We start from the raw sequence: 72089 nt of genomic DNA, 5'->3' as shown, positions 1-72089 counted from the left end.
GCTAAGAGAAGAAACCAAATTGAAGTGCTCTGTGTGTTCTCTAAAAATCAGCGAAAAGCAAAAACATGAAGTGCTTACACTTGAGCTTCCACCAAATATATAGACATCTGGAATACTGTTGAATATTGTGCAGGAAGAAGCCGTGATGTCCACTTAGATAATGACACAATACGCTACCTGCAATAAGCATGGGCGGAAAATCCGTTCCGCTCGTGGATTTTGCGGATTTTCGGTAAATTCGCAATCCGCAAACTCTCGCGAATTTACTGAAAATCCGCAAATTCGTACGCCATGGATTTTTTTCTTGGTGATACAATATTGCGGCGTGCGTCGATCACTTACCCTCTTTCAGCGCTTGCCAAGTTGTTTTTCTCGATATTTTGCGAGTGCTGCGCCATTTTGGACCTTGCTGCGGGATCCCGCGGGAGTTTGGCGACGCATCGCGAGAGTTCGCAATTGCGAACATGTAGGCAGCAACAATCTCGCACTCGCAAAATTACAAAATTTGTAATTCTGCACAAGAAATCCACTAGCAAGCAGCATAGACCTTCTGAAAATGCTGATTTTTATCAGAATAACTCCTCAGGTTGACATTTGCCTGCACTTTTTTGGATTTGAGGCCTTTTGACTTTCTTTGGATCACTTTTGGATTAGAAATCAACTTTCACAAGTAAGTTTGTTTGGGGTATTACAGTTGCTGTTCTGCAGAAAAACGAGTTTTGCAAAACTGAAAGCACTCAGCAGGTGCAAAAGTTCACTCATCATTAGTAACCATTCCCTGTAGTACTTCCTGAGGGGCCCCTCCAGAATTCAGTTGCCTATGTTTGTTTGGGGCATTACAGTTGCTGTTCTGCAGAAAAACGAGTTTTGCAAAACTGAAAGCACTCAGCAGATGCAAAAGTTCAAACTCATCATTAGTAACCATTCCCTGTAGTGCTTCCTGACTGGGGCCCCTCCAGAGTTCAGTTGCTGGTTGCAACAATGCTATGACCCTGCTCTGACCCTCACAGCAGGCTCATAGAATAGCTACAAGTAGGCCACAAAGGTCCTGGAAAAATAAATTGCACTGCAACAGAAAGCATATTACAGATAAGGAAGCAGGTGCCAGACTGTAATATTGAAACAGTGACACTTTAATAAATCAACCCCAAATTAATTCATGTCAGTTGAAGCAGGGCAGGTGTGCTTGCTTCCCCCCCCATAATCTACAGTGATGAACCAGAGGGTGTCATTGATGTACCAGAGGGTGGCATGGGTGAAACAGAGGGTGGCAGTGGTGAAACAGATGGTGCTTGGAACCTGTGATGATGAACCAGACGTAGAAACAACATAGTTGCGACCGTTGCGAGCCGACAAGTACGTTCGCAATTGCGAACTGGTACAAAACCCTCGCGAACTGGCAGAAACCCTTGCGAACACAAAATAAATCCGCAAATTCGCGGATTTTGCAGATTGCGAGTTCTCAAATACGCAAATTTGTGAACGCCAGATTCGCAAAATTCGCCCATACTTAACCTGCAACCATAACTAATTGTGAGCAAACTTACTGCGTAACGGTTGTGTTGAAACAAATTTCCTAGGAAACCTTGGAGAGAGTAACACTCAGTTTCTCTATGTATACAAAATAGTAAGAATATTACGTTCTATTAGACACTAAAATCTCCAAAACCAAAGACAACTGTGAATGACTGCACTTAAGACGCCAAGGAATAACCACTTACTGTATCTAAAGTAGTTGTAGAAACCTTGAAACGCAAAACCGCTAAGCAAACTGCTGTATTGCCAGAACTGTCTTCTTTCCTACTCTGCATGACACCTGAAACAACAGTGTGACTCCCCTTAGTAACACTGTCGAATAGTCTAGTGGCACCAAATCTATAGTAAACAGTTCTTCTGTTTTTAGAAATGAGCAACTCCCCATGTAGAATTGCATTGGATAAGCCCTTCAGTGAGGTTACTATGCAGTCAGGAAGAATTTCAGATTCTCAGTGATTAGACTGTTTTTTTCACTATTATCTAGTTCTCAAATAACAGCTCATCAGCACCAGTGGCACGTCATTTTCTCGTGTGTTTTGCTTTTATGTAGCGTTCTTGATTACACTAGGATACATTGTTCTCATTGGTTTACCGTGACGTGGCGGAACACATGGGAAAGAAGCAGGCGCGGAGGGTGCACTCGTCTGTACCCGGGTGTCTAAGTGAGCAAAGCCGGCTGCAGGCAGTAACTGTGCCTGAATTAAAGGAGCCGGCCGGCCTGAAGAGAAAAAGTCGTGGGGACGAAAAGCGACCATCAAGGGAAAGCGATCTGTAGGGGTTTTGAAGACCCTGGCTCACTGATATTACTCCGCCAACCTGAGTTTAGCTTAGGCAGACACAGCAGTAGGCTAACAAGGGTCACTGCTGCATAAAGGAGGAGTAAAACTGTTGGAGCCTACTTGGTGCTTGGACAGTGAAAGAAAAATAATTAAACCTTGAAGGCATTTTAGCGTCCTGGTACTGGTCACGGTCAGTTAGCTACTGCACAGCAGAGGTAAGCGTTTTCTGTAATTAATATTACGGTACTCATGGATTCTAAAAGTACCAGACTTTATTAATTATTGCTGCAGAAATAGTTACGCTGGGTACTAGCCTGAAAGCCTGAAAAGGGTGTTGGAGCCAATAGCTAAGCAACACTTTGGTGTGAAAAAAGTTAGAGATTCATACCCCAAACCTAAATCCAACCCAACTTACAAACAATCACATAAATAACAAGGGATATGGAAGGGGCACTGAAGGATGGCGCTAAGGAAGTCAAAAGTATGTAAAGCGCAAAAAGACCCTTTGCCGATGGTCAATGAGTCCTCAAGTGTAACTGGGACTTTGGCAGAGGGTATAGAGAGCCTCAAGGAAAATGAAAAGAGGCCATTAAGAAGGAATATCTTAAATATAGAGAGGCAACATTACAATTATAAAGAGCATAAATACACAAAGTAGTAAACAAATCCAAATTCTTTCTTCATTTTCAACACTGAATCTTTTAATCTTGTTTTCTCGTCACTTTGAACGCCATACAGTCTTTCAAAACCAGCAACACAGCCAACACTTTTCGCCTCACACGTGGCTTCCTCAGGGCGAGCTTCACAAGGATCACGTTCTAAATTTAGATTGCGTCTTTTCCCAATATATATTTAGATCTGTGCATAAGAGTTTTTAAACTAGGCCAGCAGGGCTGCAGTGCTAAACGTCATGTGCAGATGTACGAAATAGAATTATTGGAATGGCAAATCTCACTAGTTGTGTTCTGCAATTGTGACAAACGAATCAGACAGGGTGTCAGTATTTCACGCATCCAATGTAGAAGAAATTGTCAATACGATAGTTGACTCCATCTGACGAATGTAATAGTCTCTGCCGTGTAAACGTTCTCCCTCTGTAGTCAGATTCCAAAGACTGTATGGCGTTCAAAGTGACGAGAAGACAAGATTAAAAGATTCAGTGTTGAAAATGAAGAAAGAATCTGGATTTGTTTACTACTTTGTGCATTTATGCTCTTCATAATTGTTATGTTGCCTCTCTATAGTTAAGATAATGTTGATAAAAAAAATTTGAGTCCTGTGGTAGTGGACCAATGAGGTAGGCAACTTTGACCTGTGCACTTTCAAAAAACAATTTTGTATAGATTGGTGGTGCGGCTTGTTAGCATCCGTTACTGCCATTCTCTTCTGTTGATTTCATTAAGAAGAAATAGAAGGAAGAATGTCATAACTGGAAACACCCAACCAGGAGTGAAAGGGGGTGCGCCAGTGTCAAAGTCAATAAAGGACTGTGTGAGCAAGAATATCCCAGGATATATACCCCAGTGAGAATCCCAACATTAATAAAGAAAAGCTAAATGAATACGAGGTACTCATCATTATGCCCTAAGTTTAGAAGTATCATTTTTAAATGATTAAACTAACTTAAGCCAAATTGAACCCAATTTGGAACCTAGATTGTCTTCTTTCCCACAGATTTTCCCTATGCCAGGTGACGAAGAACCGGAACATGAGGGGAATATCACAGATGGAATAAGGAGCGACCAGGGAGATGATTCTGACCTGGTTATAAATTCTAGACCTGTACAGGCCAATCTTTAAATCAAGAAATTGAGTCCACAGAAGGATTGGCATGTAACAGTACATTGGGCATAGATATTTCAGCAACACCCTCAGCCTCAATGCTGGACATAATGTTGATGCTTCAAAAAACTTTGCAAGGGTTGTTAGAAGTTATTATGTTAAATAATAGAACCTAAGCAATTAAATTTCAGAAAATTGTGGGTGAATTAGAAGGGATTGGGGGCCTGATGCCAACAATTGTAAGATTGGTTTCCGACACCCCGAATAAGGATAGTGCTGGGGAAACTGAGCAAGATAATAAATTGCAGGATGTGTATATCTCTAGATGTCTGATGTTGATAAAGAGACGGGGAGAACACACTTGGTATAGGCACAATAACCCACAGAGAGAAATAGGAAGGTTGGTGTGGCAACAAGAGAAGTAAAGGACCTTAACAAAATGAAGGGGTAAAGAAGGTGTATGAGTAACTCCTCAAAAGAGGGGAGCACCAAGAATTAGAAGGGCAACTGGGGATATGAAGAGTTTAACAAGAGTGGTGAATGTTGAAGTGGAAAGAAAGGGCCAAATAAAAACCACTTTGAAGAGTAGCAGGGAGGATAAAATGGATAAAACCAGTGAAAAGACCAGGAAGAAAAGGATAACATCAGGATATAGTGGAAGGAGGAAGAAAACCAAAAGCAATAACCAGTAAGAGGAATGAGGAGGAAGAAGGAATGCCGGTACCATAGAAGTGAAAACAGATGGCAATATATGGTTATTCTTCGAACAATCTGAAATAGAGAAGGTGAGTAAGATCATACTCCTAAATCGGTTGCAGCTCCTATTCTCTTTCTCAAAATGTCCAGGTCTGAGAGAAATTAGGAAAAAGGATCTGAGGCAGGTGGGTTTCAGTAACAATAATAAAGGGAAGGAAATTACCAAGGTTTAGTGTATTCAGGGCTGGTAAAGGCAGCCTTTGTAAAAGCAGAATAGGAAGTACTTTAAAGAAGGGATAAGGTTGATCTCAGAAGTGGAATTGGAGGGAGGTAACAAACAAGGAAGTGCCTTTCTGAAATGTCACCCAGGGTTAGGGAAAAAGAAGGTAAGGCTAATAGCTGGAGAGTGTGGGGAAAAAGAAAACCTCAAAATAGATGTTGATAACTCAGAGTCTAGTAAACCATTAGCGAAATTGACTAGGAAAATGGCATAGCTTGAAAATTGTTTCATGGACCATAAATGGGCTAGGAGGACAGGTAAAAGTCAAAAGTATAAAACAACTAGCACAGTGTGTAGAGATTATGGGGCAGATGTATCAAGGCAATTTTTAGTCGCAAATGCTGCGATTCGCAAAAAAGCAGCATTTGCGACAAAAAAATTCGCTAAACAGTATTTATGAAGGAAATTGCATAGCAAAATTAAGGAATCGCAAAATTTGCGATTCCTTAATTTTGTGTAACCATTTAAGGAATCGCAAATTGCGATTCCTTGAATGCTATGCATCAAGCATTCAATTATGGCGATTTCTCCTTAAGAAATCGCAAACTTCCACCAACTTCAAGTTGGTGGTAATTTGCGATTTCTTTCAAAAATTCACTTTTTGGCATTTGTAAAGGTGCCATATGGTGCACATACATGCCCTTAGGGCATGTATGTGTGCCATATGCACACACATGTAAATATCAGAGGTGCATCAGAGTGTCCTTATGACACCCTTGCACTCTTGAAATTATTCTCAATTTGCGATTCTCATATTGCGAATTGCAAATTGAGAATAACTTCACATTCATTCCTATGGGCCTCCTGGCCAATCAAAATAAATGGGAAATTATTCCTTAATTGCGATTAGCAATTTACTAATCACAATTAAGGAATTTTAAGAAATCGCAAAAAAATTCAGATTTTTTATAACATACCATTTTGCAATTCTCAAAAAGCGATTCTCAATAAATCGCTATTTGAGAATCGCAAATAGGTATTTTGATACATCTGCCCCAATATGCTTACAGGAAACTTGGCTATTGTCAAAACCCCAGTAATTGAAGGTTTCATCCAACTTCATAGGCCAGCTTGAAAAAAATGTTTGATCGACCCTCAAGGGGGGGGGTTGGCTCTCATATAAACCAGGATTGTGAAAAAGGTGACGTCAATAAACGTAACATGTAAATGGTTGCTCGCCTGCAGGGTATCCCTGTTGGTCACAGATGCCCTGTGTGAAAAGCATGGGAAGGATTTAATCATTGTAATGGGAGACTTCAATCACATACTTAACTCAAAATAACTAGATCCCTTCTTTAAAGAAATATTGAGCTCATATAATATAATGTGAGCTGACTTCCCTAACTGTAGTTCCTCTAGATAAGATTTAACATTGTTGAAGTATTTGGGGACAAAGGGTTTATTCAGCCTGAATCATAGGTTAGACACTGACTGATCAGCAAAACAAACCTTTAGGGTAGGCAACCAGCACTTTCCCATTGATTATGTTTTCATTCGCGCATGGAATTTTGCTACCGTAAAAGTGTTTTGAGTATTTCAAAGAGAAGGCAGTGACCATAATCCCCTGCATCTTGAATTATTGAGGTGGTCTATGAGCCACCATCAAATAGTACCTCCCCAACTATTAGAGTACTGTAAACGTTTCACAACGAGACTAACAGATAAATATGTCGCAAAACTGGCTAACTTTCAGCAGAAATTGAACATGGAAATAGCTAGGGGTCAGAAAGTGGTATGGTTTGAAGAAACAATTGCACATGTCGTACAATGCCTCAGAGTAAAGTTAAAAAATAAGAAAGTATGCCTTGGTGACAAGCAATTAACGAAAGGAAGACGATCAAGGCGGTTCAATTTGGAAAGTATGAATAAGAAAATGTTAATAAGGCGAGAAGAGAGAAGCCTAAGAACAAGATATGAACAGGGTAGACTTCGAAATCTGAATAAGCTGAGAAAGGAATACAAAATGTTAATGAGGAAGAAGAAAAGGATTTCCAAAGAGAAATACTCGGAAAACCTGTTGAAAACAATTGAAGCAAAACACCTACGAAGGTTTTGGAAGCTGATACAGGAAGCTTCAGGACAGCTCCTGGGGCTATGAGCTGTGTAGTGCAAGGAAGCAGCATGGGAAGAGTACCTAGGTGAGCTGTATGGGCCAAGTGAAGCGTCTGAAGTAAACGAAAAATACATTGGGGAGGGATGTCGAAGATATAAAAACGTTCTTCACTATAGAAAATGTAAAGGATACTATAAGAAAGCTAACATTAACCAGTGCAGTAGGACCCGATAACCTTCCCGCTATCATATTAAAGACTGGTGGGCTGAATTTTTATCCCATAAGTTACTAGCCATATTAGATTCCGGTCATATCCCCAAAAATTAGAAGGGGCAGTAATTAAACCAACACTCAAAAAGGGAGATATGAAAGCCCCAAAGAATTAAAGATTGATTACCTTGCTGGATGATGGTGAGAAAGTCTTTGCCAAAATAACCCTGGGTAGATTGAAGAATTGGGTGGAGCAGTGATCGATAGTGCCTGTGCATCAGCTTTAAGGAAGGACACTACGATTGACCACTGTTTCGCCCTATGGGCAGTTTCATGGTAATCTATGGAGCAAAGAGGGAAGTTGTATTGTTGCTTTGTAGACTTCCGCTGAGCATTCGACCTGATTAATTGGAAATGTCTTTGGGAGACCCTGAAAAAATATGATATTTTTGAAGGACTGCTGGTTGTAATTCAGGAGTTACACAGACAGAATTGGGCCCAAATCATTAAGCCTGCAGAACGGTCTTTGGCACCGAAGATAGGGATTAATAATGGCCTAAGACAGGGCTGCGTACTAGCCCCTATACTCTTTGCCATATTTCTAGCAGATCTGCCAACTAACCTGGAGGTAGATAGAAGTGCAAGTCTGAAATGAACAGGAAACAATTATCCAGTGTACTCTATGCTGATGATTTAGTAATCCTTGACCAGACAGAGGTGGGCCTACAAAGGAAGATAAATGCATTCAGTGAATATTGTGTGGCAAAGCATTTAAATGTAAACATGGATAAAATTAAAATTCTGTGCTTTGGGAAAAGTGACCAGAGTTTTACTTGGTATTTCGGTCCAACCAAACTGGAAATAATGACCGAATATTAATATCTCAGTGTCTAGTTCGATAAGTCTCTAAAGTGGCATATGCATCTGGAGGCCCAGAAAGTATGGCCCACATATCAGTGTGTGGACTGACAAAATGTAATTGAATCTATGCGGAAATGTCCCATAGACCACTGATAAAAGCCTACAGCGCTATTATTCCTCCCCAATTACAATATGGTGCAGACGTTTTCTGCATAAGTGGTAAAAACAGATGGGATATTGAGGAAGGGAAATGCATAACCAGGCTCATCCATGATCCAGGGAATTAGATTAAAGCTAGGCTTGATATCATGCAATGTACAGGCTCAACTGGCCCTATTAAGATTTTGGAAAAGATTGGGCCGGGGAGAGGCCCACAAAATGTTGCAATGGTGTGAAAATGAGATCCAGCATAGGGAACTAAAATGGGTCAAAGAGGCGAGAAAGATATTGTATTCTGTTTGTGACAACCTAAAGGTGAGAATTGGCCAGCAGACCCTACAAATAGAAGCAACAAAGAGCGAAATCAGAACTCTAGGGAAGGAATTGTCTAGGATGGAAGACGTGGAGTATCTCAAAAGTGACATTTATGATAAATAGTAGGGTGAAAGAAATCTGGTACCCCTATTTGGATACTTTAACTAATCAATTGCTTAGATCAGAAGTATTGGTATTATCCCTGGTATGACAAATGGGAGAATAAAAAGAGAAATCATGCAACCTGATGGCAAATGTACATTTAAGTTGGGCACAAAATGCAATACTTTACATATATTAGTGGATTGCTTAAAAGTGTTAACTCTGCGGAAACAGTTTTTACGCCCAATATGTTACTAAATTGCGTGCACAAGCATTGAACGTCTTACAGATATGCAAACCTTGAAATTGTAATAGCTATTGGGAGATATATGAATGCAGAAAAAAAGGTTTTTATGGGAAATGAAGTGGAAGGCTGGAAGCTATGATGGTAATCGATTTTAGATAGCTTTATCTGATATACATTTTCTAGAAAGATATTTTATAATAGTATCTTTTGTTACCTTTGAAGTATCTATGTTTATATACAGGTGTGGCTATGATTTATATATTGAGTATTGTGCAATTCCGTAATGAAGTATATGGAAATCCGCTTATTGTAATAGCAACTGTTGATGAATTTGTGATGATTTTAAGAATATTTATATAAAGTGTTATGTTTTTATGTGGTGTAAAGACCAGCAGTCTAAATAAACGTTACTTTTGATAAAAAATGATAGTCAGTCATACTGCTTTGGTTACAAGAAAAATGTATGTGCTCTACTCGATAAGATCCATAACGATTTGGCAAAAACTCAATCTTGCCATATATAAAATCATGAATCTATAGTTTTGCCTTCAAATATTATTTTCACCCGGCTACTCTTACTTATAGATGCTATTCAGGAACAGGCTTAATGTAGAGGCAAAAGAAAGAAACTGTGAAATGGATTTTGCCCCTCAGTGGACTTGAAGTCTAAATCTGCTAACAAAAGGGGTCTTAGTAGGTACTGTTAATATAATTGTGCACATTTGGATGCCACACAAATTGTTTATTTGGATTAGGACAACTTCAACCTCTATTACGTGAAAAAAGAATAAATAAACAATACAAACATGCATACATACGTCTGTCAAGGTAAATACTGTTGCACAGGATAGTCAGAAATGAGGCCCTACCAGTGAAATCCTTTCTGGTTCATATGTCACTTCCATAGATTTTGCATGGGGTAAGTGCTGCCAGCTGTTTCAAAAACAAATGATAATTTTTTAGCCCCTGAAGCACAAGCGTCGGAGTTGCTGTTGCAACCTACAGGTGACGGAAAATGTCACCTCTGAACGTTTAGGTGACTGGCCATATGGGCAGTGCTTTCTGAATAGGACCCACCACTCACACACATTCGTCTACGCCTTAACCTTTCAACGGAGTATACACTTTTTATCAGCACTTGGGGGCATATTATCAAGGGTGTTTATCTCCGCTTTTTTGGCTTTAAAAGCCAAGAAAGCGGAGATAAAATTATCTCCCTATTACCTAGCTGTCGCTAACACCAGTTAGCGACAGCTAGTAGGAGATAGCGACCATCTTGGGCCCCACTTTGCATGTCAGTGATATTTATCACTAATGACATGCAAAGTGGGCGTGCCAAGATGTTAGCGACTGGAAACAGTCGCTAACATCGCTATCTCCTATTACCAACTTTTTTAGATATTCGCGCTAAGCGCGAATATCTCCAAAAGCTAACACCTGCCCTGAACAGTTCTTAGCCATGTTATCCAATGGGAGGTGGATAACATGGCTAAGAGCATTAGCTCAGTAATGCATGAATATCGCTGACTTTTCAGCGATATTCATGCATTGCAGCCGATTTTTATTGCATTTGCGATAAACCTTGGTAATACCAAGGTTTATCTGCGATAAAAATCGCCGCAGCTCAGCGGTAAATTTTTGTCTCTAACCAAGTAATAGCGATAATTATCGCTATTGCTTGGTAATATGCTCCTAATTATTTTCGTTTTATTTGCACAATATATAACCATTTAAATCATGATTCCAGACCACACATTTCATGATCTAATAAGAAAAAAATGAGCTCCAGAGTCATATCTTTTCCTACAACTAATACACACCAAGAAAGCCATTGAGGTGTGGAGAAGTTTAGCTCAATGACAGTGAGGCGCATATTTCAGGGAACACAGGGAGATATAAAATAATGTAAACTTGAATCACAAGTGTTCTACCTGTCACATGCTCCTTTTGATTGAATATAAATGTAAACCATATACTCTTTCCTCACTATAACAATACATGTGGAAAAACCAACAAAGGTGCTTCTGGAAATCTAAGATGACTCAGGGGATATAAGTCAACCACAGTAGTTTATTTTCCAGGACAGGATTATATTAGGCAAGTTGTTTGCATAGAGGTCAATGGTGAAAGTAACTCTTTATGAGATGTAGGACTCAGTAGAAGTCACCTAAAAAATGCATAGTGTCTGATAGACCCAGGGACTAGGGCCAGGCAGTGTTTTTACTTTTGGAATCAGTTTGAAGCAAAAATCAACATAGATGGGGTGTGGCTTAGGTGCATTTGAAGTGTGCTGCTATTACTTGGGCCACTAAAGTATACAAAAAAGTGGTGAAAGAAATGCTTGAATTAATCCCAGCCACTAGTAATTACTCGGGCCGCATCCCAATCCATCATTGCTTTGCACACCATGCAACCTCAGTTTAAACCCACCCATACGCAAATCAGTCATGACTCCGCTCCAGCCCGAAAAGACAGCATGCACTGGAAGACAAGCAACCCATGACCAGTTTTGCGCAAAATTAGTTTTAACTGGAATGACAAGCTGCTACTGTTTTGTAAGTTCATAATGGTTGTACAAAAGAATATTTTAGCAACATCAGCTGCCTTTGCCATCTGATATGTACAGGATCCTTTTACTTAACCAGCAACAGGGAATTAGACAGGCAACTTGAGCTGTATTTTTCTCTACTAACCTTGATTTATCATATAAAGAACACTGTTTAATAGCCCGGATTCATAAAAGTAACTTACACTTTTGAGCAAGTTTACAATTTTGATTAAGATTACTACATTTCTACATTTACAAACCTGAGTGAAAATTTGACTAAAAAACTAAAAAAACAGAAGGAAGACAGCACTACACATGGCCAGCCAATGGTACTGCAACACTCTCTCATAGAAATAAATGGAGGTATGGACTTAAAATAAAGCCCAATAGGAAAAAATGTTAAACTAAATTATTTAAAATAGTTAAAAACGTCAATAAATATAGCTTAATGTTATATGTGCATTGTGATAAAAAATATTTATATAACCTATTTTTATTGTATAAAAAATTAGCAATAATATGTTATTAAAATAATCAAACAATAAATACACACAACTGATTATGTGCATAAGTGAGCATGCCACCACCAATGTCAGCACACATGCACCATTGTAGAAGGGTGTCTGAGTTTATTTGAAGATTGTACATGTGCATGAACGGGGACCTTAGTGCACATACACATTCTTGCACACAACTAAGACACACATGCGCAATGGTGCTTGTGTGCTGACATTGGTGGTGACATGTTCACTTATGCACATAATCCGTCACGTTCACAGTGCATCCTCATATTGTCGTCAAGCAGGAGGGACATACCCTCAACAGTACAGTGCATGGACTACGCATATCAGGAATGTGTCACCAAAATGTTTTACTACATGTCTTGTCTGTGTACCATTCTCACAGAAGTAAAACGTCCCTGTAAAGAAGTATGACAAGTCAAGTATTACACCAAGCAAGGATAGCAATTTAGCCCCAAAGAATGTCAAATTTCTAAATGGCATCATCACCCCTTAGGTAAAAATGCACTACTCTACTCTCAAGTGTACACATGAACCATACCCAAAACAGTATTCCACCTTAGTCCTGGTGCGAGTTGCCCACTACACCTTGATGTGCATGTAAACAAGTATTTTGGGAAAGTCAACAGTGTCAGTGAACAAATATGCAGTCATCTCTGTTATCATCCTCACACAAACCCTGGCATCTAATAATCTGAAACAAGACAGCATGCATCATCCATGGGGACATCTGTTTGGCATGTTTCCAATGATACATCACCCTGCCAATCGCACCTGATCTGATGTTGGGGGGTGATAGGGCATGAGCACCACTAATAAGCCTTTGGCATTCCACAGCCCTGAAATCTAGGCCCACTTACACACTACATGTGGTGTCAACGTTGAGGGTAATGGGTGTTGTTACTGTCTGTTCAGCCTGTAAAAACAATAAGTAGTCATGCTGCACCATACTCACAACGGGTAAGCCAACAGGAGGGCAGTAAGCAATGCATGCAAGGAAAAACATGAACGATAACATGTACACAAGAGAAATCATTATAGCCATATCTATTTGGATGTACATGTGTACTGCATTTTTCAGAACACATAGAAACAGCAATTAGTCCATCATTGCCAATGTGCCTGAAAGGGTCCCACCTCACACATAAACATTCTCGCACCAAACCCATGCACATGTGCACTAGCCAGCAAGCTTTAGTTCTACCATGTCTAGTGTGACAGCAGAAGCATTTATCCTGCTACACAGTCCTTTCAAATCACTCTTTTGACAGGTAGGAAATTCTAATTTTAAATATTAATTAAGTCACCCCTTAGCCCATTTTGCTGCCTAATAGGTAGGGTGCATAATATTTAAAAGTGGAACAGGTGTGACATTAGAAATGGCATGCTCCACCAGTGACTATGCCCAACACGACATTTTCACTGGTCAGGCTGTAACTGGTACATAGGAAAAGTCAAAGTAAAGAATATGCACTTGTTTAACTTGTACCAGCCACAGACTCCATTCAAAAACGTGTTTCAATAGTTGACAAAGTTTGAGTCTAATGGTAAAGTCAGATTCTATTAAATCTATTGGAAATGTAAGTTTAAAAAGGTACATTTACCCTTCCTGAAGCTGCTGGACAGCTTTAACAGGGGTGCACCTGGTGCAGCTACACCTGGCTCTAACTTTGGTGGGGCAATGCTGGGTTTAAAAATAACATATGGGTTTTAATAGTACATACTGCAGAGTTTCATGTGTGGCTGACAGTTTTCAGGCAACAATAAAATGTCAAGATAACAGTTGGGTTTTGTTTAATGGCAGTTCTGATTCAACATAAAGTTGTGCAGATGGTTAAGGTGCTGGCTTCAAGAATGTGTACCATGTAGCTCACAGAACTGCATTTTATGTAAGTAAGTCAGTGGATTACTGCTTTTGTCACATAGATCCTTTTATTACTTGCAGTGCATAAATTATAACCATAAAACACATTCAAACTGCAAGGCAGAAGGTTTGAACCTTATGTTTTTCTCCAGTCTTTCATTATCCTCATGTTGTTAAAAGGGTTGGAATAAGTAGTAATACATTCTTATTAGTAAAGCCACTCTTAAAATTATACTGTCTACTAGTATGGATGACATGATTCCTACACCTTGTAATCCTCTTATTTAACATTTCCTATAGATTCATTTACAGATGTATGATTCATCATTATGAGTAGCACTATAAAACAAATGAAATGCATATGAGAGAGGTGCTACGGAGAGATGAGGTGCACTGTTGAAGAATAGTAATGAGGGAATCAGTGGAGAAGGTCATTAGGAGGCACCAAAACAGATTTTCTGCTCTGGGCACCACCAGTGCTAAGGCTGGCCCTGTTCCTGGAGGCTAATTGGCATTAGTTCTTCAGCCTTCTGCTCAGCATAACTGAGGTGTGAAAGAGGTGTGAAAACTGATCCCAGGGCAGGGACAATGGCCTGTGAGTGGGGAGGTGTTTTCTTCCTCTGGCAGTAAGACCAATTAGGGTGGGCCCAGGAACCTAATTAATTTCAAAAGGGCAGCCTGTCACAAGTAAATAGCAGGTGACACTTGGAAAGGCACAACCATTGTTCCATAGTAAGGCTGGCACCAAACCCGGTGGAAGAAAAGCTACCTCAAAACCAGAAGGGGGCTGCTCCTTACCCTGCCTACACCTCTAGGCTGTCAAACAAGCCCTGCACATGGGAGAAAGGGTTTCCATCTTGTATTTTGAGAGTTATAGGCACTGTGGGATTGTTTGCAGTAGTCAAATAAGAACTGCTGAAAACGTAGGAAGAGATGCCCATTGGTTAGGGAGTGCTCAGGAATCACCCTACCCACTATTTAGAGCCAAGCATAAATGTGGCATACGAGGCACCACTCTCAGAACACTTACAGGACCTGTGGAAGATCAGAAAAGGACTGGAACTGCTGTCTGTGACCTGGTGAATTCCTGAAAGACTGCACCTGCTCTCTCCTGTACCCAGGAAAAAAAGTGAATTCCAAGTGTCAGTTGACCGACCTCTTGTGTAGCTACACAACAATCTGCAATAGACCTTTTTCCTAAAGTGCCCAGCAGACAAGTGGCAACTTGTACTGGACTTCGCTGTTGGCCTCTGCCAAATACCATGGTCTCTAGGTGCCTTCCCCTGAGGTTTTCTGGTTCTTAGAAGTATACTCCTGTGGTTGTTTGGGCACCAAAATAAAGTTTGGAAACTTTTGAAAACTTTTCCCCAAAAGCTCCAGCAGGACCTGCAAGAAAAAGTACCTGACCAAAAGTTCCAAAGCATCGGATTTAATTTCAGCTTTGTTCCGCTCAAAGCTCCACGCACCTCCAGAAAAATGACTAAGCCTCATTCTCCATTTTCATTGAGAAATGTCTAAACCCCCAGAGTTCCAGTGGGACCAACATGCTTGAAGTATGCATCCTTTGGTTTCACATAAAATTTCACCAGCTCCCTATTCAGGAAAGATTTTTCCTCTCTAAAATTGACAAAGTCTCTTTTCGCCTTCGAAGAAATTTCAAAGCTTTTCTTCAGAACTTGGCACCTAGATACTGGTCTACTAGTCTACTGCTTCCATAGACTTTCAATGGCTTTCTGGTGCTATTGCTACTTAAAATCTCTAAATATTCATATCACAGGTTGCCCTTATTTTTTGTTTATCACATATTATTTCATTTTTCTAATTCAGTTTGGGTTTTTTATCTCTTGATGTTATTATGTTATTATTGTTTTGGTACTGCATAAATACTTTACACATTTAAGGCCCGATTATGATGGCTGTCGGACCGCAACCAACAACCAACCATCTGCTGCTTCGGTCCGACCTACACATTACAATGCATGTGGTCAGAGGCAGCAGGCAGAGGGACCGTCCAATACTCTCCGACTGGCTTTGCCGTCGGGGTTATGATGCCGGTTTCCGACAGCCATTCCATGCCGGCCTTTCCGACATGGAAAGGCGGTCAGAAAGCAACATTGAGGGTCCTTAGCAGGTCTTCTTCCCCCCTGGCCTTTCGCATTATGGCCTGGTGCCCCCCTAACCAACCCTGCACCATGAGGTGCCTGCCACACAGTTCAAGGATGTTCACAAACCTCCATTTGTCAATGGAAGCTTATGCTCCGGGCCTTTTCTGCGCGCCGCACAAGCTTTCATTGACAAATAGATGTTTCTGACTGCACATATCCAAATACTGCAGTCGAAACTGCCGACCTAAGATTTGGCGGTTCCCAATCCGCAACGTCCATCCAACAGAGTAATCAGGCCCTTAGTGACTTTCAGGGTTCACCCTGACAAGAATTATTGTTTTTCCTTGAGGTGGGCAGTCGTCCACCCCAAACGTTTATTAACCTTCTTATAATAATTTTCTAGATTGTTTGAGGAGGGTGAAGTGCAGTGCTAAGGCCAGAGCGGCTGACTCCAGAGCGAGGGGCTCACTGTTCGATCGCCAGAGACCGATCTGCTCTGCACTATGTGACTCTGGGCAATAGCTCACTTAATCTCTTCGAGGGTCCCCAGTGCCTTGAAACCTTAAGGGGTGAGATGTTCCCGTCCATTATTTTTTCCTAGTTAGAAATTTCCAAATTAGGGTGCAAACAACTTGGGTTTGCATCATCATGTAAGTATTCAGTTGGGAAGTGTTTTGGTATATAGAGCAGATTTCAGCAAGTGGGCATATATATTTATTTAAATTCAGTAATTTCAAAGATTTTCACCATGACCCTGCAGTGTAGTCTGTTGAATACAACTAACCTCACTAAAAGGTATCAAATTCACCAGAGGGTTTGAACTTCATATTTTGTTTCAGTTTTCTATGAGCCGGTGTGCGGTTTAAAGGTTTTACGTATCTCGGACAGGACCTGTATTTGGTACTCTAGAATATAGGACTGCCTGTCAGGTGACAAGATGAGAAAGCTTATATTGCATAGTCATTTTTATAAAGTAAAGTTAAACATTGATAAGAAAGGAAGTTGTGCCATATTCATGACATATTCATGGTTTATTGCCAGTAAGAAAAAACCATTGTGATAATAGAATACAATATTTAGATCCAAAAGGCCCATGACCAGGAGAGGAACTGCAGGTAGCAAAAGTAGCTTAAAAGGCATCAGATATATATGTGTATTGATGGCCTGTGGTTCAGCTCTGTTCTTCCATTTGTCTGTGTGAGTGGAAGTCTCTGCTTTCATCCATGATAATGTACTGCATGAGCTATTGGTTCTGTCTACATCAGTCATTGGCTCTCTTGCCCAGTGAATGACAGCATTTTATTATCAAATGTACATCCACCTGAAAACCAGTATGCTTCATTGTCAGAGCTGATTGGCCACTCCTTTAGTTTATAAGTTTCTCCTTTCTTATTTACCCTTTCATTTAATTGCTTCTCCTCTTCTTATTTTAATGTTTCTTACGACCAGCTGCAGCTCCTCCACCATGGCGGAGGAGCGTTGCTCTGCCTGCCACCAGCTAAAAAAAGAAAATTAAAGCAATATTTAACCTATGTTTATTATTGTTTTATTTTTCTCCATAGCATCATGTATGGGGTGGGGCCATTGGGATAACAGGCAGAGGGGGAGTGGTAGGTGCACTGGTGGTCAGTACACATGAAGGCTTGACTCGCCGTCTCAGGATGGCCAAACCGTCATGCACACTGAAACTCTCTCCAACACCAGCTGCATTGCTCAGTTGGAGAGAGCATGCACAGCCTCCCAGTCTACCTGGCAGCCCAAATCCACGGCGCTGAGGTCAATCCTGAATCTGCTTTAATGATGCATCAGAATTGGCCCAGGGGATTCTGGCAGCCTGTGACTACAGTGCACGGTGATACAGCAGAAAACAGGTAAGTTCTGTTATTATTTACTTTTTGAGTTGTCCGTTCCTGGTCTCCCCTCTCCCTCTGCCCGCCACTTTGCCCAGACACTGGCCCCTCTGCTTACACTAATTCTACAACTCTCAAGCAGTGCTACCGGGTCACTAACTTGCTGCTAAATTCATCTGCAGTGTGCCACATCCAACATAGCCACTTCCTCTAAACCAGGAGACCAATATGGAATGCTGCTGTGCATAGTGTATCATTATTTTACCATTCGATGATGGCCACCATTTTGTTTCTAAATGTTTCAGTCATGCTGGTACTTTAAAAAAATGATAGAATATTTATAACTAGCTTACCCGTGGCGCGTTGCTGCGATCTCAGAAGAAAGGAAATTTAAGGAAACTTGTTATGATAACATTCAATTTACATTGTGTCATTTTTATTGAAACGTATTCATTTTAATATGGAAAACATTTTAAAGTGTTGTTTTAATTCTGTTTATTTATTCGAGTGCTTGTGGATACACGGTATATTTTGTTTTTCCGTGTGGTGTGTACACAAATAAATCAGAAGGTTTTCCGATGCGTGAGCAGGCCACATACAGTTGTCCATGTGAGAAGCACGGATTCTCCAAATCTAGTCCACACACTTGCAGTGATTGTCCTTGTGCTTTGTTGATGGTCATTGCAAAAGCGAGTTGCACCGGAAAATGTAAACGTTCAGTATTGTAAAGATTATGAGGGCCCTGGGGGACCGGGGGGGCCAATATTTAACAAATGTTTCTTTTTTTTTCTTTTTTTTTGTTGTTGCCAGAAACCTTCGTGGGAGTTTACTCAACAACTTTTCAAATTATTTTTTTTGTTTGTTTTGCCAGAAACCTTCACGGGAGTATACTCAACAACTTCCCAAAGTTTCATGCCGATCGGATGAATGGTGTAGTAATGCATAAAGGACAAACAGACATACTTTCATTTTTATATATATAGATAGATAACCCTGCAAGATGACACCAGCTTCAATGATTAGTTTCATTGGGCAAACAGATGCCCAATATATTTAGTTGGGAACATGTTTTCTTTTTTCTACTTGTATTCTTTAAATTTAGTATGTTGTTGCGTTTTTGTGTGTTTTATTGCGGTTGTGCAGAGGGTGAATGCAAGAATGAGTAAGTGGATGGATGAATAGATGCATGAGTGCAAAGATGAGAGACAGAGTACATGTAAGATGATTTCAATGTCCAACCCCACCAGTGACACAAAAGGCATTTTTATTCAGAAGCCTGGTCTATTGACATTGCCACTACTTGTTTTATTTGCAGAGGATTTGACAAACAACCTGATGACTTGCATCATATGATAATAACCTGACAAATCAGTTTTTGAATACCTCAGTTATCGAATCCAAGGAAACTCTACATTATACCTATAGACAGGAAATAGTTTTCTACATTTTGGAGCTCTGTATAAGGGACTCAGACAAAATCTACCATTTGAACAGTTCTTTTTGGAAGACAAATCTATTGTGAAGTTCACAAATTCTTAAAACATGCAGAGAGCCTACAGTGTAAAACAAACTGAAATGAGCAGTGCTTCAAGCAAAAAACAGGGTAGCTTCTACCATCATAGATTGTTCACTGGTTGTAAGCAAATGACAAAAAATCAATGGATCACATTTTTCCATGTGATAAACGCTAACCTGATTGGAAATGCAGGGATGCATTTTGATCCATTTGCAAACAGTTTTCCTGCTAAAACTTATTAGGGATAAAGGATTACATGTGTTAAGCATTTTTGCAGTCGGAAACGGACGATCGTTTTTCGACAGCAAAAATGTTTTTACATATGTATAAAACACAAATTGCAATTCAGTAACATGTTACCGAACTGCAATTTCTGTTTCCTATTCGGTAGTTTGAAAGGGTGTGTTTAGGATGTCCCTTTCAAATACCGAATCTGAATGGGATGGATGAATGTTTTGCAACTGAATTACGGTCACAAAACATTCATATTTTACTGACTCTTGAAGGAGGTGGTAACCCATTTACAGATTGGGAAGTCACCAGGGGACCCCTTACCCTTTGAGAATGGATTTTTTTTATACAAGAGCAGGCAGTGGTGTCTTGGACCACTGTCTACTGCCTACGCTTAAAAAATGAATCAGCAAAGTTTCATTTTTTCTTTTTAAATGCATCAAGTTTTCCTTTAGGGAAAACAAGCTGCATTTAAAAAGAAATATGACTGTTTTATTTAAAAGCAATCACAGACATGGTAATCTACTGACCTCAGCAGGCCACCATCACTGTGATGGCGAAAATTCATTATGGCTCGCAAACTGTGATCTACCTCATTAATATGCATGAGGTAGGTCTATTTGCCACAGATTAAGAATCGCTAATGAAACTGAAAGGAGTTTCATATATTAGTAATAGAGATTACCTAATTGTGATTCAAGAGAAAATCGCAATTAGGTAATCGCTAATTGAAATAATGATACATGTGGCCCAAAGACCCAGAAAAAAGCATGTTAAAAGCTGATTTTACATTGTTCACCTTATTTCAAGTTGAAAACATGTAAAAGGAGATATTTAAATACCTAAACCGAGTGTGCAGTAAATACCCCACTGGAATTCAGATCTTGGTGAACTGACTCACAATACAATTGTTCACTGACATCACTTTGTTCCCAGTTCTGACTGGTTCCAGGGTACTGCTTTATGGTTTATTTGCAGCCCTAAGCAGGTTTATGGTCTGCTTGCCTGGAGTGACACTCATAAGTTTGATAGGTTCAGTCTGTCATCACTTTGGGGCATTGCACTGATGGAGAGTTCCCCTGCTGCCAGGCACAGCATGGGTATGTTGTGCTCCAGAAATCCATGGTCACTGAGTTCTCGGAGTGCAGCAGGGTTTTGAGGGAAGCATACTGGGTCCTGAGCACAGTACCCTGTATGTGACACCTGTGACAGTGGTGGTGTATGGGAAAGGTTGCCTCAGTCTGTGCCAAGCACTGCTGCTCAAAGGTATGCAGGAATGAGGCTGCCAGCCAGATGGGCGACTTGTGCCTTGGACTTGCTCACTCTGTAGACATTCATATGTAGCTAGACCCCAACCAGAAGAGCTAGGCACCAAGCAAGGGAGTGGGCACGGGGAGCACACATAGAGGTACTGTTCTGGTGCAGTCAGTCTGCACTTGTTTTGAGTAGGGTTTTGAAGATTGCCTGAACTATATATTTGGCTAATAGGGAAAGGATAGCACAGCTACACCAGCGTGGTTGTTTTATTTGGCCAAGTCAGTGGCATATGCAGTTTCTCTACCTGTATTTATGTATTCATCTTTTTGACTTTTGTATAGCAAACCGTTTGCGATGATAAACTCTCCACTTGTCCTGCTTTAGAAGAGTTTGTGTTTATTTTGTTATGTTGTTATGTCACGTGCATTTGTAAAGTTTACTAAAACACAAAAGGGCATCCTGGCACTGAGAAGAGATCTGTGCCTAGAACTATCTGTCGTGTCCCGCCACAGTAATACACGGACACGACTGGTGTATGCTAGAACTCTTTATTTCACTTCTTCACAGGTCCCCGTCCCTACTCTAACTGACCCCTTCCTGTCTTGTCCCCACCTCTTCCCCTCTGCCCACCTAGCTCCTCCCACCCCAACTACTGGACTGTCAACTCTGTTACATCTCCCCCTTTCTTAACAAAATAGCAGTGAAAGCGAAACTTAATCCATTTCTACGATCAGTCTCTTTGGAGGCCGCACTTGACGTCGGGGTCGAGCCGGTGTAGACACAATGTTCTCTACTACTGGTTCCTGCACCATGGGGGGTGCAGAGTCAGGTGCGCCAGCCTCTGGGTCACTGTGATTCTCAGATGTAGAAGCTGCTGGCGTGCAGTCATGTCTTTCAGAAGGGCATTTCCTAAAGTGGGATGCATTTCGGGTAACTCGCCTATTCTCTGATTCAGAGGTCACCATGGTGCCCTTTTGCTGCACGATTGTGAGAGGCTCGTCCTTGAAACGACAGTCAGTTTTCTGGCGCTGTTCTTGTTTGACGAAAACCCTGTCGCCTTCTTTGAGGGAGGGTGACCGTGCCCTCCGTTTGTGGTCAGCATGTTCCTTCATCTTCTCCTTGTGATACTGATCCGTCACAGCCATGCCTTTGAGCTGCTGATCTGAGAGGGGTTTCTTCAGTGCTCCTTCCCAGGTTGAGATCCGGTTTCTCATTGTTCTCCCAAGCATGAGAGTGGCGGGGCATACGGCCGTCGTGGAATGAGGAGTGGTTCGGTAGGCACAGAGGACTTCGTTCAGTGCCGACTGCAGATCCTTCTTCTCGGCGGTGGCCTGTTGGAAGGTTTTCTTGATGGTGGACATGAACCTTTCAGCGGTGCCGTTGGCTTGTGGCCAGAGTGGTGTGACTCTGCGGTGTTGGAAATCCATTTGTTTCGCGAAGTCGCCAAACTCGTGTCCATTGAATGGGGGCCCGTTGTCTGTTTTGATGATCCTTGGGACACCCCAGGTTGCGAAGACTTCCTCAAGTACCCTGAGGGTGCAGGTGGCACTAGTGGAAGAGATAAACTGAGCTACCGGGAACCGGGAGTATTCATCTACGATGACAATTATGTATTTCCCTGATTGCAGGGGCCCATAGAAATCCATTGCGACTTCTTGCCACACCCCGTCAGGCAATGGGGTCATCTGTAGTGGTGCAGGCGGATTGTTGTGGCTGGTCAGTTGACAGGGGTGACAGTCTTTCAGAGTGTCCTCGACCATCTGGTCTAGAGCTGGGAACCAGACACGCTCTCTTAGTGCCCTCTTGGTGGACACAACCCCTCGATGGCCCTCATGTGCTAGGTCAACTACTCCTTGTCTCAGGAGGGCTGGGATGACTATCCGGTGATCTCTTAGAAGGAGGCCGTCCTCGGTTATTGAGAGTTCGTCAGAGACATGTCGGAAGGCCTGGAGCTCTTTCTTGGTGTCTGGATTCTCATTGTCGTCTTGTGGGTGATGTCTCCACCTGTTGGATTGTATGCGTTTCATTACAAAACTGGTCAGTTATGAGCGTAAAATGCTTCCCATAGATGAAGATGTGGAAATGCTCGCACGCCCACACGACGGCCAGGCTCTCCTTTTCGGGCTGGGAATACTTCCTTTCTGGGTCGGTGAGGCTTCGGCTGGAGTACGCGATGATCCTCCGTTGTTCTGAGTCGTCATCATACTGGGCCAAAATCGCCCCTAGTCCCACCGGGCTGGCGTCTACAGTGATCTCTGTTTTCCTTCTGGGATTGAAGTATGAGAGACAATCGGATGATTCCACAGCATGTTTGATGTCCCTGAAGGCGCGCTCACATTCCGGAGTCCAGTCAAAAGGCTGGTCAGACTTCGTGAGGAGCCTCAGTGGGTGGCTGATTGTGGCATAGTCCCGAATGTAACGAGCGCAGTAGCTTGCCATTCCGAGAAAGGAACGCAGATCGTTCACATCGGCCGGGCTCTTGGTGTTGTTGAGCACCGCTACTTTGTCGGGGTCTGGCTTCATACCGCTCGATGAGAAGATATGACCGAAGAATTTCAGTGTTGACTGATGAAACTCACATTTGTTTCTGTTGAGAGTTAAGTTAGCGTCCATGAGGGCATGGCAAACACGGTCAAGGGCAATGTCGTGCTCTCGGAGATCCGTGCCATACACCAGAATGTCATCACTGTAGTTAAGGGAATTCGGAATGTGATGGATGATTAAGCGTATTGCCTCTTGGAAGATTTCAGCGGCTGAGGAGACGCCAAAACTGAGTCGTTTATAGCGGAAGAGACCAAGGTGGGTGGCAAAGGTGGTGATGGGACGAGAGCTGTCGTCCAGCTCGAGCTGATGATAGCCCTTGTTCAGGTCCAGTTTGGAAAATACCGTGGCTCCATTGAGTGCCGTAATCATGTCGCTCAGGTGTGGACCGGGGTGTCTCTCCCTTTCGATCGCCGTGTTTGGCAGGCGCATGTCCACACAGAGGCGGACCTTGTCTGGAGTCCCTTTCTTGGGGACAATCACAACCGGGGACACCCAGGGAGTGGGCCCTTCGGTGCGTTCAATGATATCAGCATCCAATAGGTCCTGGAGTTCTTGGGCCACAGCGGACTGCAGATGGAAGGGCACTCGTCGCGGATGTTGAGCAACTGGCTTGACACGTTCATTGATGTGCAGATGCACTTGCCGGCCCTTCAGTTTGCCTAGGCCCTGGAACAGGGAAGGAAATTTCAAGGCATAGTTGGAACTGTCATTCACATTGAACAGGATGTGCACCAGGCGCAGGCGTTCAGCCGTGGGGAGACTCAGCAGGCAATCAGCATCGGGCCCTTTGATGACGTGGATGACAGCTGGGACTGTGATGCTGCCATGTGTGAGGGTAGTGTCGAATTTGCCTAAGCACGGGAGTGGCTTCCTTGACATCCAGGTGTACACCCGGACGGGTGCAAAGCGTAGATGAGGTTTGGGAACCATTCGATCATGTTCAGCCACCGAGATGTAGTTGAGGGATGCACCACTGTCCATTACGAATTTTGCTGCATGGTTACCCACCATGATGTCAAGCCGTGGGTAGCGCTTGAGCTGATCGTTGTCAGCGATGTTGATGTACTCTGTGGTGTAGGAAGATCGCCTGGATGAGGAAGATCTGGAGTCTCTTGAGGGAGAGCGACGATCCCATCTGGAACGTCTAGATTCGTGACTGGAGTGAGAAGATGCAGGGGACCGATCAGGTTCATCCTGGACGGCTCTGACATGGTGCCGTTTGGTTTCAGGTCTCGAGGATCTTTGTTGGCTGGCACGCCGGTCGTTGCCGCCACGTTTCTCTCTGTGGTAATCGCTGCACATAGCTTCAAAATGATTGGATCGTCCACATTTTCGGCAGCATTGGCCCATAGCAGGGCATGAGTCAATGTGAGGGTAGTCATACCCGCACCTGAAACACCGTCTTGTGCGTTCAGGTCGTCGATCTCTCCTCTCCGAATCCTTTGGTCGGTGGTCCGTTCAACGTCTGGGTGAGAATCTGGATCGGCGTGATCTGTCACGCGGGTTGCCTCTGTAGTCCTGTCTCCCATGTCGTCGGTCGGAGACACGGTTGGCATGTTCGCGGCTAGTGCTAGGCTTGACTTCGATATCCGCCGCATTTTCTTCGGCTTGGTCATACAGCCGGGAGTTCTCTTCAATTTCTGCTAGCTCTTGTGGTTTCCTCAGCAGTCGTCGTCTCAGTGACTCTGAGTGGCACCCAGAGATTATCTGGGACTTGATGGCTGCATCCGGTGAGAAATTTGTAAAGTCGCAGTATTGGGACTGACGTCGCAGTCGGTGTATGAAGGAGGTTAGTGGCTCATCCTTGTCTAGGCGCTGTTGATGGAACTTGTGTCGCTCGTAGTCAACATTTCTTTTGTGCAAGAAACGGTTATTCAATACATCTCTCACTTTGGCATAGGTGTCGCCGTCGTCGGTTGGGATTTCTCGCACTATTTTGCTGATCTCGCGCCCTCCTAGATTGCGAAGGGTTATTATTTTGTCTTTGTCTGTCTCGATTCTCGAGCCTTCAATATAGTCCTCAAAATCCTCCAGCCATTCCTGCCATTTTAGGCCCATGCTACTTCCTGTCGTGATTAGTAAGGGTTCCGGCGCTCGCAGGTGCGTGCCTTTGACCTCCTTTTTCGCAGGAGGGTTTTGTGCGTCTTGCGCAGGAGGGTTGGACATCGTGGCAGTGGGCCTTCAGTTCTTGCGCTTGACTCTGGTCGCCGTTGCTGGTGTCCGTTCCCTCCACCTCTTATTGTAGGCACCAATGCTTGTTTTTTTCTCGTTGCTGGCACTCACTTGACAATGATTGCTTGTTGGCTACAGTTCAATATATTAATTTGGTGCTGCCGGTGCTTGTTTGGGTATTTTGCCTGACCCAAAGATGGCCGCCCTCTGTTCGGATAGGGTCTGTCTCTGATGCTGCCTGACTTTAAGATGGCCGCCCCCTTCTGGAAGACACGAGGCTTTCTCTCTCTTTCTCTGGGCACACACGCGTTGCTGCGCTGCTGGGCTCACGCGTGCAACAGCTGCCGGTTACTGCCTTTCAAGTATGCTCGAGTTGTGGGGGGCGTTTGGCTGGCGGGCTGCTCAGCGCGGACTCCTCTTCACGTGCGCGCCGACCTGGTACTAGCTTTCGCGCGTCAGGCGGCAAACTGCTTCCCTCACCTGCGCAGCGTCTCACAGTGAGTTGGGGCAATGTCGGAGTGGGCTCCCGACTTTTACTCACGGTTTAGCGGGTCTAGCGGGTCTCGCGCATCCAGCGCGACCGGCTCCCTTCTTCCGGCGCCCTGCCTTTGATCCTGGCGGGCTTCGCGCGTCCAGCGCGATCGGCTCTCTTTCTTGGCGCTTTCACTCGGCGCACTGTCTGCTCCTCTCCGCTCGCTACGAGGGCCGCCTGGTCACTCTCAGACTTCTCCTGGTCACGTCTGGGTTTCTTCCTCAGCGCCTTCGGATCGCGGTTGCAGCGGAGCTCTGGGCGCTCCACGCTGCGGGACGGGGCTTGTTCTGGTGGGTCAACAGCCTGATCCCACCCTCGTCGCCAGCTGTCGTGTCCCGCCACAGTAATACACGGGCACGACTGGTGTATGCTAGAACTCTTTATTTCACTTCTTCACAGGTCCCCGTCCCTACTCTAACTGACCCCTTCCTGTCTTGTCCCCACCTCTTCGCCTCTGCCCACCTAGCTCCTCCCACCCCAACTACTGGACTGTCAACTCTGTTACACTATCTTTTATGCTAATGGAGTAATTGTTGTTAGGTTAAGCTAACAGTAGCGCACATGCTGTATTCACTCTGTCAGCTTACAGCTCACTCATTGCCTTTTTTTCATCCCTTTGATTGTCATTCAAAAATGCTTGCTTGATAGTGGTGTGTCCTTCCTCTTTGTCCCTCCTTTTTGTATTTGGTTTCCACCCACAGAGCACCACCAGATTACTGTTAACATTACACTACTATGCTTATGCATTTATTTGGGGCACTATTTTTTTCATTAATACCTGCTTGTGTCACTGTTTGTCTGTCTTTGGTGATTCAGCTTCAGCGCCCTGGCACTTAATCACCCCGTCCCATGCAAATATCGAGTTGAAATGTCAGACGCTTCAAACACTTTTTTTAAATTGCCTCTTTAATTTTCTCTGACTTCAAAGTGCAAGGATTTTCCCCAAATATCTCCCACTTCAATGCTTGTTGCTTTAGTGAGCCTCGGTCGCTTCACATGAATGCTAGTTATATTACGCTATCTCTCATTAATTTTTCCGGGCATTTTTATAGCGCACAAACTTGACTGACCCAAAGGTATTCGAGCGCTTTACAAAAGTGCTAGTTACATTACACAAGGTCAGGTTCATTTTTTTGCTTGTAGGTGTGCGGAGATTATGTGATGCCTACTCTGCCCCGCTTATTCATTATTTCCCTTCTACCTGAAAAATGGGAGCAGCATTCATCCCTCCCACAATGCTGCATGACCACTCCACTGCCTCTTCTTGTCGTCCTCCTCCTATCAGAGCGCTAATTTCAAAGAACATTCATGGCAGCTCCCCAGGAATTGTGAGACGTTTTTTATCAAATAATGTGAACTCAAGAGACCCGAAGGTGTTGGAGCACTTTAAATGAGGGCTAGTTACATTTCACATGGTCTGATTAATTTTTGGGGGCATTTTTCATACAGTGTGAACGTGACTGACGTGGTGGTATTGGAGCACTTTACAAAAGCGCAAGTTACATTACATAAAGTCAAGCTCATATTTTTGGGGTTTCAGTGCATGAGATTAAGGGCCAGATGTACGATCAGTGTTTGCATGCGCAAATGGGTTTGTGACCCGTTTGTACATGCAAAGACCTATATAGCCATGCACTAACACTATTTTGTGACTTGCAAAAAATTGCGACTCGCAAAATATTGTTTTGCGACATGCTGTTAGGAAGGGGTGTTCTCTTCCCAATAGCGACTCACAAGCCATGTATAAATGTTTTGCAACGGCAATTGCAGTTGCAAAACACATGCAATTTACTGCCCTCTTCAAGAGGGTGATAATGCAGTAGCAAATGGGAAGGTATCCCCAGGGGACCCCTTTCCCTTTGCGAGTGCAGGGGGAAACATTTGTTTGGGGCAGGCAAGGGTCCACTACCTGCCCTTAAAAAAAGAAAAAAAAACGTTTCGTTTTTTTTTTTAAATGCATCCCGTTTTCCTTTAAGGAAAATAGGCTGCACTTAAAAAAAAACTGCTTTATTCTGCTTTATTGAAAAGCAGTCCCCGACATTGATGTCTGCTGATCCCAGCAGGTCCCCATCCCTGGTCGGGCCAGCTATTCCCAATGGGGTCGCAAATTGCGAGTGCTTCATTAATATTATTTAGGCTCACTTTTTGTGACCCCCTTGGGAAACGCAAAGAGTGTCTCTGACACTGTTGTACATTGGCATTAGTAACTCGTAATTTGCAACTCACAATTTTTCACAAATTACGAGGCGCTAATGCCAGTGGTAGTACTTCTGGCCCTTAGTGATGGCGACACTGTCCATGTTTACTCATTATTTCCCCATTTCCTGACAAATGGGATCATTTTGTTGATGTTGCTGTGTCCAGTGCTCCTATATCCAGGGGGCTGGGACAGAGGGTGGGGCCGGGGGGTTTGCTGGTAAACGAATGGTGCGGGCAGTGTTTTCAATGGAGAACTCTGGAGAAGGGTGTCTCGTGAATAGAGACCTGGGGGAGATGGAATCTGGTAGGAGGGATGAGATGTCTCTATCATTGAAAGTACTTCACTGCTTTTTTTGTAGGCTGTTTAATACTCTAGTAATGCAGCCACACACAGAATGTTATAGTGCTGTTGACTTGCATCAAGGCACTTGTCTTTTTGTCTGTGAATTAAAAAACCTTGGAATATGTCCATAAATGTTTCCTGAGGCAGGCCTGCATGCTTGAATCATACTGCATGGCCAAGTTTGTGGTAATTGTACAGCTCTTTATTTCCTGGCGTCCACAGCACCAGTATAATGTGCTGCATGGCTAAACACTTACAAGCTCACAAAGACGAGACCTATTGGGTATGCCAGTGATTGTTAAACTTTGGGATGTGGGATCTACTTTGTGAATGGATGCATGGATGTGATGTCTGCAGCTCTGACCTCCGCCTCTGCTCCTATTACTGCTCCTATGGTAACAGCAAGAATAATACACTACGAGGCTTTTGTGAAACAGAGAGTTGTCTTTCAGTAAAAGCTAGAGATTAGGGGTGCTTTTCCCCTTCCTATCTCTGCTCCTAATTCTTTTATCCATCAGTGCGCCAAGCAGCCCCGGCTTCAAGCCATTTGACTTCAAGCTGTGAATCAAAGTCTACTCTATCGATTGCAAAGACGTTTATGAGTCGCAGGAGATGTCAGTTTTTATGTTGTGGCTTGCTGTGTGACATTGCAGTTCTCTCTCTCCTTGTCGTAGCACAAGATAAAGGCGCGTACAATGTAATGTTTATCTGGTTAGGAGCTAAAGAATACAGCATGAATTGAACATTCTGTGTCTCCTCTTTTCTTAGCTAATGGCCATCACATCTAAACCTCAGCAAATAAATGAACATTTTTTCACCTTCATCGAGGGAGATGGAAGTATGCAGAGAGAGCTGTGGAGTTTAGTTTAGGTCTTAAAACTTATTTGATGAATTTACTGAAGACACCCGAGTCCCTTCACGTCTGAATATAAACTAATGTATTTATTCGTTTAGGGCCACATGCACTGACATTAGGAATAATTCTTAATTGAAAATAGGAGCACCCCTACTGGCTCCATCAATGCAATACTCCTTCCGACAGACCGACAAACTCGGGACTGTTTGAGGAAGGACATTACAGCACCCTTTTTATTTAGGGTGGGTTGTGCAAGGTCTTTTTTTCCTGTCCATCGCAGGCAGGAGAACCCTGGCAGTGAAGTGTGCGGACAAACACAATAATGAGAATCAGACTCTCACTTTAGGAGTTTATTTCTGAAACACAAAAAGTTTAAAAAAGTTTAGTGGATGGCCCTCAAAATTGACAGAGTTGCCACCAACACTATAACAGCAGTTCCTTTCAATGAACAGGTATGCGTGCTTGGCTGGTGGTCATCTCTATATATAAGGCAGCCAGAGTTTCAATAGGATGGCAGAGATAAAGTCCAAACAAACACTACTCTGTCTGTACAACCCTAAATCAGACCATTATTGACACTCTGACAGTATGAGAACTTAAAACTTAAATTTGCATGGGAAGAAATTTAAAACACTAGCCGTTTGCTTTGAAATGGATAAATGGACAACATAAACAATCAATGCCTTCTTTAGGTAGGTGCATTGAACTGCATTGAAATATCCGTTGGGTGGCTGAGTTGATATGTTTTTAATGTGGGGCACAAATCTCTGGCAATTATCTCCACACTTTTCCATGGTTTTCAGTGGTATACCAGTTCTTCCTACTTATTTGTGTTGATAACATTTGATCCTTGTAGACTTTGGTGTTTCCTCAGGACTAGGATCTGATTGTACCTGAATATAAAATATATATTCATCCAATAAGGAGAACATTGTAATGGTTTCAGAGTGACAGAAACTTCCAAAGTGTGCTGTGTATAGTTTACCGTCTCCTGGAAATCACTGCCAGGTGTTTGGCCCTGTGTTCCTATATATTCCTGTTTATGAAGAATAAAAGAGGATGGATGGCCTCTCCATGTGCGCTTCTGCTATATCTTCATCTGCCCACTCCTTTAACAATTGGTTCTCTATTGTCCTAAATCCTATAGCACTATGTAAATCTTTAATTATCATCGAGTTACCCTCTCTCCACCCTGGCACTCCAATGATCTCAGAACAGCCAAACATCAGTTTACAAAATTGGAGCACCATTGGATTTTCTCCTGTGACCGAAAAGGTAAAGCCTTCTATAAAGCTGCTATCAAGAACTATCAACAAGTCACAGGCACATTTTTACTCAATCAATCAATCATGGCACGTATAAAGCACACTACTCACCTGTGAGGGTCTCAAGGAGCTGGGTTGGGGCGGGTGCTGCTACTGATCGAATAGCTAGGTCTTGAGTAGCCTCCTGAAGGATAGTAGGTCCTGGATCTGCCTTAGGAGGGTGGGGAGGGTATTCCAGGTCTTGGTGGCAAGGTGGGCGAACGATCTGCCACCCGAAGTAATTCTTCGGATGCGGGGGACAGTGGTGAGAGCAAGGTCGGCGGAGGGCAGCTGGCGGTTCGGGGTGTAGAATGTGAGTCGACTGTTGAGGTATGCTGGGCCTGTGTTGTGGAGTGCCTTGTGTGCGTGGGTGAGGAGCTTGAAGGTGATCCTCTTGTTGACTGGGAGCCAGTGCAGGTCTCTCAGGTGGGGTGTGATGTGGCTATGTTGGGGAATGTCAAGGATCAGCGGCGAAGGGGTTCTGTTTGCGTTGTAGTCGTTTCAGCAGTTTGGCCTTTGCTCCAGCGTAGACGAGGACGAACCCCAGGTTGCGAGCGTGGTCAGTGGGTGTTGGTGCAGCTCCCAGGGTGGTCGGCCACGAGGAGTCATCCCAGGCTGAGGGGTGGAGCCGAGAATGAGGACGTCCGTCTTGTCTGAGTTCAGCTTCAGACGGCTGTTTTTCATTTATTCCGTGACGGCTTTCATCCCTTCATGGAGGTTAGTTTTGGCGGTGAGGGGGTCCTTGGTGAGGGAGAGGATCAGCTGTATGTCGTCGATGTAGAAGATGCTGTTGAGGTCGTGCAGTCTGGCGACGTGGGCGAACCGGGCCATGTAGATGTTGAACAGTGTCAGGCTGAGGGTTGAACCTTGGGGTACACCGCAGATGATCATGGTGGCTTCATATCGGAAGAGAGGAAGGCGGACGCTCTGGGTTCTTCCGGAGAGGAAGGAGGTGGTCAAATCCAGAGCCTTGTCTCGGATCCATGTATTGTGAAGGTGTGTGCGTAGGGTGCGGTGGCAGACAGTGTTGACGGCGGCTGATAGGTCCAGGAGGATGAGGGCTGCGGTTTTGCCATTGTCCAGCAGGGCCCTGATGTCATCAGTGGTGGCGATGAGGGCAGTTTCGGTGCTGTGGTTGCTGCAGAACCCGGACTGAGACGGGTACAGGATGTTGTTCTGCTTGAGGTAGCGGATCAGCTCTTTGTTGATGGTTTTCTCTATGACCTTTGCCAGGAACGGGAGCAGTGAGATGGGCCTGAAGTTCTTGAGGTCCCTTGGATCCGCCTTGGGTTTCTTGAGCAGGGCGTTGATCTCGGCATGCTTCCAGCTCTCCAGGAAGGTTGTGGTCTCGAAGGAGATGTTGATGGCTTTTCTGAGATGGGGTGCGATGGTGGTTCTGGCTTTGTTGAAGATGTGATGAGGGCATGGGTCTAACGGGGAGCCGGAGTGGATGGTGTTCATGATTTTGAAGGTGTCCTCGTTGTTGATGTTGGTCCAGGTGAGCAGGTGGTCGTTGTGGGTGGTGGCCATGGGGTCTGAGGTGCAGTTGGCTGTTGGGGTCATGGGGTTGTTGAAGCTGTTGTGGATGTCAGTGATCTTGCGATGAAAGAAGGTGGCCAGGGCATTGCACAGGTCTTGCAATGGTGGGATGTCGTTAGTGTTGGAGCGTTCCTTCAGGATGATGAAGAACTCTTTGCTGTTGTGTGCCTTGTTGTCGTGGCGGTACTTGAAGGGGTCCTTTTGACAGATCTGATGAGGTGATGGTGTTGGCGGATGGCGTTCTTGTGGTCTGCAGGGTTCTCCGGCGTCTGTTCGCGTTGCAATTTTTTCTCTAGTTTTCGGCAGGTTTGCTTGGAGGTCTGAACGTCTGCGGTCTAACCAGCTGACATTTTTGTTGGTGTGTCTGTTGGAGGGTTTCTTGAATGGGGCATGAGTGTTAGCGCAGTCGTCGATCCATCGTCTGAGGTTGCTGGCAGCGGTGTCGGGGTCGGTGGGGACAGTGGGTGGGCTTTGGGCTTCAGGCGGCGTTTAGTTGGTCTCCGGTGATTTTGCTCCAGCTGCGGCGCGGATCTGTTGAGTGCGGTGGTGCGGTGGTGGGTTTCAGAAAGGTGAAGTGGATGCAGCCATGGTCAGGTCCAGTGGAGTGGCTGAAGGAGACGTGGGAGCTTGCGGATAAGATGGGGTCGAGCGTGTGGCTAGCGGAGTGGGTGGGCAAAGTGACAAGCTGTCTGAGTCCGAGGTTGGTGAGGTTGTCAATCAGGCTGTTGGAGTTGATGTTGTTGTTGTTCTGGAGGTGGAAGTTCAGGTCTCCGAGGAAGATGTAGTCTGTAGAGGTGAGATGTGCGCGCTGATGATGGAGTCGCTGAACTGAGACCGGGGTCCAGGGGGGTCTGTAGGCAAGAGTTCCTCTGATGGTGGTGTTGGGGTCGATGTGGATCCAGAAGTGGAGGTGTTCGGCCGTACTGAGAGAGTCATCGGAGTCGGTTGAGACCTTGAGGGTGTTCTTGTGGATGATGGCGATTCCACCTCCTACTCCGTTGGTGCGGTCTTTGTGGGTGATCTTGTAGCCATCCGGGATGGCAATGGTGATGTCGGGTGCCGCGGAGTCATTCCTCCAGGTCTCAGTTAGGAAAGCGATGTCTGGGGCAGTTGAGTCGAGTAGGTCCCAGAGTTCACAGGCATGTTTCTGGGCGGAGCAGGTGTGGAGAAGGATGCATCTGAGGTGATTGCATTCTTTCACGTTGGGTGGGTTGGTGGATTGGATGCTGGTGAAGCTGCAGTTCCTGCAGCAAAAGGGTACGTGGGTGCGCTTCGGGGCAGCCAGGAAGCAGGTGTGTGATCGTCCAGTGTTGAGTGCGTGGAGGGTGCTGGCATGGTAGCGGAGACGGGCGTTGTGGCATCTGCGGGGGCCAGGGATTCTAGCATTGGGCACGGAATAGATCCAGATGGGCTTGCCTTAGGCGGCCTTTGGCGCGCCAGCGGCCCGGTTGCACAGCGGCCACCATATAAGGGGAGGTGGGAGGGAGGAGCAGCTGGGAGGTGGGAGCTGGGCAGCAAATGGGTGATCAGGGGGGCGGGGATGCAGGGGATGCAGCGGCAGGGAAACAGCAGGTAAAATGGGCAGAGGGGCAAGCACAAGAGGCACAAAAGTCAGAAAAGGGGACAAGGCACAAGGGCACAAAAGGCAAGAGGGGCAAAGTTCAGGGCACAGTAGTCCAAAAGGGCAAATCACAACACAACACAAAGGGCACAAGAATCAAGGCACAAGGAAATTACCAGGCGAACAGGTTCGAGGGGCCTTGAGTAGCAGGAGCAGCAGCGAGCAGGGGACACATGCACACAGGTAGTGCTGTGCGCCATGGGGGAGCGACCTGCCTGTGGACAGAGTCAAGGGTCAAGGAAGATAGAAACATTAAGTAACTTTGGTCAAGATATTTGTTTTATTCTCAAAAGTGTTCTACATCCCTCCATATGTGCCAACCTTCCTGATTTCCTCTCTACCAAAATCTCTACCATCCAATCTCATTTTAAGCCTCAATCTTTTCCTATTACACTATGCTCCACTCTTATATTGCTTAAGCCATCAGGAAAATCTTGCCTTTCTTCTTTAAATCAAATTTCCACTGGATGTTTTCTTCTTTGTAACAAGTCTGCTGTTCCCTTAGTCCTAGCCCCTTCAACTTATAGGTCTTATTTAAGAAGGCCTTTCGCCGCAGTTGCGTCACTTTTCAGTGATGCTGCAGTGGTGTGATCAATGCGCCATACTGCACCCTATTTACAAAGTGACACATCGAGGCAGATGGGTCACTTTGTAAATGCCTGCGCTACATTATACCTGCGTCAGGTATAATGTGTGCAAGTTGGGCGTTCCCATGTAAAAAAGGCTTGTAGAAGTAGAGAAGTGCAATATCTGAGGTTTCACCGCATCACACTTCTACGACTTGACTGCATCAGATCCTTACACCTGCTTCAAGAAAGCGTAACGAGTGATGCAGAGCCTTTTATATAGGAATTGCTCATGTGTCATGCCACCATTGCTGGAGTTACGTCAGTTGACCGACACACTCCAGCAATGCGTCATTACTGCGCCACCAGATACATCAAGATTCCTGATATATCTGGTCAATCCTTGTGACAGGGAGCGCCATAGTGTAAATGCAGCACATCTATGTTGTTTTTCCCCAGCAAATCAACACTTTTCGTAAAAGAGACCCTATATATTTGGTCCTGGAAGTCTAAGCCCCATTGACATGAATCTCTGAAGTATAGCAGGTCCAGTTACAGGTCTAGGCCAGTCCAGTTGCAGCAGGTCAGCAGGTTAGTTGCAGGGAGGCCTCTGTAACTTGTTATGTCCCTGTAGTTCTGATCCGGAAGTCATTCAGCTGACCTCTGAGTCACTTCAGGTAGGCTCGGATGAAGGGAAGTGGTCTAGTCTTCCTTCTAAGACAACGGGGCAATCCTTCTTCTGTAGTATACACAGGTCCCAGAGTGTACTGAAGAGTTCATATGAGCATCCAATATTTATCCCTAGTACCAACTTTGAAGTGGGAGAAACCTCTAGACATCCCCCCACATCTAGTTCTGGAATTTCAAAAGGCTAGTGTGAAGTTGTGTGTGTGTGTGCTGAAGCAGCTTCTTTGATGTGCAAGTGTGGTAGGTGAAAGCTTTTTCCCTTCCATCAGGTCAGGGTGGCCCATCCTGCCACCATCCAGTCCCCCTTTATGATACTTTCTGGGAGAAATACACAAAGTCAACTGTCAACTATACCTATTTGTGTGACCCAGGATACAGGTTGAAGGCACCAAAATTGTTAGGACCAAAAAATGGCAAATTTCTAAAAGCGGTATTTTAAGAATTATGACTTAAAATCTGACTTTATCATTAAAGAGGGTTTTACATTAAAATTATTTAGACACAAAATATTACATTTCTACATGTTCCAAAACAAAAGTTATAATTTATTAAATAGAATAAGGTTACCCAAGGTATCCTATGGGAGAGGTAGGTTTTGTCACTACCAGCACATGTAAAACTTAAAAAACACGTGTCCTACTTTTTAAATTTATTGTACCACAATGCACCATGCCCAATGACCTACCCTAGGGGAGACTTATACTTATTAAAAAGGAAGGTTTAGGCCTAGCAAAAGGTTTATTTTGCCAGGCAAATTGGTAGTTTAAAATTGCACACAGGTTGCGATAGCAAGCCTGAGACATGTTTAAAAAAAGGGCTACTTTAGCGAGCAGCAGAAGAAGTGCTTTCAGGCTCACTACTAGCATTTAATTTACAGGCCCTGGGTGCATGTAGTACTACGACGTTAGGAACGTACTAGTAAGTAAAATGTGCCAGTTGAGTGTAAGCCAGTTTGTACCATGTTTAAAGGCAATAACACAAGCACTTTAGCACTTTTTAGCAGTGGTAAAGTGCACAGAGTCAAAAAAGCCAACAAAAATCGTTCAGAAAACAGAAGGGGAGAAAGCAACACGTTTGGGGGTGAGGATAAAGAGAGGGCAAGTCCAACATGCAGGAACAAGCAAATACAACCCCTAAGACACACAGCCACGTATACAGTGATACAGTCAAAGAATGGGCTAACACCGAAGATGATGAGGAGGGAGAAGGCCAGAGTATTATGCTACAATGGGACTTCTCAGCCAACAATTTGACAGAGATACTGGAAGTAACAGTGTTACAGCTACCACTATCAGTTCAACCGCTACAAGTACAAACTGGAATTGAAGAGTCCAGTACCACGCATCAGGGCCACTTTACCCTGTCGTCTATCTATACGCTGCTTTGCCTTCACAGAGAAGATTATAAAAAGGACTCAAAAGCCCTTAAGATAGCCCACGTAAAGTCTCAGTAACATGACAAATGTCAAAACAAATATTTGTTTTGGAAACTAGAGTCTCTGAGGCAGAGCAAAGGATTTCAATTCAGGAACTACTAACAAAAGTTCTTATGTGGAAGGTTGAGGAAATGGAAAATCACATGTGCAGGAATACCGTCCGAATTCTTGGCACTCCAGAAAGGACAAAAGTGGATGATACTCCAGGATTTATAGTGCACCTGCTTTACCAAGCAGTCCCCAGTCTTAGCGAATGGAATATCGATTGAAAAACTCAATGGGCTACCCAATTACTATGTGTCAGATCCAAGAGAGGAAAAGATGATCCATGACAAAGAGCCTTCTTAATTAAAGTAGGCAATTATATATTTCACCAGCTTCTTTATCAGACAGGTCAACCAAACAACCCATGCTGATAGGGTGGCCTGTCCTTCTTTGTGCCATCTGACTTCTGTCACGCCACTGTTACACAAGCTGGTAGTTTCAGAACTTGATACCTACAATTCTGGAGGCAGATGCTAAAGCCGTATTACACGGGCCTGCTCAATTCAAAATTCTTATTTATGGCCATACTCCTTTTTACACTACTGAAGCCTAGATCAAAACTTCTCTAGCTGCAGGATATGGCAATGGGTTCTTCGGATTTTAAGATCCTATTACTAAGCTATGTTCACAGACCTACTAGCTATGGTTAGAGTTTTCTCCAATACATAGTATCTTTGACCATTTTATGTAGAGCTGGGTTTACTTGCTGGGTTTCTGGACCCATCTTGCTTTAAACTAACATGCTTTATAGGTGCTGTATGTATTTACAAATATATAGAAGAATTTAAAAAGCAACATAGTTATTTCTCCCACATTACGGTACACATTTCTTTAGAATAATCCCGATTTTCAAGCTTTTTTCCTCATTCAGCGTTCTGACAAACAAATGGTGTTCATCTTGACTTCATACTGCCTGATAACTTTTAGATGGTGATCAACTTCATCCATTCACTGAATTAATCACTTTTTATGATATACGCATCATTGGTATATTTAACCCCTTGCATGCTGCCACGATTCCGCGCCTGTGCGGAAAAATCGCGAGTGGGCGGGTTCATGACGGCGCCCAGTCTCATCAACACACGAGCACCGTAGTGCATGACGGATGGGGGCCGTCATCAGCATGCAAGGGGTTAAATATATCCAGATGCACTATTGTTTAGCTTAGTGAAGTCAGCAATAACTCATGGTTGTTCAAGACACCATGTATCAAATTGCACATCTGTAACAAGCAGAATGGAATGTTTGGGAAATCATATAGATTGGTAAAAAAAATCTACAGCATAACATACCTGTCTTAGCATAACCAAAGGTCAAGTAAAATCTCTCATGCAATTGACATATCATATAATGAGGAATCAGCCCAGCTCAATAACCAATGTGTAAACATATAGAGGCAAGAGATGCAGCATTATTTATTTAACTAGGATTTATATTCCACCCCTGAACGACTATCCAAGTGGGGCTATCAAGATAACTCTGCATTCGATATTTGTTTTCAATGTGAGGAGCATATGGTGGATGCAATCCATATTTTTGTGCCTTGTAGTGGTGTATTTTTACAATATGGATTTCGTTATCAAGTTCACACACTTTCTACATACTACTTTAACACTCATCTTTATCAAATGGTGTAGGTGAAAGCTAGAATAAGGATTAGAACCAATGGCGAAGTCTCAGATGATGTTAATATTATATTAAAGGTTGTGCTTTAGTCCCACCTTTATTCATCCTGTTTAATAATGATATTTATCCATTTTTAACTACTATTACTACTGATGTCCCCAAGATAGGAAGTTACCCGTTACCTGCATTACTATATGCCGATGATGCAGTGTTGATGGCTCACACACCAAAGGCCCTCTGTTTCTTAGTGAACGGCTTTGTTAAATGTATGGCATCACTAGATTTGAAAAAAAAAATGTTAAATCCTTCATCATGTCCTGCGGCCCTTGGAAATATAACACGCCATCCCTTAAGTTAGGTGAACACAATTTACTTCTCTCCATCTGGTGATAAAAAGGCCCTTGTACATATGCTCCAAAGTTTGTAACTGTAAAAGGATTTGTACAACATGCAAACACCCTGTTAAGAGTCGGAATATGTTTCCTCTTCATTAAAGAGTTTTTGCAATGCTTACTAAATCTTTGGAGATTTTGTTCGTAGTTGCAAAATGATGTGTCAGTGAATTGTGTCTCCAATTGCATTCGCCACCTAATAAGGGGTCACTGAGCCCTTGAGTCAGCCGTCACTCTGACAATCGTGTCGGGTGGACTTGGTAGGAGCAGGACAAAGAACCACTGCCTGCACTCTCAATTGTTTTCCAAATGAAAAAACTATTTGTGAATTAGCGTTTAAAGAAAATACTTCTCATTTGAGAATGCAATTATAGGGATGGAGGTCTACTATCCCTTGCAGGTCTCCTTACTTCCACCAGTAGCCAACCACTCGATCCTAAAAGGTGACCTGTCTAATCAATATTCATTTGAGTAGCTGTTTGCAACCATTGTAAATGGGAAATTTGCTATTCACCTATTGGTACATAGGTCTTATAGCAAATTACACACCCATTCCCAAACCAGTTTGTGTGCAAACTGCACACCAAGATTTGCGAAGGGGTGTTTTGCACCTGGGGCCTTATATATGAAGGCCTTGCGCCGCCGGTGCGTCACTTTTAACATGGGAAAAAGTGACGCACCAGTGGCGCAACGCTTTCATAAATAAGGCCCCTGGTGCTTAACGAAAAGGGAGAAATATTGGTTTTATCGAGTCTCTAAATTATGCGGCAAAAATACGCAACCATAAGAACAGGCTGCTGTTCTCTACTTTTACTTAGAAAATGGATTGAAATATAAACTCATCATGAAGTGGTAAAGAGGTGTCAAATTTTGAAAAACATTTAGATGAGTTACTCTGTAACAAGAAGGTTTCAAACTCAATATTCATGTAATTAGAAATGGGAAGGGGATGTTCCATAAGTGTCATAAGATTCCAAGGCACACATTCAAAGATAAAATAGCTATGTTTTTATTGAAGCAAAGTCAGTCCCTTAACTACAATTAATAATGTTATGCACATTGCTTTGGAATATATTGTTGATAATATAGTAACATTATACAGTATTTTGTAGACTGCAAAATAAAGATTTCTGGGTCACAACAGGTTTAGCCGTGCCAAAAACAATAAAACAAAACACATTTAATTATCTCTCCACCCCATGCAATGAAAGTTGAAAATTAAAACGCAAATTATTTAGAGGATATTAACAAAACATCTGCCATCCTCTGCACAGACTATTCATCTAACTTTCAAAGTTGCAAAAGTGTATTTATTTTTATGTCTTTGACTGGTAAACTCATTTATCATAATGATCGTGAACGTGGTGCCACAGAGAGCTGAACATTTTGTAGTCATTTGCAGCTGTAACGTTCTCTACTGTGCCTAGTGATCCAACCCAGCATAAAAAAGTTAAGATAGTAACATCAGAATATTCATTTTATAATTTGTATACTCAAAACAAAAGGATAATCTGCAGAGAATTAATTGTCTTCCTCTTTAGATAATGTAAAACAAACTGCTGATTTTCATGCTTAACTTAATAGCATTTCGGTAAGTGACTTTTAGAGGTTTTAAATATGTGTTTAAGCAGAGTATATATTTCCAGGTTGTTACCGTTTAACCACAAAACCATCATAATTCATGAGAACAATTATAAAAATGAAATAGAGTCAAAACCAGGCTTTCTATCGAAAAAAAAGATCTGGTTTCAGGGAAAAAGGTTAACAAATATTGAGTGAAGTGGTCCAATCCATGATTCTTTCCACAATTGACTGTGGTAATTACATTCTGTCGAACAGTCTTAAATTTCACCATGTCCAACTTAAAGCTAGACATTACCTCCTCGTCAGCCCTCCCTGTCACAGTCCAAACCAAATGAGCATAGCTCCTCCTACCAGAACTTTCAAGCACAACTCTAAGCCCATCCCATCCCTTCCCTTCAGGCCACTGCCACATCCTGTGGCATATAACCCATGATACCCCTATCCACATCCTGTTGTTTTTTCTGCTGGATGCGGGGCATGACTCTTCGTGGGGGGGCGCCTCCCATCAGTAAGTGTACGGGGGTCTGCATTGAGCTGCCATTGTTTTCCCTGTGTATGTGTCTGGGTGCATTTGTAAGTCCCTGCTATAGTGGGACTAGGGTTTTAGGGGCCAGGCTACCTGCTATGGGTTAGTAGCAGCCCTGCTGTGGCTTCCCCTCTTCCAGATTCATTCCCTGCTCTAGCGGGAACACCGGGGGAGGGAAGGGAGGTGTGTGGGTGCGGGTTATCCTTGATCGGAGCACCAAGGGCATAGCGGTAAGGCTCCTCCTTGGAGGTCTTCTGCGCAGGGGGGCTCGGTTCTCATTTCTGAGTCCAAGTTGCCCCGCATTTGGATGCAGTGTCTCCTGCCTCATGGGACCCTCGGAGCGCTAGGGTAAATTTTTTGGTTGGCTGGGGTTGTTCCCTGGTTCTGGCCTCTAGTATTTGTTCGCCTAGAGCTGGGTACGGGGACCAAATGGGCCCTCTTGTTGGTGGCTGGTTTCCCTGCTCTGTGGCATTGCTACCTGTTTGAAGGGGCCGCACAGGCTTCCCGGTTTTCCCGGCTGCGTCCATGATTCTTTCCATGTCTGCCTATTGCCTAGCTTTTGCTGTCTCTGCCTCTATATCTATGGAGTGCTAGGTTCAACTCCTGGTGTTTCAGTCTGTCCTGAGTGTGCATTTGGAGTGTGTGCTGGGATTGCGGGAGTTGCTTGGGAGCCTTACCGTAGTGTTCTCTGTTCCTGTTGAGGGAGGCTTTTGGGGCACAGTCAGATTTCTTATTACGTATCGGACTACAGGAGGTAACCCTTAAACCCCATGGAGACTAGGGCAGTAATGTGCAACAGACAACAGTGTCTCAAGCAGAGGAAAAAACCTCTCTGACCATCTGGTACATGCAATCACGTGGCCACAGAACAACGCCAGTGCAGGATCTGATCGTAGTTTGTGGGGTCTTCCGCCACTCTTGGGGCATTACAAATGCCAGAAATGCGCCGCACGCTCGGCCATAATGAACACCAAATGTTTTGAACAAAATGGAATGAAACACGACCTCAAATCATTCACAAATTGCAGATCCAGGAATGTAATTCATGCAATCCGTTGCCCTTGCAACCTATTGTACATAGGGCAAACCACTCAGATGGTCAAAGACCGAATCTTACAACATCGGAGCCGCATCAGGTGTGAGGTGTTGACCGCACCCCTGACGGCACACTTCAAGGACAATAACTATGCTGAAACTGATTTTACTTGGATGGTGATCGACTAACCAGCCTTACTCATCAGAGGCGGAGACATCCAGAGACTACTGAATCAGTGTGAGTGCCACTGGATTGCTCGTTGTAACACTATTGAGTTCGGCCTTAACACTCTTGATGAATGGAATACCACTCTCACGAAGAGGCTCCAGACTCTCCCTCATCTTATTTATTTTCATTCTGTAAATTGACCCAACTGTGGTAATTTTTCCTTTCAGTCGCTTATATCATCCACCCAGCCTGTCCACCCTTGTTGGGCCTTGAACATGGCCAATTTTTTGGCCACACTACACGCACATATGCCAAAACCGATTCCACTATTCACCCAGACACAATGTGCTTTATTTGTGTATTCAGCAGATGAATTTGTGACCATAACAATAACTTCCTATGTGAATACTTTACTGGTTTTGAGCAATTGGCATTTCTGTATGGTTTCACCTAGACATAATGTGATTTATTTGTTTATTCTGCATATGAATTTGTGACCTCAACAATATTTGCCTATGTGATTACTCATCTGGGTCATTGGTTTTGATCTACTAGCATTTCTATAGCGGTTGTTCTCTCATAGTCTTTCTTCTTCCCCCTCCCTTCTACAACCACACGCGCTCAAGGAAGTGCCTCCGCGAGGTCTACGCTTTTTGCTTCCAGCCGCCCGAATCAGACAGGCTTGCGGCACCCTTTGATTCACTCGTTCCGACACCCGACTCTCTGCTTTGTCCCCTTCTACCCCCATGCGTAAGTGGGGAAGTGTGGCTCAGGGGTTAGAGACGGCAGACCCGGAAGCTGAGATCGGCCCTGGACCAGGGTTCAATTCCCTGCCTCGGCGGGTCTTGGGCCAAAAAATTCCACGGACTCGATAATTCTCGCTCCGGTGCCTTCTCGACTCACGGGTTCACACTCTGCGACTCTGGGCAATAGCTTGCTTAATCTCCACAATGGCCCCTCGCAGCGGGATGCCTGGCTTTCACCTTGTGGATACCCTGCCTGGGGTTATCTCACAGGGGAATACCAGGACGGGTTCCCTAAGCAAGCGCCGGGAAACCCACTGCGGGTAGCTGTGCGCTATATAAGCTCAAATACATTTACATTTACATGCGGTAGACAGAGTTGTGCTCACGTCCTGACCAGAGGCCCCACTGGATCACGTCCTCCACTTCTGGTCCTCTACACTACCAGCCACCACAGCGGTTCTACGTGTTACAGACCACTGAGCAGTCCTTCGCTTTCACTCTCCCTTTACTTCAGATATTTTGCGGGGATCCTGTATTGGCCAGTTACCCCCTTCTCACACATACAGGCCGATTCTGATCAATGAGTGAGTCTGCTTACCCAGTAATTTCGCGCACTCAGCTTACTCACTCTTCTGCTCTTACCTAGTCACGTGGTAATTTACAATCACGCGCCCCTTTCAGTCTTGGCCCTTGGTAGTGCCACCCTCTTTCCTTTCCCGTCTTCTTTTTCCGGTCCATTCCAATATAAATTAAATGTACAGTGTATAACAGTTCGCCAAATAGAACCCTTGTCTGTTACACATTACTGCCCTAGTCTCCATGGGGTTTAAGGGTTACCTCCTGTAGTCCGATATTTACTTTGAGCAACTGCCTGATGCGTGAGGTTGTCCCTCATGGGACTCACATTGTTGAAACATACACTCGCCACCTGTGTAGACACCAGACAGTATGGTTTCCAGTGAAGCCCCCTCATACTCAGACGAATATATACAAAGGATTATCAGTGGACTTTCTCTTCTTTCCTCCACCCCCACCGCTGCTGCCACCAGTGCAAGCCCTTCACGAGTATTGCTTGACAGACTTGAAAAATTCAGGAAAAAAAATATTTGCACTGATCTCCATGCCCGTATGCTTAAGGAATATCTGAAATCAAATGTAATCCCCTTGGGTCAACAAATCCATAACGTCCTGGCCATTTTGATACAAGACCCAAATTTTAGATCAGGATTCAGTCACCTGGCCATCACAAGCTCCAGACACTGGATTGTCTTAGGAATTGACACCACTTTGGAACACAGTGGCAAGGAACTAGCGGAAATAGCTGAATTGGAAAAGCTCATCTTGGAGGACGACACAATAACTGATGCTAAAGCTCTCCTGGACAAGATAAATATAACCATTGCCAACTTCGACACTTTGAACAAAACAAGAAGATAAATAAGATACAATAGGACATTCGTAATTATAATCACGAACATACATATCCATACTTGAAAGACAATTTTTACGATACACCCTACCAGCCCCCAAGACAGCAAAAGAACTGGAGCAGATTCCGGAACCACCAACAAGTGTCTTTTTCCGACTCTTCCAACACCTCGGCCGAGGAATCCAGCCCAGGTGAGGGACCAAGTTACTCAAGATTACTGAGAGCTCAAATCCCAAGACCACAACCATTACTACCAGCTGTTTTTTTAGATACAAACCGGGGCAGAGGGAGAGGCCGTCATAGAGGGAATTACCAGTATCAATACTCAGGCGAACGACAGACAAGACGCAAGTTCTACCAATGAGGTCCGAACTAACTACTGCCAATAACAACATGTATGTTGCCAAGACCCTCCCCATTTTCAACTTATCTCAATACGACCTCTCTCCCTATGAAACTAGCCTCCTCAGCAAAGGACTCTCATTTGCCCCCACTGACAAAATCAACTTTTTCGAAATACAGGAGAGCCTACTCCAATTCTTCAGCAGAATAGGCCTCAAACACTTTTTCTCAGAAAGACCTTCACAAGAACCCAGAAACCCTTGACCTTCAACCCATCTTCAATATTGATGCCCACTGAGATCCTGACATTCGAGAGAGGAAACCTGTACGAATTAAAAAACATCCAGCAACAACATGACGTTGTGCCCTATAACCTCTCATTGGCGGAGAAACAGGCACTGAACACACTCAAAATAACAAAGACATCATCATCAAGCAGGCCGAAAAGGTGGAGGGATTGTCATCCAAGACCAAAACAAATACGACATGAAAATCCTCCGTCAATTACAAAACCAAGAACACTACAGTCCGCTTCCAACGGACCCACTACCAGAAATAATAGCCAAAATACTATTGTGACGGAACATGCCAAATTTAATAACATAATAACTGACAAAGAATTTGCATACCTTAACACTAGTAAGCCCCGGACACCAGTCCTTTATGTCTTGCCTAAAATCCACAAAGACCAGGAGAACCCACCTGGCAGACCCATCGTTTCTTGATGTGGATCCATCCTGTAACCAATTAGAAAGTACATTGATGGTATCATAAAAGAATTTGTACCTATCACCAACAAATTAGTTTGTGACAGCATTGACTTAATCAACCTCATTGACACTCCATTTACACCTGGCTCAGACCTCATGGTGAGCATGGATATACCAGTATACCCCACCTTGAGGGTTTGGTAGTGATAAAAGGGATCCTGGAAACAAGACCACAACCCACTAAAATCCCAACCGAATTTGTGATGTCACTCCTTGAGATTGCCTTGGAAAACAACTACTTCCTGTACAAAGACACCTGCTACCTCCAAATCAAGGGGGTCTCCCTGGGCGCTTGTATTGCCCCTAACTTCGCCATTTTGTATGTCCATCGCTTGGGGAACACTATTATACTCACTGACCTGAATACCTTCAGAAACAAGATTTCCTACTGACGTTGTTACATAGACAATATTCTATTGATCTGGTCAGAAACCAACACAACCCTTAATGAATTCGTAAACCGGCTACACACTTGCCAAAAACACTTCAGATTCACCATCGCCCCAAAGAAAATAACCTACCCTTCCTGGACCTATCACTACAAGTAGAAAACAACAAAATTGGGACAGCGCTATTTAGAAAACCCACGGAATGTAATAACTTGTTGCTCTACTCAAGTTACCACCCACAAGGCCTACGGATGGTTTAATATTCGGGCAATTCCTACGGATCTGCAGCAATTGTAAGTGATGCAAGGATTTCTTCAGGGAAGCAGCAGTGCTTACTGAAAAACGTATCTCACAAGGCTACCCCTCCCTTCTACAACCACATGTGCTCTAGTTGTTCCAGGAGTAGGCCCCTCCCACGTGACCGTGCCCTTCTAATTCCTGGTCACAGCGCCCCTTTCATACAGCCTGACTTATGCCAGTGCAAGATTGATTCTGCCTCCTTTGCAGTCATCTTGAAGACTTCAAGTAAGTGCCTCCGCGAGGTCCACGCTTTTTGCTCCCAGCCGCCGGAATCAGACAGGCCTGCATGCACCCGATCCTGCGCCATTACCCTGCCACTTAGTACCCAGCCTGAGTAGTAACACCCTTTCAGTCCTTTCCCCTTGAAGCCGTCGTTCCTGAGGCTTCTGTCCTATGTGTCCCATTTCACCTTGCTCCTTGTCCGCCCGCGTCCCTTTCCACACAGCTTCTCTTTCGTACACACCCACTCCTCCCCACAGGACACAAGCCTTGATGTCTTCATTTCCCGCTCCCCGCCGCCCAAACTAGACAGACCGGCACGCCCATGATCCAGTGCCTGATCCAGACTCATCACCCCATCACTCAGCACTTATTCTGGGTAGCGACTTCCTTGTAATTTTTTTCCCTCTGAGCCCTTCTCCCCTTCATGGGGTCCTGCAAGCCTCGCCCATTATCCCTCCCGCATCCCCTCCCACGCAGTACCATTTGATTCACTCATTCCAACACCCAACTCTCCCCGCACTACCATTGCTTTGTCCCCTTTCACCCCCATACAGTAGACAGCATTGTGCTTACGCCCTGACCAGAGGCCCCACCGGATCACATCCTTCACATCTGGTCCTCTACACTACCGGCCACCACAGCGGTTCTACATGTTACAGACTACTGAGCAGTCCTTCACTTTCTCTCTCCCTTTATTTCAGATCTTTTGCGGGGATTCTGTATTGACCAGTTACCCCCTTCTCACTTATACCTTGGACATATCTTGCCCCTTTGAATAAGCCCGATTCTGATCAATGAGTGAGTCTGCTTACCCAGTAATTTTGCACACTCAGCTCACTCACTCTTCTGCTCTTACCTAGTCATGCGATAATTTACAATCGCGCGCCCCTTTCAGTCTTGGCCCTTAGTAGTACCACCCTCTTGCCTTTCTTGTCTTCTTCAGGTCCATTGCAAAAGACCTTTGTACAATCGCAATTTCTTTTATCCCCAGCACTGTGTTTCCGTAATTATGTAACCAAGTCTTGATGATGATCTAACTTTCCCACTGGCCAGAAACTCTGTAGGACTTCCACAGCGGAATTCCTGCCGCCTCTCTATTGCGGATACCCAGTCCTATTTCTTGTATTCATGAAGCATTAATTGTTTGGGTATCTTGAACTGTGTTAAGGACCTTTTAAAGTTCACTTATTTTTTGTTTTGCGCTGTATATACCCACTCACTTGTCACATTCTTCGTCACCAGAATTTCACGAGTACTGGCACACTGTATATTGTTGGTTACATGCCATTTAATGTAACACAGTGCTTCCTCTTCGTGTGATTGTACATATGAATTACAATATGTCTAAACATAAGTAACATTTGAAATACACTGAATTCTTGATGATTGTTTGTTGCCTTGGCTTCCTTCCCCCTGGATCTATTCCAAAGTTAATTAATTGTACAGTGTATAACTGTTCGCCAGATATCTGATTACAGCTGGGGCCTGCTTCGGTCATTAGTTTTAAGGGTTGGCTACAATATCACTTATTCGTCAATTTTGGAGCCGGCCTACAGTCCTGTTGGGGGATTGTCTATGGGTCCTAGTGTTTCACTGATTGGCCCTTAACCCGTTAAGCGCGCCGAACATTCCGCCCCAGTGCGGACGTTCGATTGCGCTAACGGGATCCGGACGTCCAACGGTCGTGCGCAGCACTAGCGAGGTAGTGCGCGCGACGACCGTTGGACGTTCGCAGCGCTGAACGGGTTAAGGGCTTGGTTGATTGGTTGGTGTATTTTTTTAGAGGTTGGTTACTCTACTTTCCTGTTCCATCATGGAGGGTAGAGGTTCAGATGTGGGTGAACTCAGATGGTAGGAGGAGATGGTGGTTGCTGGGCACACCGCTGCTTCTTCCACGACTGAGGTTCAGAAGATGATTGAGGCCGCAAGGATAGTGATCCTAAGGGGCCTAAGAGGGGCCTAAGAGAAAGAAATTGGATGCCTCGGCTGAGGTAGATCTGGAAGTGGAGTTGGATGAAGAGGTGAAGGGCCATTGTCCAGGGGGCGGACCTTCACAGTTTTCTGCAACATGTTCGGGATAATTTGGGGTTCGCTAGTCCCTTGGAAGGTAGAGAGTCTGTAGACTTTTTTGCCAATTACCAGAAGAAAGAGCCTGAATGCCTTTCTGTTCATAAATATGTGAGGAATGTGCTGGAAGGAGAGTGGAAGGATGTTGACGGACGTTCCTTTCCCTGGTTTCTCGCTAAGAGGTGTCCTTTACAGGGGTTCGCCTTAGGAATATTCATCTGTAGTAAAGGTGGATTCCCTGCTGGCTGGTATGGCATCTCAGAGCCTGGTGGTGTTGAGGATGGGGTTCCCGCTGATCCTGGGGACAAGCGAGTGGAAGGGGCTTTGAAGCAGTCCTTTGCTGCCTCTAATCTTGCAGTTCGGTCAGCAGCTTAAACTAGCTACCTGGTTCAGTCGCTTCTGAAGCACTGTCAGGGTATTTCTGAACAGCTCTTGCAGGATGAAGATCCCTCTGAATCCTTGTCCATGCTGGGGCAACAGTTGCGCTTCCTGGTGGATTTGTCCTTCGATTCCCTTATTGCGGCAGCTGCTCCTGCTAGGGCATCGGTGGTTGCTCGGAGACAGCTGTGGCTTAAGCCTTGGATGGCGGAGGCTGCTCAGAAGGCTGCTGTGATGAAGCTTCCCTTCACAGGCTCTAAACTGTTTTGGAGCCATTCGTGGCGTTAATTAAAAAGACGACGGAGGACAAAAAGTTGTTGGCTCCGGTACGCTCCTCGCAGAGAGGAAAGTTTGCAAGTTATAAGCGGGCATTTGGACAGGCGTTTCAATCCAAAATGGCTGCCCAGCCCTTTCGTTGTCAGGGATGTGGCCGGGGTCCCTTCCTTCAACAAATCCTGGGGTCAACAGGGTGCCTCCTCTTCTTCAGGGCCCTCCAAGTCGTGACTATGTGAGGAGTTCATTGGTGGCACAGGTTGGGGGTTGCCTCACGTCTTTTTTATCCTGTTTGGGAGGAGGTCGTGCGGGATCAGGAGTCCTACAGGTTATCTGGCTGGGCTACGGAATCGAGTTTGGTGTCCCTCCAGTGGATGTGTTCAGAGCTACCCCTGTTCCCAGATCTCGGGTCAAGTGTCGGGCTCTGTTGGACGGCGTTCAAGACCTGCTTTCCAAAGGGGATGTGATGAGGTTGCCTGTGAGTCAGTAGGGTTGGGGGTTTACTCGATCCTGTTTCAGATCCAGAAGCTATATGGGGACTACTGTCCTGTCCTGGATCTGAAGGCTGTAAACTTGTGTATCCCTAATAAGTCCTCTAAAACGGTGTCTATGCATTTGACTCTTCCTTTCCTTTCAGTGGGGGATTTCCTGGCTTCTCTGGATCTCCGGGGCGCCAACTTTCATGTCCTGGTGCACGCGGCTTCGCAGAGGTTGCTGCACTTCTGTGTGGGAGTGGATCATTATCAGTTCAAGGTATTGCAGCTTGGACTGTCTGCCTCTCCTAGGGTACTTACCTAAGTGTTGGTGCCCTTGGTGTGGTTGATGCATGCTCAGATGATCCAGGTGTTCCCTTACTTGGACGATTGTTTGATTTTTTCCTCTTCTTTCCTTTAGCCTGCAAACGCAGGAGGTTTGCAGGCTCCTTCGGCAGGTCAGGTGGATTCTAAACTTGGAGAAGTCCCATCTTTACCCCACTCAGCAACTGCTGTTCATTGAGGGGATTGGGGGGGTGTCAACACCAAGTTGGGGAAGGTTTTCCTGTCTGAACCGTGCATACTGACTCTGGTGCGCGAACTAAGGAAGGTGTTGGGGGCTCAGTCTTCCACGGCTCGGCAGTGGTTGCATGCTTAGGGCATGATGTCTGCTACAGTAATGATTGTTCCTTGGGCCCGTTTGCACTTCTACCCCCTGGTAAATCATGTTCTGGGGCATTGGGATCACGAGCTGTTGATGCCGGGGGGAGCTTACCATTGCCCAGGAGTTGTCCTGGTCGCTGGAGGAGCAGAACCTTTTGCAGGGCTCGCCCTTTGTGTCCCTGGACAGGTTGGTACTGATGGCCGATGCCAGCGAACTGGAGTGGGGGGCAGTGTTGGCTCAGGATTCGGCTCAGGGGATTTGGTCGGTGCAGGAGGCAGAGATGTCTTCCAATTGAAAGGGAGTTGTAGGCAGTTAAATTGTCCTTGACCATTTTCCTCCTTGGGTCCTCAAGAGTGATGTGATGGTGCGGTCATACAACATGGTGGTGGTGTGTTATGTCAACCACCAAGGGAGTGATATGGTGGCTTCCCTCAACTTGTTAGCTCAGCAGATCTGCCAGTGGGCGGAGTTGAACTTGTTATCTCTGAGGGCTTTGCATCTGCAGGGAGTTTTGAACTCGGAAGCGGATCGCTTGAGCAGCATTTTTCCCTCCTGGTCTGACATGTGCCTGATGCAGGAGGTGTTTTGGTTGCTTGATGGCCCAGTTTGAGGTCCAGGTGGTGGACCTGTTTGCAGCTCCAGGGAACGCCTTGAGGAAGAGGTTTTGTTTTCTGGTTCGGTCAGACACAGTTTGGAGGGTGGATGCCCTGTCTTTCCGAGATTGCTCTAATTCTGAAAGTCAAACTGGATCAGGCCTTGGTGGTCCTGGTGGCTCCAGATTGGTCCAGGAGGCTTTGGTTCCCTCTGTTGTTGAGGTTCGCTGTGAGGCCTTGCTGTAGGTTGCCAGTGGTATTTTGTCCCATGTTGTTTTCCCCTCTGTCTCGTGGGTGTCTGGTCCACCTGTGAATGGTGGGTTGGCTGTTGAAAGGCTGAACCTCTTGGCTTTAGGGTGTTCTGCTTCTGTGGCTGAGTTTATTCAGCGGTCCAGGCACCCTTCGCCTCTCAAGTCCTATGTACGGCTCGGTGTTAGTCTGCGATAGAGGTGGATCTGGTGTGTATATTGGATTTTTTTAAAGATGGGTTTGACTAAAGTCTGGCTGTGTCCTCCCTAAGGGTACAGTGGGCGGCTATACAGGCCTTTAGGGGTTTGGACTGTGAGCTTGTGGACCCCTTGGTGTCCTGGATGTTGAGGAGTTGTTTCCTCCAGAAAACTTTCATTAAATCCTTTTCTCCTAGTGGGGATCTTCCTTTGGCTTTGATGGCCTTGCAGGGGGCTCCTTTTAAACCTCTGCATGAGGTGTCTTTGCGGTTTTTGACGATCAAGGTACTTTTCCTTGTCGCTATTAACTTGGCTGGGAGGATTGGTGAATGGGCTCCTTGCTTTGTTCTGTGCCCTTTTTGCGGTTTTTTCCTGATCGGGTTGTTCTGTGGCCTGATCTTTCCTTTGTTCCCAAGGTCCCTTCCTCGTTTCACTGCTCGGAGTATCTGGTAAACCTGTTTCTGTCCAGATCCTCTTTCAGAGATTGAGTTGCGGCTGCACTGTTTGGACGTTTGGAGGGCTCTGGAGGTGTACTTGCTGCGTACTAACCCGTTTTGTAAGGTGGATTCCCTTTTTGTGATCATTGGGGTGGCTGGTCAAGACTGTAGCCTTCTGGGGCTACTCTCAGTTGTTGGCTGCAGTGGGCTGTGGGGGCGACGTGTGAGGCTTGTGGTATGTTGGTGCCTGGGTCGGTTCAGGGCAGATAGACTCGGGGGCTGCTTTCTTGGCTTGTTTTCAAGGGTCTTCCATGGATGAGATCTGCAGGGCTGCTTTCTGGAGTTCTCCTCACACCTCTATGTCCCATTATCATTTGTTGGTGGGTGGCATTGAGTCTGATGGGTCTAAGGACGAGGTGTTGCTTTTTGCTCAGGTGGTGTGACTTTCTGCTTGTGCTAATTAAGTCTGTTTTTGCTAATGAGTGAAGCCGATTCTTGCTTTGGTATCTGCTCATGTGGTTTGGACTGTGATGGGGAGGGCTGACGAGGAGGTAATGTCTGGTTACTTACCAGTAATATTCATTACTACGAGTCATAGTACTCCCCATCACTGTCCTTGTTCCCATCCCTCCCTCACTGTTCGGCTTCTTGTGCTTGGTGGTACAGGATGTGGATAGGTGGGGTTATGTGCCACAGGATGTGGGAGTGGTCTGGACGGAAGGTGTGGGCTAAGAGTTTTGCTTGGAAGTTCTGGTGGGAGGAGCAATGCTCATGTGGTTTGGACTGTGATGGGGAGGTCAATGATCCAGAGTAATGAATTTTGCCGGTAAGTAACCGGACATCATGCTGCATTCTGGAAAATCCCTGGGAAGGACTGCTCCTACACCATGACCTCTTATGTTGATCTCCCTGAGCCAACCCGATCCCCCCATCGATGGCATATCTGTTTACAAACTTGCGTATTTAGGGCCTTATTTACAAGCTCATTGTCCCGCTAGGCGCTAGTGCATCGCTTTGCTTTTGTGACACACCAATGGCGCCTTAGGCTTGCCCATATTTGCAAGATCACATAAAGTCACCCTGCATGACTTATCATGGCCTTGCAAATATGGGCCCCTTTCATGCATTACTCTGCATGAAAAGGGCATTACATGGAGGTTGCTGTGAGTGTTTTGACACAACATCCATGGAACCTGGCACATTCCTAGATTTACAAAGTTTTGTAAAGCTGGGAATGTGCCAGATTCATGTGCCATGGGAATGTGTAGGAGTGCGCAACAAGGAGAAATACTTTTATTTCTTTTTGTGTTTTCCTTTATCATGTTGCATTCTACAACACACATCAAAAGAGGAGAATTACATCAATGATTGTTTTTGTGCAGGAAGATGTCCCTTCCTGCCCAAAAACAATCATCCCCGCAACAAAAACAATCACCCTTGCAACATGATGCAAGGGTGCCTGTGCTGGCGCTTGGCCTCCAACTGTGCGCCAGCACAGGGGAAAGCACACGGATGCGTTGTATTGTTGTTAATATGATGCATCCCCTGTGCTTTTAAAATGATGACGCTTAGCGCAGCAAACTGGCTTGCAGTGCCACGCTGCGTCATTTTGTAGCTAATGAGGCCCTTAGTACACAAACTGGGCCAAATTTACAAGCTCATTGTGCCGCTGGTGCGTCACGTTTGTAGATGCAGAGGTGGTGCAGTTTGCCTGCCCATATTTACAAGGCCACCTAAAGTCACCTAGCATGACTTTTCATGGCCTTCGAATTATGGGCCACTTTCTCCCATTACTCTACGTGAAAGGGCGTTCCACAGGTATTGCTGTGAGTGTTCCCATACAACATCCATGGAACCTGACACATTCCCAGATTTACAAAGTGTGGTAAACCAGGGAATGCGTCAGAATCCTACACCACCCCAGGAGAGGTGTAGGAGTGGCGTAATAGGAAGAAATACTTTTATTTCTCCTGTTATTTGCTCTTTCTATGTGCTGAATTCTGCAGCACACATAGAAGAAGAAAACCACCATCAATGATTGTTTTTTTGCAGGAAGGTGTCCCTTCCTGAACAACAACAATCTTCCATGCACTGCAGGCACCCTTGCACCATGGCGGAAAGGGTGTTGTGTGTGTGCTGGCCGAGGGGAGAAGGACAGAAATGTGCTCTATCTTGTAGGTACCGTGCATTCCTGCCCTTTTATTTTGATGCATGACAGCACAGTAGTAAGACTTGGTGGACTGCTCTGTCTCAAAATAAAGTAAATGAGGTCACTGATTCATTCTCATCCTTTTCACTTCCGGTCTAGAAAATAGGAAGATATGATGGTTGTTTTTTTCAGCTACACGGCTCTTACACTCTTGTCCTGGAGACCCTTGTTTTAAAGTTCCCTCTCTTCGAGTTGAAAAGTGTCCAACTTCCACTTAGTAATTTTTAATGTTTCTCTTTTTCTACTTTACTCATAATATTTGTAAATTGACAGCATTCTCTGCTATGATTTTTGGTTTGATTATGCATAGGTGTTCTGACCCTCATTTTCAACTGCTATCAAATATCAAAATAAGAAGGGAGGCATTTGCAATATTATTTTGCTGTTACACACCACGGATCTGTAAGAATACAGAAGTTGCCTTGTGAGCAAATTATAATACCCAGCACTCCAAAATCCACTATGAAAGCAAACTCTCCACCAAAGAGGTGAGAATCAACATTTTTAGCAATGGGTTTCAATTGGTCCTGCTCAACAATTAACAGCATGTAAAATGGGCACCTTTTATTTCAGTCGCTTAAGGATTACGGGCTTGATACGTCTGCCTGCCACCGTACTGGAAACAGGACCGCCCGACAGTCTGTCGGCAGTCCCGACATAGGCATTCAAATGCGACCTCCACGGTCCCGAAAGTCTGTTTCCACCTGCCTTTTCATGGTTACCAGCCATGAAAATACGGGTGGAAAGGGACATTGTAATCACCCCGGCGGTGCCTAGCAGGCACTGCCACCATTGTTCAAGTTCAAGTTCAAGTTTAGCATTTGTATAGCGCACTACTCACCCAGAGGGTCTCAAGGCGCTTGAGGGATGGGGAAACTTTACTTCTCGAATATCCAAGTTTTTAGTTGTTTTCTGAAGGATAGGTGGTTCTGTGTAAGGCGGAGGTGGGTGGTGAGGGAATTCCAGGTTTTGGCCGCTAAGTAGGAGAAGGATCTTCCCCCCATGGTGGATCTATGGATGCATGGAACAGCGGCGAGGGCTTGATTGGACGATCGCAGTTGTCGGGTGGGGGTGTAAAAGGAAAGGCGCGTGTTGAGGCATTCGGGTCCTAGGTCGTAGAGGGCTTTGTGTGCGTGGGTGAGGAGACGGAATGTTATTCGCTTGTTGACGGGGAGCCAGTGTAGGTCTTTCAGGTGACCGGAAATGTGAGCTTGGCGGGGGATGTCTAGTATGAGTCTGGCTGAGGCGTTGTGGATGCGTTGGAGTTTTTTCTGTAGTTTGGCAGTGGTTCCAGCGTAAAGGGTGTTTCCGTACTCCAGTCGGCTTGTGACCAGTGCGTGGGTGATCATCTTTCTTGTTTCGGTGGGGATCCAACGGAAGGTTTTTTTGAGCATACGTAGGATGTTGAAGCATGATGAAGAGACGGCGTTGACTTGTCTGGTCATCGAGAGGGAGGAGTCCAGGATGAAGCCTAGGTTACGTGCGTCGTCCGTGGGTATGGCTGCGTTTCCCAAGGCCGGTGGCCACCATGAGTCGTCCCAGGCGGAGGGGGATGATCCTAAGATGAGGACTTCCGTTTTGTCCGAGTTTAGTTTTAAACAGCTATTCTTCATCCAGTCGGCTACTTCTTTCATCCCTTCGTGTAGGTTGGTTTTGGCGGTGTTTGGTTCTTTGGTGAGGGAGAGGATCAGCTGGGTGTCGTCTGCGTAAGAGATGATGTTGAGGTTGTGTTGGCGCGCAATGGATGTGAGGGGACTCATGTATAAGTTGAAGAGGGTGGGACTGAGAGATGATCCTTGTGGTACGCCGCAGATGACTTCGGTGGCTTCTGATCTAAAAGGGGGAGGCGGACTCTCTGGGTTCTTCCGGCGAGGAACGAGATGATCCAGTCCAATGCTTTTCCTTGTATTCCGACGTTGCTGAGGCGTTGAATAAGGGTGCTATGACAGACTGTGTCGAAGGCTGCGGAGAGGTCAAGTAGGATGAGGGCAGCTGTTTCTCCGTTGTCCAGTGGTGTTCGAATGTCGTCTGTTGCTGCGATGAGTGCGGTCTCGGTGCTGTGTTTGGCTCGGAAGCCGGACTGTGAAGGGTTGCGGGATTTGTTGGATTCGAGGAAGGCGGCGAGCTGACTGTTGACAGCTTTCTCTATGACTTTGGCAGGGAATGGGAGGAGCGAGATGGGGCGGTAGTTCTTAAGTTCAGTGGGGTCTGCTGTGGGTTTCTTCAGAAGGGCGCTGAGTTCGGCATGTTTCCAGCATTCCGGGAAGGTAGCGGAGTTGAGGGAGCAGTTGATGACATCTCGGAGATGGGGAGCGATAATGGAGTTAGCTTTGCTGAAGATGTGGTGGGGACATGGGTCGGTAGGTGATCCTGAGTGGATGGAGTGCAATGCCCTCCAACACACTAGCGGCCTCAAGGTCCCCGACGGATGCGTGATGGTTGGTCTTTCCGACCGCCAACACACCATCAGCCATCCTAATGTGGCGGGCGTTGAACTTGGTTATGATGGTGGGGAGACCGCCACCTACAGCCTGTTGGTGGTGGTCTCCCAGCTATCATAATCTGGCCCTCCATTTGCACAACAATAACAATTCTGTGCAGAAGAAGGCAGGAACAAACACACAGGAGTAATCAGAATCCACTACAACCATCTCAACACACAGCACAGCTTTAAAGAAATGAAAAACATCAAAAAGAAACTAAGAAGAACAACAGCCATATCTGTGCCCAAACCAAAATTTCTAGGAATTGCACAACTCTCTATAGATATTTAGGGGCATATTTACAAGGGAATGGTGGAGCATGGCGTTAAGCACAAAATGCTAATGCCACGCTCCTCCATTCCGCAGAAATGCCCCATATTTACAAGGATACGGTACATCCCTGCGCTTTCCCTAGTGCTGGCATTAAATTAACCTGCCTAGCGCCACTGCACGCACCCTTGCACCATAGTGCAAGGGTGTCCACATTGAGGGAATGATTGTTTATGTGCAGGAAGCAGGAATGTCTCTTCCTGCAAATAAACAATCACAAATGGTGATTTGTTATTTCTACGTGTGCTGCATTGTGCAGCACACATAGAAGTTTCAAATGGGAAACAACCCGAAGCACGCATCCTTAACCATGCATTAATGTAACCACAAAGTCAGAACAACAAGGTAACCTGAACCAAAACATGCTTAAACCACACATTCATTTACAATGAAGGTGCCAGAACCATAGCAAGCCTGAACAACGTATATGGGTGAGTAGTGCATTTTGTTTCGATTTATATTAATGCTATAGGGTTCTATTGGTGTTAAAAGACATTTGTATTTATTTTAAGAATTTAGTTATACTTTTTAATTGAGTAATAATATTTATTTTTAATTTGATATTTATTTATTCTTACCAGTAGGAACGGGGTGCACGGGATATAGGGGCTATGGGTGGGGAAGTGTTTTATTATTCAGGTAATAATTTTCCTACCTGAGTATTAAATATTGATTGTGCAATTAGATATCATTTAATGCTAAAAAATATAAATTAATCATTTTACTCATGAAATTTTAACACACATCAATAGCGAAGGGATGGTGGTTATATAAAGATTATTGTTGGGAATTGTATCAATACTGAGGGTGTAATAGAAATGCCCGAGTATTAATAATTATTGGTTCTTTTAAATGTAATGCTATTTAATTATATATATATATATATATATATATATATATTAATATAAAGATTTGCAATACTTGCCTTTAGGGACAGGATTCATGGGATTTAGCGCCTATGGCTGAGAAAGTGTTTTAATGCTCAGGTATTCATTTTGATACCTGAGTATTAAATATTAATGGCACAATTGTGTTAAAAAATGATAGAGAAATCATTTGAAAAATAGTGATGGGGTGCAGGTAAAATATGGACTATGGTTTGGAAAGTATTTTCAAACTGTGGTATTATTTTTTATCCATGAGGTATATTGAATATAGTGGATTTTGGAGGGGAAGTCCTAAAAGATATATGGGATATGGGTGGAAAAGTGTTTTAATACTCAGGTATTAATTTTGATACCTGAGTATTAAATATTAATGACAACATTTTGTTAAATTAAATGATAGAGAAATAATTTGAAAAAAGTGATAGGATGCAGCAAAAATATGGACTATGGTTTGGAAAGTATTTTTAAGCTGTGGTATTATTTTTTATCCATTAGCATGGTGAATATAGTGGATTTTGAAGGGAAAGTGTTAAAATATATATCTATGTGTTTTAATAATTTAGCATAAATTTTTAATTGAGTACTAATAATTTTTTTTAATTAGAAATTTTATATTTATTTTATTTTAAAAAACATATTGAAATTCTTACCATTATGAGCAGGATGCAGGGGATATGAGGGCTATGGGTGGGAAAGAGTTTTATTTTTCATACCTAAGTATTAAATATTGATTGTGCATTTACATTTAATTTAATGTTAAATTATATAAGAAATCATTTAATTTAAGGCAACTACATTAGCGTTAATCCATCACAAGAATAAGGACATGACGGCCGGAAGCTAACGGCCCTGACGTTCCTTCTTTGTATAGCACTTGCGGAGAGCTAGCATTCAGCAAGTTTGTTCTCTGGAGGTTGTGCGGTTTCTTTTCTCAGTCGGTCGAGTGAATTCAAAAGAGTAAACGGCATTGAACCGCTGTTTGGTGCGATAAAGCAAGCTTAGAGGGGAGAACTTGCTTGAGCTCGTGCTCAAGTCTGAGATCGTTTTTTTTCTTCCACTAGCTGAACCGGTCATAGGCGTTCCCGAACAGCAGAGCACAGCAGAGCGGATGGTCCTAGGTGGAAGCAGCGGTGAGTCGGCTGTGCTGGCGTGGTGTAAGGAACCTCGGAGCCGCTAGGTTTAGGCAACAGGCTCTCAGGAGATTGATTTCCATGACTGGAGGCCCCCGGCCTGCAGGGCGAGAAGTCTACCAGGCTGTCGGTACTGTTAGGTTTGTCTTCACCACCGGTAAGCCGTTTAATTCTACTAAATATACAAGCAGCAGCACGCGGTTGGAAGATAAGCTATATATCCTCGGTGCGAGTAACTACGGGGGTGCTCTGGGCTTAGACATCTATAAATCTACACAAATTAGCACAAAACGGGGTTCTTATAGCCAGTATTGGTACCAGGATCGGGATTCCTGCATGGAGGAGGGAGACCACGGTGCTGCTGGTGTCTGTTTGCAACCAAAAAACTGCCTGGATAACCGTGGCTGCAACTTAGACACTTTGGCTCACCGGGTTGGAGTAACTCGTTATGCACTGCAAAATCGTGCTACGAACATTAACACGAATGCTGTAACAATTCCCTCTAAATCATCAATTTCCCCACCGGTGATACAATTGAAGGCTAGAGTAAGGAGAGGCAAGATAAGTCTTGGTGGGGTGGATACTAACCCTGGGCGTAGTTCGCGGAGTCGGACTCCGCGGAGCTCCGCGAAGACGTAGTTGCACTCCGCGAACTACGCGTAGCTCCGCAGCCATGCGGAGTTGCTTGCTGGGCCCGTTCGCGCGCCGTTTTTCGTCTTCGGGAGCGCGGTGCGCGTGTTCGGGGCGTTGCCTGCATGCTTGGGATGGCTAGCGCGCTAAGTTTCCCCAGAAGTTTGTCCCGCCTGCTTGCGTTCCCTTATTTCCTGTTCCGGGTCACAATTAACGTGGTCGCGTTGTGCAAGACATGTTCGGGAACTCATATTCTCGTTCGCACTACAAAAGTGCGTGATCGCGCTAAATATCGCGCGAACCTACCCATGCGGTCGCGATGGGCGCAGCCATCTTGGATCACACACTCTGGCTATGGTTTTGGGCCTACTTTTGCATCTTGTTGAAATCTCTTTAATCCTTGTCTTTTTACCCACTTTTTCCAACTTTCTTTAGTTATTACCTATTTCTCTCTGTGCCTAGGTTTATATTTTTCTTTTTATTTCTACTTTTACAACTTTTCTATTGCTTTATTTTACTTCCTTCTTTTACCTTGCTTCTTCTTTCCCCTACCTTTTTGTCTTCAACTTTTCTTCTCCCCTCCACCCAGAACCATGGTCAAGGGCGCCAGCAGCAGTGGCGGCTCAAAGGGCAAGGCTCCAGTGCCCCAAAAAACCCGGCTGCCTTGCGGCAGAATGCGCCCCCTAGGGGTGAGGCCCCGCCAACTTTTTGGGGAGGAGGAGGTGGCTGCCCTGGTGTTTTTTATCCAGCGCTACCTCCCCTTGATGTTGGCAGCAGGTGGCAGGCCCGGCTCCGGCTACCACCATATTGAGGAGCGTCTCCGGCGGTGGGTGAAGGTGCGCCGGGCAGTCTTCCGCTGCTCCGGTATCCGGCGTACCCACCATCAGCTGACCCACCGTTGGGCAGACATTTTGGACCGGGAGCAGGACCTGTTGGACCTGCTTGGCGTCGAGGTCGTGGGTCTTGGTGAGTGGCTACCCAAAAAAAAAAGTTTGTTTATAATATATATCTCTATAGTAGTATAAGTATTGTTATTGTATCTTTGTAAATCTTGGCTGAATAAGTAACGCGATGACTGTTGCTCCTAGTTACATTTCCAATGTATTCCGTTATTATATCTACTGTAATTGTATGACACTGGTCTGTGCTGCGCTTTTTCATCTTCACTGACTCTTGCGTGTTCAATTTGGCGCTAGCTTTTGCTGTTTATTGGTGTGAGATTTTCTTTATTGTAGAGAACTGAAGTTAGTTAATGCTATTATATAGTCTTGTCCCCTTCCTTTGTCCGTCAGTGAAATAGCCGTTGATGGATACGTGTTTGCAATGCATATTGTATCATTTTTTTTTCACGGCCTTCTCTTCTGCATGAATCCTCCTCTGGCAATGAATGCAAAAGTTACTTTGTTCTTCTTACCTCAGCCAGGGCCGGATTTAGGCATGTTCAAGCTGTGCAACTGCACAGGGCCACCAAACGCCAGGGGCCACCCCACCAATATATATCCTTAATGTAATAATCCTCAGAGGATGGATACATATTTGCGTGGCGGCCCCTTGCAGGGATTTGGTGCCTCCGGCTCTGTTCCACTTCCAAACACCCTGACTCCCCCCTCTTCACTGGCCTCCGTGCTCCGCACCGACCTCCTCTTCCGGGCCCCCCACCTACGCTCCCTGGCCAGGAGTCCAGGACCACCATGAGCCTAGAGCCGCCCCTGCCTCAGCCCTCCATAGAACTGATGTAGTTTGTTTATTGAGTGGGTAGGGCAGCAGTAGCATTCAGTCAGTAGCAAAACAAAATATGATGCCATGAACGTACAATTTTGTGTTAGTAAGTATGCACAAAGTTAAGCATGTCTCCTCCTTGTGATCTATGCGTTTTGCTGGCAAAAAATGAAAAAGAAATGGCTACTTACAGATAATTGATTGATTACCCCATTCTTGAATCAGTGGTGTTGTTCAGGTCTTACTGCCTCTGTGTTACTTAGTAATCTGCAATCAGAATGTTTATGGAACATTTGATTTGTTTTCTCCAAGTATATACACTAGTCAGTGAATCATGCAAGGCAGTAGTCATTTGGTAGACCAATGTTTGTTTCTTTTAATGTTGTAGCAGTGGTTTTTGAAATGCTGTCTATGTTTCACAGCACTCAATGTTTTCCTCTTTCTTTATTATTATTTCTTGCATGAACCACAGAACCCAGGGGCAAGCAGAAGACTGGGACCGAGTCGGCGGGTGAACGCGAAGAACCACAGGCACAGAGCTCCTCTACTGAGGATCCTGCTGCTGTCCCCAGTAAGTCCAACAGTGTTTTCTTTTGGAACAATGATATTTCCCTCACTTTCTAACGGAGCTTTTTTTCCAACCGATTAATGACATTTCACCTAACTAAATTTTGACAAATGCTTGTTTGGTTTTATGTTTTCAAAATTTTGGGTGTTACTATCTGTCCCTGCCTTTCTGTTCCTTGAAAGAGCCTCTCCTATGACTCTCTGTGCTACTACTAGACTGTCTGTAGGTAAGCTTGCCCTGTTGCCCACTCTTTAGTTAAGGTATTAATCTTTCCAAAAAATCTGTGATAGAAGAGCGGAAGGCACAGGGTCCACTCCTGTCTTATGCTTTTTCCTCTGTAATGTCTCTTCTTTGCCAATTGACACCAACCAAGTATGCATCCAGATGTTGGTCTACTATTTTGTAAGCGTTAGTAATGAATACCACTACTACTCTTGCGGGTATTCTTCTATGCAGTCACATACATAACTATGTATGCACCACAAAATTGGATGTTGTTGGTGATAGGCAGGTTGGACCTTACTTACTTACAGTCTTACACCTCAGTCACAGAACTCAGAGGAACCCACAATTCAATGAACGCCAACCTATATGGGCTCAGTCATTGGTCAATTATTCAATTACCCCTTTCCAGAACCCCAATATGAAGATGCCAAATGCTTTTATTACACAATCCATAACCTAAGTAACCCCCTTTTGCTCACGCTCTCGTGTAAGTCTACAAGACAACAGACACTGAAAATATACTTCCGAGTCAATGTGGTACTTGAAAACCTTTATTTTGTTAGAAGTAACTATGTAAGTAACATCAATGTTTTTAAGTTGTTCCGTGAAATACGTCAAGGCCAGGGCCACCAGAAAAAATCCAGAGTTAAAAAAGGCTGAATAAAAAGTAATCTACATTTGTACAGCTACCAGTGCATGATAGGGAAATGTGGGAAATGTCGGAGACCCCTCACCATTGAACGTATACTGGTTGCATATGCCTCTTTTTGGTAAGCTCTGGAAATCTTTGCTTCGTAGAAGGAAATCTTCTCATCTGTCGAAAGATAATGACAAAAGTGGTGCACGTTAGACAGTATGAAAACATTACATACATTTATTCAACGTTTTTAGCTGTCATGCTAAAAAAAAGGTGTAACCTGAGGCTGTAAGCAAACTCGATTCCACAATCCACATTCAAAAAGTAAATATGGGCATTTCTATTTTCCAAACTCTTCAGGTGTATGCTTTGAACTATCATGTGGCCTCAAAGGCGTCTTCTCGTACTGCGCAACAAGCTGTGAGGTAGCATGCACAAAACTGTAGACATGTCATTGATGTACAAACTGGTTAGGTTACATGGTTCAGTCTAACTTTCCAAGGACTAGAGTAGCAGTGTAGATGAGATGAGCTTGGGTACCATACCATACCAAATAAATGCTAATATGTGTAGTGTGTTACTTACTCTGCTGTACTAGGCAATGTGTACTACTACTGATTACGTACGTTGTACTTAACTGTTTTGCAGAACTCCATTCTTGGTGAACAAGTACAATGGGTGCTGTGCATCCATCTAAAAAGGTGTACTAAATTACTTATTTTTATTTGTGCAGAACCGGTACCATCCACCAGTGCCGACGGGGGCAGCGGCGCTGCGACGGCGTCAGCAGAGGCGATCCCGGAGTGGAATGGAGGGCCAGAGGCACCTACAGCAGCACCGGCAGCACCGGGGGAGGAGGCAACAACGGTGGGCGATGGTAAGTTACATTCAATAGTGATCCGCATTACTTGGTGGGTGGGGAAAACTTCCTCACTGTAGTCTGATATTTATAATGAACTTGAAGTTCAACTTGACAATATATGACGCCACCTTTGTCATTACCAAGCTTAGCAAAAGCATTACCACCGGCGAGAATTGATAAAATAAGTTATACAGGCCTCTTCTATGTGACTACAACTCAGCTGTGAAAGGTTGGTGGCAGACTAAAAAAGTCTTATCCACAACATTACATGACCGCAATGGATTAACAGGAGATTGATTTTAAGTATGATGAAAGGAGCAAGGAAAAAGCACCAATCATATAATATAGAAGGATACTTTGGAATCGGCAATGCAGGTGTTTGAGAGCAGTTGGATGCGTGGGTTGTTGTGGAAGCATAGAAAGGGGGAAAACACAGCTGCCTGCGTGGGTGGGAGACACATCCAATATCGGTGGTTAGTGGATAGTGGATACTAGTGTTGGCAGCGGTGTTTTGGTTAAACCCAAAGGCAAGGGAAGGAGGGGACGACTGGATGCATTCCGGGTCGTTGCTGGCGAAACACAAACCACCTAACGTTTGTTGGCGATATAAAGAATGATAGTCTCTAGAGTAGACATTTACTAGTACTAGCTGGCCACTGTTAATTAATGTTAGTTTGAGACTGTCACATTTCCCGGAAGCACAGAGTATATGATATAAAAAAACGAGATATGAAAAAGACAGGTGTTCGTATGTGACCGTTGAAGTACACCCATGCTATGTTACTAGGGCAGGCATAATGCCGTGCCAAAAAGTCCGACAAATGAAGTATATAAGGCGTAGAATGTTCAAGATAGATAAAACAACATTTTAGGTACTCAACTTGCTTGCTATTGCTACTGTACTGTGCCGCCCACTATGTGTTGGATACATTTTGTGTTCTTGATTTGCTGGGATTTTTGATTACAACAATTCTGTCTCTTTCTTTATAGTTACTCCTTCTAAACCAACGAGGAAGGAGCTGGCAGTCCGGGCCCGTCAGCGGAAACTGCAGGCCATCGTTGAGGCCTACCGCCGGCTGGTGGCTCAGGCCGAGGAGGAGGAGGAGGAGGCGGCGGCAGCAGCTGCTGCCTCTTCCAATGCCCCGGCCCCCAAGCCTGCAGGAGTACGTCGGCGTGGTCAGGCAGCCGCCCGCCGCCAGATTTTCCCCGCATCGTCCACCCCCCCACAACAACATGGCTGCCAATGTAGGTGCCGCCAGTTCCAGAGAAAAATTCTCCTCCGGGTAGCCAGGCTGGAGGCTCAAAGTAGTCAGACAAAAAGACAAATAGAGGAGCGTGTAAAGATCCTGGTGGATCAAAACTTAAAAGCCCGCCGGCTATGAGATGGACCCTGTTTGCCCCTTTTTCAATCCTTTTGTTGGTGGGTGGGAATTGGGTGTTGGGTTTTTACTTTTTTTTTACATTACATTGAGCGTGGGAATTTGGTTGGGGTAAGGGGAGGCGGGTAGGGACAGCTGTGGTGTAGGATTTATATATATTTTATTTTTGTATCATCTTTAGTTATATATTACATTATGTTAAAAATAAACGAGAAACAAAGTTATGTTCAAAAGAAAACATTTGAAGTTCATTTGCGTTTCTTGGGGGGTTGGAGGGGGGAGTGTTTCACCAAATAATGTACGTTGTGCAACCTCGCAAGGTTTAATTTGGCCATGCAGGTCGGCGGACAGTGCTTTTTAATAATAAAATATATTGCCCACATCTTTAACATGCAAACAGATAGATGCGGTAAACCCTCATCGAGTTATATTTGTAGTATTAGAAGAACGACCAGTCTGTCTTGCGTTATACCTCACTGCAAACTTATCTTACCTGTGATTGCTGATGAGATGATGATGATTTATCATGAAGTGTGGCACTGCAAGGGCTGCATTTGATTTCCAAGACAATGGCGAAGAATCTGTGGTTCAGAATCAGAACTTCTGTGATAGTAGTAGACAGACCCTGCCAGTAGCATTTAGAGACAAAAAGAAAGAGGCAGTCATTTGCGTGACAGACAATGTGGGGGTAGTATAAGTAAGTACAGTACATTGCATGGGTGACCCAATATTGCAACTGCTAAACTGAAACAAAACAATGGTTTTGGGGACTGGAAACTAAGTGCAAGAGAAGATAAGAAGAAGTTCAACTTTACTTGTAGTACTCACGGCAACGTCAAACTTTTCTAAATCATAATGCTTTAAACTTTAAACCCAAAAAATTACGCCAATTCATTAGATGCATTCGTTGTTTGATGTTAATGGTAAATTATTTGGCGTTATACACAGAGCTTGAGTTGGGAAGCCGCAGAAGATCCTGGCCATGCCTTGTTGACATTTCACTATTGTTGCTTTCACCACATCTGCCCCAGCAAGCGCGTGATCAAATTGTTGGTGTATATTTAATGTAAGAAACATCACACCTCAATGTAACCACGCAGCCCGGGGGAAGAGGGTTAGGGTTTGTTTAATGGATGGGTACGGGGGTTTTGGGAAAGGTTTGAGAAAGAAAAACAGTACGCATGGAGATTGGAGACAACAAAAGCAAAACAATGAAGACGATGATTTATGATGTTGATCCGCTAGCCAATGATTGTAAGCAATGAACGTAAGAAAAGGACACGCTGAATATCATTCTTGGTTTCCCGCAATCCAATTGCTTGATGATGAGGATTTGTGGTAAGGGTGAGAGTTGATGCTCATACTATAAAGCAGTGGGTGAAAGACGTCCAGCCTGAAAAAGAAAAGGCAAATACAAAAGAATGTGAATGACCTAAACAAATTGTAATACAGTGAAGATAAAAAAAATAATACAAGAGGAGTAGTCGTATGAGAGGACTTTCAGACTGAGGCGGCTTGGATACAATTTGTATAAGTCTACTAGTTGCATATCATTTTTAATCTAGAAGTACAAAAAAAGACAGGAGCCAGCACACAACAACAGGCCCACGACGACACAGGTTTGCCCGTTATACAAACTGCATTTCCCTAAAAATTTCACAGAGCCACAGAAAAGTGAATGAAATTGAAAAAGCAACCTAGCATTTACAAAATTAATCAACAAAATCAATGCGTCATTCTCAGTCATCAATCATACCACTATTGTACTCTACCACAGCACAGTGCACAAACATGTAGTAGCCTGGGTCTACTGTGCTGTGCCTCTTATTTGTATTTATTTATTACCTTGTATTCCACTCCAAGAAACATCGTGCATCAATCAGCTCAGATCCAACTGCCTGACAGCAAAGATATGGTGGTCACCATCATTATCATCAGCAACTCAGTCTGTAGTGAGTGACTACGATAAATTAAGTCCTGACTGCATCTGTAGTAGTAGGAACACAAGTGCGTAAATAATTTCTATTATTAGTAAATAACATGGAAAAATTGGCTATCACGTGAGTCTGAACTGAAGTTACTAGTATACTTCAACTCCATGCACATTTGCTCAGAGTCAGCAAAAAAATACATCCAATGCAATGCATGGCATCATTCATTTTTATACCTGTTTTGCTCTTCTCTTTCACTGTCAGAAGATTGATCACAGATGCTGCCGAGCCTTTGTAATGCGAGTCACAACAAGTTGACTTCAGTTGTGGATGCCTGCTCAAGTTTCTTTTGACACAGAAGAGTCGTCTCTGAATGCCTGCAGACAGAGGTGGTAGCCTTAAGAGTAAGACTCAGCAAGGCAGTTATTATGAGTTGCAGATTTCAAATGAAATAGAGGATGGCTGTAGTCATGTACGGTTCACTTGTTATGGAGGGACTGTTAGAGGCTACATTATTGTTATTGTACTATACTCCATCTACAACATCAAATGTATGGCTGCCAAGATGGAATTGTATTGACTTGAGTGGGAGTCAAGAAGATGGAGCAAGACTCTGAGGAGTGCAGTCAACATGGAACATAAATGCACAGGCGTGCAACTCCAGGAGGTAACTAAAAAAGATACAGCGAAAATAAATGCACAGGTGTGCAACTCCAGTAGGTACATTAAAAGAATGAGTGGTGGGGATGGATTTGGTTGAGCTTTTTATTTTAAGATTAGCAGTTTTGCACCCGAAAGTCATTTTTAATAAGAAAATAAATAACACAAATAAAAGAAGGGAAAAAGTAACAATTTAAAAGCCTATTGGTCAGGGAAGAGGTGCTCGTCCTCAAACTCTGTGGGTCCGGACAGCAGTAGGTCATGTAACCCAGCAGTGATGAATTCTTCAGGCTCGCTTTCTTCATCCTGCTCTGATTCACGTACAGTATAGTCTGGTGGTATGAAGTGTTGATTCATTTTTATCATTGTCAGCCTCTCGACGCTTTTGGGGGAGAGACTGGTCCTTTTCGATGTCACAATGGCACCATCAGCACTGAAAACCCACTCAGAGGCGACACTGGCTACAGGACAAGCCAAATACTTTATTGCCAGCCTGCTCAGCACTGGCCACTGTCTCCTTCTTTCATACCAATAGACCAATGGGCTTTGCTCCATGAACACCTCTGTTGTGTCACCCAGATAGGCCTGAACCATCCGCTCAGTGTTCATTGGTGCTCGGCTTTGCTGCTCCTCTTTACCCTTTGCAACAGCAACGGACTTACCCATCCCCTTCTGTAGAAAAAAAGCAGTTATGCTTTTTGTTGTGTCTGCTGAATCAGATCGTGTAGGTGCTGCTTTTGGTACTGTTGGTGCCTGCTGGGAAGCGGACGCACCGCTCTCATGCTCTGATGAACTTGCCTCAGGAGGATGGCCTGGAGTACTTTGACTGTCCTGAGCTGGCACTGGCAGGCCTTTAAGTAACAGCCGTTCAGTTTCTAAATCATTAGCTTCCACAGCTATGGAACTTTTGTAATTGGCAACATCCCCATCTGAAAAAGGAATGACTGCGCTACTGCTGACAAACAATTTGTACCGTGGATCCAAGATTGTTGCAGTTATGTAATTTGGATCTGACACAATCATTTTAAGCCTTGCATTTACAGATAAGCGGTTGCGTAAGGCCTTGGCCAAGGTACATGCATCAACTTTTTCTTCGTCACCTTCGTATGTTTCACAGACCTCCTTCAGCTGTTGCTCGAGCATGTACAACAATGGGATGGCTTGGCCCATAGTACAGTCCTCCCTGCTAACTGCACGTGTGAACACCTCAAAAGGTTGTAGCATCTCTGTCAAGCATTTAATGATGTCCCACTGCCACATCTCAACGGTCAGGGTTTTAAGATTATCAGTAGGATCCACTAATCTTCTTGACATTACATAAGCATTCAGTGGTATGTACTGCTCAAAGAGACGCTCAAGCATGAAATAAGTAGAGTTCCAACGTGTTGGGACCTCCTGGATCAGTGCTTTGACTGGCAAATTATGCTCCCGCTGAATGACGCGTAGCAGCTTCCGCGCTTTGAAAGAATGGTTAAAATGCGTGCATATTCTTCTGCAGATGGTCAGTATGGTGCTGACTTGGAGTTCATTTTTCAGAAAGTCTTGCACGACTAAGTTAATGCAGTGTGCCAAACAGGGTACCCTGAAATACTGTCCATCTTTCATTGCCCTCACTACATTACTGCCATTGTCGGTGGCAACAAAACCAATCTTAAGGCCTCTTGGTTTCAGCCATTCAAAGACCTTGCTGTTAAAGTCAGACAAAATGTTGTCAGCAGTATGATTTTTCTCCATACCAAACATGGCTACAGTTGCATGTTTGCGAGTGTCATTGAAAATCCCAGCAACGTCAAGAAGGCCTGAAGTTAACTTGTCTTTCACACCTGCAAAAGAGATCCAGTGTGCGGTGATGCACATGTAATCTGCTGTGGCTTCGCGACTGCTCCACATGTCGGTTGTCAGGTGGATACAATGGACAACACTCTGTTGTAAGGCTTTCCCAATCAATCCCAGCACGTCGTGGTGTAGTGCTGGAATAGCAACTCTTGCAAAATAGTAGCGACTGGGAACGTCCCATTTTGGGGCGAGTGTTGCCACTAATTGCCGAAATCCCACTGCCTCAACAAATGAAAATGGGAGAAGGTCGAGTGCCAACATTTTTGCAAGTTTCGCATTGTACAAACGTGCTGTTGGGTGGTTCCGCTCGTACTTTCCCTCCTGTCTAAACATGCCAGTAATGGTAAGCTGCTTGGTAATTCTTTCTGTTCTGCTAGACGGACCACCTTTCAACGCAGACTTTTCACTCCTTGTCCTTGGTGTCTCCGGCTGACTCTGGTGCCACTGAGAAGTTGCTGATGCTGAGGATTTGGACTGCACCACTCCAGTGCTGGCGACAGGGCTCATTTGTGTACCACTCCCAGATAGAAGGTCATCGTCTCCCTCTTCTTCCATGAGTGGACCTTGTAGTACTGTATCCTCCCCACCAACACCAGTGCTTACATCTTTTAAGCTTGCAAGGTGGTTCTCCCATTGAATTGTGTGTGTTTTTTTCATATGGGTCGTTGGGCCTCCAGTACCATAGTTTGTACCAATCTTACCACGACTAACATTGGTGTGACAAATGGTGCATATAGCAATGTTCTCCTGATGTGGGTGAACCGTAAAAAAATCCCAGACTGGGGAGCTAAACTTTTGTCTCCTGCCATAGGAAGAGGAGGACCCACTTCCAATGCCGGATGAACTGGAGCCTTTTTGTTGAATTTCCCTATGTGACAGTTCAGTACTAGTACTGCCACTACCTCCTTCTGTTGAGGTGGCGCTTGCGCTGGATGTCGCACGCTGCCGGGCCTTCGCTGATGCAAAAATGGGAGCTGGTGTTACTTTGGGCGCTGAGTGTGTAGGACTTACACGTGCTACCTGCTCATCACTAATCGCAGCCCTTCTGGATAGGGTGAAAATGCTGGTCTCTACATCCTCTGCACCAGGAATAACGCTTGTGATGATGACATTGTCAGTGTCAGACCCGTCTTTATCACCATCAGTATCCTGCTCACCTACATCGAACTCCGGAAGTTCAAGCCTTGACGGATCCTTCCTTTTTCCCAGCCTGGTCTTAGGAAATCTCTCCTTTGAATGCTCAGTTCTTCGTCGTGGATGCCATTCCTTATCAAGGTCATCTGAAGGGATGCTATGCGAAGAACTCGATGCACTGCCTCTAACCCTCCTTTCCTTTTGTAAATTTAAAGACAGTAGATCACCTCCAGAAGTGGCTTCCTCTTCTTCTTGCTCGGAATGAGGCTCTACTTCCTGAACTGCCCCGACATCGGGAGGAACAACTTCCACTATTGCGTGCGGAGACGGTGGTTGTTGTTCTTGAGGAAGTACTATAGCGTGCTGTGGTTCTTCAACAACTACTATTGTGGGATTTGGTTGTTGTTGTTGAACAACTATTGCGGGCGGTGGTTGTGGTTTTTCAACAACTATTGCGGGAAGTGGTTGTGGTTGTTGAACATCTACTGCTGGCGGCGGTTGTTGAGCACTTTCATCTTGCGTGGATTGTGTGCTACTTTGAGACAGCGATAAGTTAAGTTCAGGCTCAGTATCACTGCTTTGTAACACTAGGCCGGCTACCTCTTCGACCCTCATGTGCTTGGCCCTGGGTTGGTGGCTTGCCCCCGCTAATGCGGATGTGCTGGCTCCAGCTTGCACCACGGACACCGCTGCTGCAGGCGTACGTTTTGGGGGCCCAAAAAAGGTTTGGGGGTCCATACCAGCCTTAAGTGACACTTCCTTCTTCTGTACCTCCTTCTCAGCAACTTTCTTGGTGGTGGAGGACCTGGTACCTGCTCTCTTAGGGCCCATCTTCTTCTGATGTCAGCACACAGCAGCACTCAGTAGCACAAATTGCAGAGATGTGTGGTCAGATGAGTCACACACCACACGTGGCGTACAATTGAAGGACGTCCGTCTGGCAGTTGAACGGGCGATGGATGAAAACAGCCAGCACCTCCTCGGTCTTTTTCTGTGCACCTACAAGCAAAGAAGACAGAACACGTCAGTCAAACAAGCAGTAAGCCAACACATGAACAATTGAAAGACACACAGGCCAATGTATAAAACACAAAAAAGAAGACTAATACTACCAGCACCACAGCTCCCAGCCACATGAAGTCCAGAAAGAACCAATAATAAAGTCAAGCAGGCCTATCATATACCAATATGGACAGAAAAAGGAGGATGCCTGCTACACATGAGTCATGACAGGTTAATGCAAGGAAAATCAAAATACCCCATGGCTAAGAGTTTGTAAAACTTCACTGCAAAAACACATACAAGCCATAAAATTATTACACACACAAAAAAGTTACCTACCCCCCTGCCCAGACAACAAACTTGGAAATGCAATGGCATACACACATGCCGTAATGATGGTAATTAAATAGACCAAATAGAAACAGCTACATAAAGCAGCCCCGCTAACTAGTAACTACCACCTCTGGGACTCTGGCCTACTATCAGATCAGACCAAAAGCAGGGAGGCCAATGATAAATGCACAAAGGAAGTACCTACAAAATGGCCGCCACCACATGGCCTGTCCAGGAAGACAAAACTACAACCAAATAACACATAAATGAGGACTTTTTGTCGCACAGGGGACACATTAAACATTTTCGAGGAACTTTTATGCAACTCGGGACATATTGTTCGCGAGAATGCAAAATCGGCGTGTTCGGCAACGCGAATCGAGTGAAAAGTCGTTATCGCGTTCCCGAGCCAGTACATTGAGCGCGCGAACAAGACAAAAAAGGTAAGGTCGCGTTCTCACACGGTGCGACGTTACCAAAACTACCCGAGCTGTATTCCTAGGGTTACCTACTGGCAG

The 72089-nt window shown here is 44.6% G+C and overlaps 1 long non-coding RNA gene across 1 annotated transcript; it reads right to left on the bottom strand.

Annotated features, from left to right (window-relative positions):
- Positions 1-61194: 61194 nt before the first annotated feature.
- LOC147697033 (uncharacterized) lies at positions 61195-65423 on the bottom strand. The gene is made up of 3 exons (XR_015299135.1): positions 65169-65423; positions 62532-62611; positions 61195-61271 (listed from the first exon to the last, which is right to left on the bottom strand). It is a non-coding gene; the product is annotated as an uncharacterized LOC147697033 (long non-coding RNA).
- Positions 65424-72089: the final 6666 nt, after the last annotated feature.

Source organism: Lissotriton vulgaris, chromosome 8 (genome assembly GCF_964263255.1).
Source record: "Lissotriton vulgaris chromosome 8, aLisVul1.2, whole genome shotgun sequence".
Lineage (NCBI taxonomy): Eukaryota > Metazoa > Chordata > Amphibia > Caudata > Salamandridae > Lissotriton > Lissotriton vulgaris.
This window is presented reverse-complemented; position numbering and strand designations above follow the sequence as displayed.